Genomic DNA, 58,846 nt, shown 5'->3' with positions numbered 1-58,846 from the left:
ACGACTGATCATGAACATCATCATCTACTTAAACCTCGTATGGACCCTCTACCTCATCTGTATCATCAAGCTTATCATTTTAAACCTCATTCTTAGTTTGTGTGTAAGGTTGTGTTAAAGGAACTAAATCCAAGTCAATCAAATCATCACTGTGTTGAAACTTTGTTTCATATATCTTCTTGATGTCTTGTATGGTATGGTCTTCTACAAATACAACATCTCAACTTCTTAAGAGCATTTTCTGTATTGGATCATACAGTCTCTAACCGAACTCATCTTGGTCATAGTCAATGAACACACATGATCTTGTCTTTGTATCAAGCTTTGATCTATCATCTTTGTGAACATGTACGCAGGTGATTATAAGACATTTCCTTACCTAACCAAATTCTATTTGGGACTTCAAAACTCAAAGGAACACATGGCGTGAGATTCAAAACATGCAAAACTGTACTCAATGCTTCCCACTTAGAAAGATCTTAGTAACTGTGACTGTGAAAGCAAGCATCTTACCCGTTCAACTAGTGTTATGTTCATTCTATCAGCTAGGCCCATTTAACTGAGAAGTCTTAGGAGGTGTCTTTTGATGTCGAATACCATGACGTTTACAATACTCATCAAAAGGTACATAATGCTCACTTCCATTATTGGTCCAATGTACTTTGACTTCTTACCAATTTCTCTTTAACAAGAGCATGAAATTGTTTAAATACTTGCAACATCTACTCTTTAGATTTCAACGTATACCATATTTTCCTCGAATGATCATCTATAAATATCACAAAATATAAGGAACCTCCCATCAGACCACGTACATCAGAATATACCAAGTCAAGTATATTTAGCTTCCTTGAGTGCTGAAACGCCTTAAAAGAAACTCTTGTTTGCTTCATTGCTAAGACATGAGCACTTGTTTTCAAAGGTGCATTCTTTATACCAGAAAAATAATTCTTCTTGGCCAAAATCATTAAGACCTTCTCACTAATATGACTAAGCCTTTTATGCCAAGCTCAACGATCTTTCCATCATCCACTACACTTATGGGAATCAGTAACATTTGCCTACATCAAATATAGTGAGGAACACTTCTCTCCCTAGCTACAACCATTGAGCCTTTAGTAAACTTCTACTTACCACCATAGAGGGTATTTAAAAAAATCTTCATCATCAAGCTTACTTGTGGAGATTAAATTCATGCAAATATCAGGGATGTGTTTCACATTCTTCAAAATCTGCATAGTATCATTCTTGGCCTCCAAGCGTACAACAACAATACCACAGGGTTTACCTAATCCATAATTGTCAATCCTAACACTGTTGAAATCACCACATCTGTAGGATGTAAAGAATCACTCTTAGATGTATCATGAATTGACGCACTACTATTCAACTACTCTATTGTGTAGATAGATTTATAACATCACCATAAAATAATATAAGGAACTCCTCAGTAGTTGTTAAGTCCACACAACTGTGCTGACAACACGTGCAAGTATACACGAAATCATCGATTGTATTACGTAACGAGGTCGATTCCACATGGATTTTTGGATAATATTTTAACTACACTCGTAGATACCAACAAAGAAGAATACAAAGAGTTTGGTCTATGGAATTTATCTAAAAGAAATAAAATAACAACACGACAGCAAATGCTCGCAACAGAAACCAATATCGAAGCTGACGACAAGAAAAAGCTCTAACACAGAAAACGAAAATGACGAGTTAACTGATATGAGAAAGGCGGGGGAGATTCAGCATGCTTTCACCAATTATCAACCTACCCTCTAGCTTGACTAACATCTATTAATGCCAGCTCGACTCGGTTTCCTTTCGAGACACCCCAAACATGAGTAAATACAACTTCCGTTGCTAAATACCCAAGCAATAAAAGCAAGCTATAAACAAGACTAGGGGACCTCATTCCTGAGTATCCCTAAAGCTGTAGAAAAACGCTAATCTCAAGTAAAGCAAGTCAGCACCCATAAGCCCTTCCAGGTCAATACAGAAGCTAGCGAACACGACAGAGCGACCAACGATGTCACGCAAGATTGAAGAAATACAATACAGCTTTACTTAAAAACGGATGTAGCAACTAGAGTTCAGTATTAAATCAGTTACAGCATGTGAGCCTCCCCCAAAATGGAGTTTAGTTCATAATAGGTAAAGAAAATAAAATGGAAGAAAAGATAATACAACCCATTTCAGGGTAGCAGCAACAAAACACAAAGAATAAGAAGCTGTCAGCTCGTCGAAGCAGGTGGCCCTTCTCTTTTCCGAATCAAGTGTTGCCTCAAAAATGGAGATATTCATTTCTCTTGTCTTTTCAGCTCTCCAAATTTGTCTCCCTTGGGATCAGTGTATTTGTCGGCTAGGGCAAAACATCCCTTAAATATCGAGTTCCGTTTTTAGGGCACCCAACTGGGGTTTGTACGGACATAGGTAAATCCTGTGTTTTGACTTTAACTGTGCAGTAACTCCATGCTCCAGCTCCGCTTTGCTCTGGTTTCACATGCTCTGTCTTGAAAACGCGTGGACTGCTCTTATCTGGTTCAACACTTGCTTCCTACTTTGGATCTTCTTTACAAACCTGTGCAAATGAACCAAAAATACGAGAGTTTATGTTGTTTTTGTCCAAAGCTCTCAAGACTAAAGGTATTTAGCTAGGATTTCACATTTTAACACTATTCTAGCTATTTATGACCTGAAATCGACACACTAAGATATTTTACTACCTTTTTCACTAAAATAAACACCAGAATAACTCTCCTTTGGAGAGTTATCAGTAGCTGCAACAAATCTATCTGAGTCATTAACATCATCATTCTTCTTTTCCTTACCTTTATCATTTTTATTTTCTCTTAAGTTATAGACAATTCTCCATCATATGTCCTTTTATGCCACAATGAAAACTCTCAATATTACTAAATCGGTTGTTCTTACTTTTGCTTCTGTGTTTATCTTTTAGACCTTTGCTCTTACTCATCCTCCTCCTTTCAGTAACAATAACCTCTTACTCCTCCACCATTTGCTGCCTATCGCCCGTTGCCCAATGTGCGCAATGTCACGATAATACTTTGTTCAACTGTGCGACGACATGATCTTACCTTGATCATGATCAGCCTTAAAATGAACTCTAGCCTCAATATACTTTTCGCCCCTTTTGTGGCTTCGTCGGACCTTAGGTAAGGTTCTTTCTTCCTTGATCGAGCTTCACTACTTGAGCAACTTTCTTGTCTTCGTAATGCACGCTGCATGTACGTGCATTTTAAATCTTTCGTGTCTCTAACCGCCTTGCTTACACTCTAAACCATAAGGCTTAAGGTTCTAATTGGTGATTCTTGCCACTTGACCATGTCATAACTAGCTTATCAGGTCAATCAAATGCTTCTAAGACCATTTCTACCACATATCTAAGCCATAACAAGCTTGATGAGCTTACCAAGTCTTCCCGGGATAATTATTCCGGCAATCGGACAAGGAATATCTTAACCTTTTAACCGAGACACTATTGAGTCAACAAATGCTTTACGATGCCACCCCGAGCATTTAGGTGTCATCTGACTTTATATTTCTTTCTTACTTGTGCATGTTTATCGAGACGCTGGCCTTTACTTTTTATCGAAGTTATCCCGAACATCCATCCATTCAGACAGTATCATGACACGACGACCCACGCGCTCGTGCCAAGTCATTTGAACATATTGTACTGGACATCGACCCCTTGTCGCAACCTCCGACCCGTTGGACGAGGCATAATGCTAGCACACCTGTTCCATCCGACACTATCCTTGAGATTCTCATTCCCAAAGGAAGACGCCCAAAACCTTAGTCTTGAAACTCTCGCCCATGCCATGACACATATATGTGCCATAGGGTAGCTTGCTAAGGCCATAAAATCAAAGGGTGGTGGAGAGCTAACACCATGCCTCCTACTATAGTACATTCTAAGGTATTATTGTTCTTGGCATGTTTGTACATGCAAAGTTGCGAGGAATCGGCCACCAGCATAGAGCGCACGTTTGAACTTTGATTGACATGAAACTTGGTGTGCATGCATATCTCAATAATATGCATCTAACTTCAAAGTTGATCATCTAAACTCTCAACGAAACCATTACTTCTAGGTCATGGCCCAGGGCCTCAACTACCCTCACTTAGCTTGTCACTAACACAACTAATCATGTCATTGCTTCCAATCTTGCTTGCGCCTTAACTAGGCTTTCTCACGCACATTATTTTGTTGTGTTAGGTGATGTATCATCCTCCTTGATGACTCGATGGGCGACACATGCATCTTGTTACCACTTGTCCACTTTGTTGGCATCACAACATACTCTCTTCTAGTACTGTTGTTGCATTCTCTCCCACTTATCATGTCATCATTTTCAATGACATACTAATGGGGTAAAATCCATTTATCACACGTTGAATGGTAACACTCTCTCCCATTTAAACCCGACATCGTCTTGATGACTACCTGAAACTCAAACTCAGATTTGCTACTAACTGACTCACTAAAAAATACTCGTGCATCAGAACGAATATGGAATTGCACACTAATTATGAGTTATCCCACCCATGGATCTGTTGGGTGTGTTGCCCTAAACTCGTAGTTTGTATTTTGTGTAAAAACAAATGTATATTCAATAAAGTTTTATTCAATAAATTTGTTGTTGAATTCATAGCATTGCATTGTCCAAAATCCAATAAACTAAACATCCGAGGTTATTTTAGTGTCAGTATATGTACTGGGTATATATTTGATATACCTCTTATATACGAGGTATATATTTGATATACCCTGATATACAAGTGGATAATGTCCCGTGAATAACCTAAAGGGTCTATAGTATATGGATAAGGCTGAGTACCTTATCCTGGCAACACTATGGATACGGCCCACTCTATAAAGGTTACAGACAACTCAATCCAGGTCGTTCGTGTGGAGACATGCGAGTGGGGGTATCCTATACAATGAGTTTGTATAAGACCAGACCGTGAAATAGTCAATCTTTAGAATTAAACTCCATTTTGGGGAGATTTATATGTTGTATCTTTCCTTTACCCATCTTGTTTTCCCTTTTTCCATGAATTAAACTTCATTTTGGGGAGATTTATATGTTGTAACTAACTTGATACTGAACCTCTAGCTGCTGCATATATTTTTAAATAAAGTTGTTTTGTATTTCTTCGATCTTGCGTGACATTCTTGGTCACTCTGTCGTGTTTTCTAGCTTTTTTATTGAGTCGGGAGAGCTTATGAGTGCTGATTTGCTTTATTTGTGGTTAGCACTTTTCTATAGCTTTTGGGATACTCAGGAATGGGGTCCCTTAATCTTGCCTAGTGCTTGCGTTTATTGCTTGGGTATTTAGCAACAGAAGTTGTACTTACTCATGTTTGGGGTGTCTCGGAAGGGAACCGAGTCGAGCTGGGCATTAATAGATACTAGTAAGCTAGAGGGTAGGTTGATAACTTGTGAAAGTATGCTGAATCTTCCCCATCTTTTTGATATCTGTTAACCTCTCATTCGCATTCTGTGTTAAAGAATTTCTTTGCCCCAGCATATGTTATTACAGTATTTATCTCTTGGATTTCATTTCTGCATTTTTATAGTATTTTACTTAGTTTAGTTATACAAGCATTTTTTATCTTTTATTTGCATTTTTGGTATTCTTGAACGCATGTTTTAAAGTAACATCCTTAGTCCCAGTGGATCGACCTCGTTCATACTACAAGCGACGAGTATAGTGTACACTTGCACTTGCATTCATCATAGTTGTGGGAACGCCAAACTGATGAAACTGAACTGAACCAATCCAAAATCGATTTTAGCGGTTTCTCAGTTCGGTTCGATTTGTTAAAATTTTAAAACCGAATAATTCGGTTGGGTTTCAGTTTAGAATAAAATCTAAAATCGAACCGAACCGAACCGAACCACGTGCATATATATAATAACTTGCCACTTTTCAAAAATTAATAATAATTACTTTACAGCTTACATGGATGGGATGGCTGAGATTGACCTTTGCCTTGGGTTACTACACACATGACAGAATTTTTTTATATTTTTTCTTTTATTTAAAGACTAAATAATAATTAATAAATATCTTAAATTTCAAAATTTAAAATTTAAAATTGAAAATGCTAAAGTAACTTTTACCTTCTTTTTTCTTTTTTATTTTATTTGGTTGTTTTAAGTTTTTAGATTTTCACTTTCTATCCTTTCAACTTTGTCTATCTTTTCAACTTTGCCTTTCATTTCCTTCTCCATTTTCCAAACCTCAACCCTTTTCTTCTTCTTCGTGGACTCTTATTCTTTCTCACCATTACTTTCTATCCCTTCAATTTTTAATTTTCTTATCTTCCCTTTCATTTCTTTTTCATTTCCCTCAACTTTCTTTACTCAACTCTTTCTCAAGGCTATAACCGAACTATATCCTACTCTGTCACTGCCATCACACATTTTCGTCTCCACCGCCACCATCGCGTCCGTCCAAAAATTGTCTAGTCAGAACCAAAAGACGGGCCCATAAGGAAGAGGTCTGGAAAGCCGAGAAACCGCAAAACCGAACCGAACCAAACCGAACTTTCGGTTCGGTTCATATAATACATTTGATTCGGTGCGGTTTATATTTTTTCATTTTATCAAATTCAGTTTGGCCCTTGAACCGTGAACACCCCTACTATGGGGGGGCCAAGTAGTCATCAAACCTCCCCTGACCAAGCATTGTATATCTTCTTGCAATCAAGTTCTTTTTGCACCTGATGTCTACAGGGTTTGTTTTAAAGATGTTTTCCACTGTTTTATCTCTCATTACTTATAAAACTATTTTCTCTAAAAACGTGAGCGGAGGCTAGACCGTAGATCGAGGTTTTACGTAATTTTCAATTTTTCTCAACTAATTTGCTTGTTTGAGCCATTTACCCATACACTCACATAAACTGAAAAATCGATTCAGTTGAGTTCCATTTATTTTTTTATTTTTAACTTTTCAAATTCATCGATTTGGGTATGTACCCGTAGTTTCCCCACTCTTTCCCTTTATCTATTTATTTGAATTTTCATGGATTTTTCTATCTGTGAGTTTTGTCGGTGGTAGATTTAGCTTTTACTTAGTTGGGCTTCATGTATTTAACTACAGTGTGTGTATTTTAAGATTAAATTTTAGAGTAGACAATATAGGTGGTTGAAACAGAGCCTGTCCCGCGGGAATCATAGTTTTGATTTTTGAACATGTGTTTAGTACACCTTGACATGAGTACGCTGAAGCAAACAAGCGTGTATATCACATTTAAATAACTCGGAGGACTTATTAAGAAATAATAAAGTCCCACATTAGATTGATTAGAAAAGGCGGTGATCCATAATATATAGATGAGAATAATTATCTAAACTTTTTGGATGAAATAAAAGCAGTTACGAGAGTTATGTTTCAAGTGAACAATGTAAGTATTCTCGTTTCATATACAAATTACATTTACCACATGACTTGAAAATTAATAAATACGCAAACTTCTAAATTCTTTCCGCAAGTAAAACATCATGCCAAATTAATAAGTAAATAAACATATATAATGAAACTTGTATAAAATATATATATATATTTAGGCTAAAATCCATGTATGGTTTCCTTTTGTGATAATAAAGAAATTGAGATGGAAGAGAGGGAAAGTAAATCACATACAGAAAGAGAAATTCAAGTGAGATTGAGATTGAGTCACTGATCTGGCAGGTAATAAGCTTCTCGAACGTGAAGACATGGACAGAAGCACCTAATCAACCTAGCGCCCAAATCGGTGAACAGAGATCTCTCCCTTGTCCTTATGCTACCCATTTCCACAATCGGCAATCCGTACACCGGATTCGGAGCCGTGTATTGCTGGTACGACGCCGCCGCTTCAACTCCGGTGGCCGCTGGGGGTTCCGATTGCAAGAGAAGAGTCCGATCGTCTAGCCAGGGCGGCAGCGGCGGAGCAGAGGGCCGGATCGCAGAGTAAGAGCAAGAGCAGGAACAGTACGGCGGCGGCGGAGGAGGAAGATAGGAGGAATCGCGAGTCTTTCTTCTCTTCTTGTCTTTGGACCAGAACTTGAGTTTCTTGGCGGCCTTCAGCATTTTGGGATTAGATTAGATTTCTGAAGTTGCCCTGTGGAATCCTTTCAAAATCGGGGATTTTAATTTCAAATCTTTTGACCGTTGCTTTACTTTGTCCTCCAACTTTACCCTTTTCCCACTCTCCGCTCATTGCTCACGCTCCAATCAAATACTTAAATGGTGCTCACATCTTCGTGACACCTCGTTTATTTGTTTTGAAAAGTTAGGAAGAAAATAAGGAAATGCTTTATTTATATTCATGTGGGAATGGATGAAGGTTTTAAATGTCGATGTCGATCAAAATGTCGAGATCTCAATTTCATTAAAATATGGATAAAATGTCGATATCGATGATATTTCTGTAAAAATTAGAAAAATAAAAAAAAATTCGCAAAAATTATTTAAATGAACAAATAAATATTTTTCTATTTCTAAATTAGTTAAAAATAATTAATCTTAATATTATGTATATATTAGTGACATTTTATTAATATTTTTCATATTTTATCGATTTTCTTGTAATATGATGGAAATGTCAATTTACCTCTCATGTCGATATCGAATCCATAAAAACATGGATAATGTCGATAGAAATGTCGACGTGCCAACGGATATTTAAAGCCATGGAAGGGATGCATGTAGTATTATTTTTAATCTTGTCCTTACCACTATTAAATGTTTTACGATTGAGAGAGAAAAATGCAAAAGTAAAAATTTCTTTTAAAAAAATAATTTGTCAATTTTTAAATAATTCTAAGGATAAAATTTGATTGAAGGAGCAAGGATTTTTCCCTACATATAAATATATGAAATGACTAGATTAAATCCATTTTGAATTGAAGATTTGTTTCATGTATATTATTTTTTAGTACAACATGTAGGGTGGAGGGCGGAGGCATGTATATTAGTTTTGGTGAACCTTATATCTAAGGGTTGTAATTTGATCCAAGTATGATGGATTAATTTCGGACGCGTGGCATCTCAATTTTCAAAAAAAAAAAAGGGAAATAAAAGTTCCGGACAGAAATTTTTAGCCCACTCACATGCATCTCCACGAAAAGCAATCACAACCGTCTGCGATTTCTTCTTAGCGCATCAATGATGAAGAGGGTGAGTCGTCAATTTCTTACTCAAAAGTCACGTTTTCTTTTTAGTGCAAGTATCTTATTATTTTTCCAACATCAAATTCCTTCCTCCAATCGCATTCTAACATGTGGCCAACGGCTAATTTTGAGTCCCTCCTCTTCAAATGGCCGAAAGTTATAAAAGAAATTTGTGAATTTTTTTGTGAAAAATAAGAGATCTTTCTCATTTATTTCTCATCGTTTTTAGTGACTTTTGAGCATGGTATTTAATATCCGTCGACATCGACATTTCCATCGAAATGTTCATGTATTTATAAGTTCGACGTCGACATGAGAGATAAATCGACATTTATATCATAATAAAAAAAAATCAACAAAATATGAAAAAAAAATGGAAAATCCTTGCCTCCTTAACAATAAGGAGGAACCTTGTCCTCCCCACCACTAAATATTTGACAATTAAGAGAGAGAAATGTAAAACATAAACTTTTTTAAAATAATAATGAGTTGTCAAATATTTAGTGGTGAGAAGGACAATGTTACTCCTCATTAGGAAGCAAGTATTTTCCAAAATATATATATATATCAACAAAATGTCACTAATATACCTAATATTAAAATTAATCATTTTTAACTTAGAAATAAAAAAAATATTTATTTGTTAAAATTAATCCTCAACACTAAATATTTGACAAATATTTAAATTAACAAATAAATATTTTTTACGATTTTTTAATTTCTTTAATTTTTACAGAAATATCCATGACATCGATATTTTATCGATATTCCAATCAATATTTCCATGAAATTGAAACCTCGACCTTTCCATCGACATCGACATTTAAAATCTTGCTTTGAACTTGTAATTTTCATTTTTGTTATAGTTGTTTTAGATATTTTATTTGTAAGGATTTTCATACAAATTTTGAGAGCTTAGATTTGTTAATCTACACTTTTGAGTGAGTTTGTGAGATTATATTAAATACTTTTAAATTTTCAAAGCTTGCTCTTGAATTTGGAAAATAGCATTGTAACGATTAGATCATAAACATGGAAAGATCCATTCTTGCTCTCCTAAAAAAGAACAATTGTAATGATGGGACTTTAAGCTATGGAAAGTGTAATTGGTCTTTTTAGTCAAATATCTAAGAGGTGGGTAGGAATTGAAGTCTAATTTGGTCGAACCACTATTAGGTTACAATATCCACCATTTTTGTCATCAAAGATCTTGGCTCCCTACAATACTTTGTCGATATTGAGGTTCAAATTTTTCTTTGTTCCTCGATTTTAGGCTCTTTGAGACAAATTTGGGCTTCAAATTTCTCCTTTGCCTCGTTTGAGAGAAGCTGTTAAAATATGATTGTTGTGTGATATTTCTCATTTGACTTTTCTAACTTTTACCAACTGCATTCTGTAGTTTAACTGGTGCAAGTTATTTCCTTACTAACAGAGTTAAAAGAGATGGATGAAGATAGAACAATTTATGTATTGAGATGATTTTGAAGTGAATAAAAATAGCCTTTTTATAGAACCTAAGTACAACTAATTTACAAACTGAATAAGTTAGCTAATTTACAAAGACAATCATAACTAGAGGAGGTTATAACAATTGACCTAATACATCCCTCAAACTCAAGGTTGAACAGAAAACATGAGTTTACTACGGAAAGATAAAAAGGCCCGTGTAGACAACGCCTTGGTGAATAGATCAGCAATTTGGTCTATGGAGGACACAAAGTGAACAGAAATATCGCTGCGCACGACCTTTTCACGAACAAAATGATAATTAATTTCTTTGTGTTTGGTGCAGGCATGGAACACCGGGTTGCTGGCAAGAGATATTGCTAAAACATTATCACACCATAATATGAGGGTCTTTCAGATAGACATGCAAGTCACATAAAAGTTGGTGCAATCAGTATAAGTTAGTAGTGGTAGTGGCCAAAGACCAATACTCAGCTTCAGTAGAAGAACGAGGCACAGTATATTGCTTTTTGTCGACCAAGAAATAGGGCTTAAGCCCACAAATGCAAAAAAGTCAGTGGTAGATCGGTGATCAATAGCATCTCCAGTCCAATCAGCATCACAAAAGGCAGAAAAGATCAATGCACTAATTCTGGAACAAGATGCCAAGATCCTTGGTGCCATTTAGATATCGCAAAATACGTTTAACTGTAGACTAAGGAATGTTGGTGGTCAAAAATCAACTAGACATGTGGACATATTCTCAGCTCGAGACATTAATAATTAATGTCGTAATCCAATGCTTCATACTGACCTAAGCCGAGAATATGCTCGGAACCGACCTGAGACTCCGACCTCAGGCTCGACTGCCGACATGGGTGCCCGGCAGGAATAACCGCACATCCTAACCAACTAATTGGCCTGTCTCCCCCAGCATGCCTATAAAAAGGACATTCCACCCATGAGTCAGGTATGCAATTCTCTTTGAGAACGACCTAAAATTTTTGAGCTCATATTTGACTTGGGCGTCGGAGTGTCTGTTCCTTGTGCAGGTTCACTTTCCAGCACCTTGGAGCTCTGTCCATGTCAGCTCGTCACCGACGTACAAGTTCGATCGGAAAACAACATCAACATTTGGCGCCGTCTGTGGGAAACCGGCATAGTAAGTCTTTTGCTCTAAAATGGCTGAAGGCAATGGTTCTCGTTCTAGAAGTAATGAGAGCGACAATGGAGATCGCGACTGCCTAATGGCAGGCCGGGAAGGGATGATCGCCCACCACTACCGAGTAAATCGAAGACCCAAGTTGACGCTCGTAAAATGAAGTCCACTCCGGTGGAGGTGCCCTCGTCTGAGCAAATGTAGTAATAGTTGGCAGACATGTAGGCCTGCTTGGAAGCCATGACCCAAGCGTTGCTGAATGTCGGGGTCCCGCTGCCTGAGGTCCAACATGACCCAAGAAGGGAAAAAAAAGGTGGACGAGTACCTCCAGAAGAAAATAGCTGAGGAACCGATATCAAAGCTGGTCATAGGGGCAATAACCTACCAAGACCGGAAAATTACCAACCTGTGCTCTTCCCGCAACCTTCCAAGGTTGACAGGCAAAGTAAGACCCAAAGTCCTAAGTTTGGGGGCCTCGGAAGACAGCATCCAGAAGAATCTGTGGGCAATGTGAGCCTACAGCTACAGTTCGACCAACTAAGAAGAGAGCTGGTGAGCGAGTTGAAAGGGGATCTGAAGAAAGCAGGGAGGACAACAGAGGACGACGAGCCTGACGAGCCGCCTTTCGTCCAGGACATCCTAGATGCCCCCATCTCGCAAAAGAGCAGACTTCCAACCTTCGACAAATACGATGGGACGAAGAATCCTATCAACCATGTGGAGACCTATGAGTCCATCATGGACTTTCACACGTACTCAGACACGATGAAGTGCAGAGCTTTCTCTATAACTTTGCAGGGGCCAACAAGGTTGTGGTTTAGACTTTTGGCCCCAGCTCAATTTTGAGCTGGAAACAGCTTAGGAAGGCTTTCATAGCCCAGTTCGCAGCCCACAAGGACGCGAAGCATTCAACCACGTATCTCTTCTCAATTCAACAGAAGCCAAAGGAACCTATCAGGGACTACATTAAGTGCTTCCTCTCGGAGCAGATCAAGGTCGAAAATTGCACCAACCTGCTAGCTTGGTTCGCCTTTTGCAATGGTGTGACACATGAGAAGTTAAGTTGGTCACTAGCGAAGAAGCCAAGCTGTCCTTGAAAGGTTGCTTGGATAGAGCAACAAAATTCATAGAGGTTGAGGACATCATGATATCCAAGGATGACAAGTACTCGAGGAAGGGCTCGCCTACTAAAACCGAGAAGAAGAAGGATTAGAAGAAGAATGGCAACGGAGGGAATGGTGGTGTTTCTTTCCGGCGACCTGACTATGGCCGTCGATTATGACCAAAACGATGACAAGCCTCAAAGGTTCAGCATGTTCACATAGCTACAGGTCCCTTTGTCTGAGATCCTGGCCAATATTTAGGACTCAAATCTGGATTTACTAGTAGAGCCGAGGAAGATGCAGAAAGATCCTGAGCAGCGTGATAAGTCAAAGTATGTAGGTACCACCGGGACCATGGCCATTATACCTCAATCTGCTTCGACTTAAGGCAGCAGATTGAAGATTTGATCCGACAAGGCTACTTCAAGAAATACATTGGGAAGCAAGACTGAGAAGAGACCTCGAATCTTTCTAACAGCAGGAAAGATCAGAAAAGAGAAAGGTCTAAAACCCCACCCAAGCGTGAAGACCGACCTCTAGTGATCAACACAATTCACGGGGGGCCAAGTGGTGGCCAGTCAGGTCACAAGAGGAAAGAGCTGGCCAAAGAGGCTAGCCATGAGATTTGCATGTTGCAACCAGAGCAGCAGTCTTGCCCAATTGGCTTCTCTGATGCCGACCTCCAGCACTTCCCTCACAATGACGCATTGGTCATTTCCCCCCTAATTGATCACATCATCGTGCGTAGGGCCCTCATAGATGGTGGCGCCTCAACAAATATTCTTACCCTGTCCACCTACAAAGCGCTCGGATGGGGCTGAGCTCATCTGAAGAAGAGCCCAACTGTTGGGTGTGTTGCCCTAAACTCGTAGTTTGTATTTTGTAAAAACAAATGTCTATTTAATAAAGTTTTATTCAATAAATTTGTTGTTGAATCATAGCTTTGCATTGTCCAAAATCCAATAAACTAAACATCCAAGGTCATTTTTGATGTAATCGGGACAGTATATATATTGGGTATATAGTTGATATACGGGGTATATATTTGATATAACCCTGATATATGAATGGATAATGTCCCGTGAATAACATAAAGGGTCTATAGTATATGGATAAGGCTGGGTACCTTATCCTGGCAACACTATGGATACGGCCCGCTCTGTAAAGGTTACAGACGACTCGATCCAGGTCGTTCGTGTGGAGACATGCGAGTGGGGGTATCCTATACAATAAGTTTGTATAAGACCGGACCGCGAAATAGGCAATCTTTAGATGTAACACCGTTAACTAATAGATTGCCATTTCTTAGGATGACTAGGCAACTCATTCTCAATCCTGAGTGAGTTATGGACTCCTGCCCGTGAGGGCTCGTTCTTTGATCTGTATGGGTGAGAGTGGCCCGAGTCGCCGACTCAACATTCCTACCTTTTTGGGGACGAGATCGAGTGGGGAGTTGGGAACATAACTTCACAAGACGGAATTCACTCCTCCCCGACTTTAGGGGAGTAGATGAGTGTTCCCTTAAATGCTGACTCCGGGACTTGAACAAGGGGCCCCACCCTCTCATTGGCCGAGAGGAACTTCTGGTTATTGGTTGGACCATAACCGGGTTGTTCATTAGAGGAGCAGTGGTGTTTAAGGAGTAAGATGTAACTCAGGGGTAAAACGGTAATTTGATCCAACTTGAGTTACGAACACTCGTGAAGGATTGACTCGTTATTTATGGTCGTCTATCCGTGGACACGAAAACGTTGTGCAGTGAGAAGAGTGCAACTGTGGGTCTTTAGTGGAATGACCCGTAGTTAACGAATCTTGATTAACTCGGTCAATGAGTTTGCCCGATTAATCTCGCATCGTTGGAGCTTCTGATCTGTAGGTCCATTAGGTCCCCTTGCTAGCTCATAACGAGTACAACGAGGATCAAGGTTTTGGAAGAATTTGAAATGTTCAAATTACTTAAGGGATTATATGTATATTGATACATTATAATATATATAGTTAATTATAAATTAAAACTATATATTATGAGAGAAATTATTTGAATGAGATTCAAATAAAATTAATATGAATAAGATTCATGTTAAAACTATAGGTTAAAAATAATGTGCATTAGAACTATAGGTTATACGAGAGAAATGTTATAGAATATGATTATATTTTTATTATAGTTAATTATTTATTTGATTTATATATATATATATATATATATATATATTAATTATTAATTGAATTAATAATTAATAATTTTTTATTAATTAATATGATTAATTAATAAATTAATTTTATATTTTAATTATTATATATATATATTAATTATTTATATAAATATATATATATTATTAATATTATTAATATTAATAATATTAAACTCCTCTGCAAAATTGCAGGGGAGTGGGAGGTTAGTGTGACATGGGGAGTTACCCCACGTCACTGTTTTTGTTTTTTTGCAGTTCTGCAAAAATACAGAACAGAACATAGAAGTGGAACTCCCAGTGATCTCTCGATCAAGCTCTCTCCCTCAACTCTCCCTAACATTCCAAACAAAATGCTCCCACAAGCACGATTCTCGAACCAAAGAGGATAGCAAGGAAGACATAGTGGTGGTGTTCGAGGGAAACTCGTTGAAGAAACGTTCTTCAAAGGTAAAGTTTCCTCTGTATTTTCCTACTTTGTAATTCGATTTTGTATCCCGAAAATCAGCAACAAAAATCCGTTTCCGCTCCGAGAATCACATCCTTTCACCAACACCGCTGGTCGAGTTTTCTGGAGAAAGCGTAACCCCTGAAGGTTGCATCGAGCTCCCCATTTCTCTGGGGAAGGCAAAACTTAGGTCAGCTTGGTGGCCGAGTTCGTGATCATCGACGGCAAGTCGACTTACAACGCTATCTTTGGTCGACCGATTCTACATACCCTAGAGGCCATGTCGTCGACATTACACCAGATGATGAAGTATCCTACTCCTAAGGGGGTGGAGTTGTCCGAGGTGACCAGAAGACCTCACGGGAGTGCTACGTTGCTGCCCTAAAGGGATCAAATACTTGTGTAGTCGTCATAAACCAGAAAGAACTGGCGCTGAGCGGACCGACCTGAGTAGAGGAACACCTGCGGAGGAGGTTGAGCTGGTTCCGTTACTCAGGCAAGTGAGCATCGGAACCATGCTGAGGGCCACGAACCGAGCCGAGCTGATCGACTTCCTGAGGGCCAACGCTGATGTGTTCGCTTGGTCTCATGAAGACATGTCGGGCATCAACCCGAAGATTATGGTTCACCGACTCAATATAGACCCCTCCCACTGACCTGTAAAACAAAAGCGGCTCCCTGTAAATAGTAAGAAGAGTGTTGTAATAGTAGAAGAGGTGAACAAATTGTTGCGAGCTGAATATATAAAGGAAATTCTCTACCCTAACTGGCTCTCGAATGTTGTTTTAGTTAAAAAAAATCAAATGGTAAATGGCGTATGTGTGTAGATTTTACAAATTTAAATAAAGCATGCCCTAAGGATAGTTTTCCATTACCGAGAATAGATCAGTTAGTCAACGCAACAGTCGAGCACGAGCTGCTGACTTTCATGGACTCTTATTCAGGCTACAATCAGATCAAGATGTATAAGCATGATCAACAACACACATCGTTCACTACCGACCAGGACCTCTACTGCTATAAGGTCATGCTGTTTGGCCCAAAAAATGCGAGTGTGACCAACAAGGGCATGGTCAAAAGATGTTCGCCAAGTAACTTGGTCGCAATATGGACGTTTACATCGATGATATGCTTGTTAAAAGCAAGAAGGGGAACTCACACCTTACCGACCTAAGGGAAGCCTTCGAGGTTTTGCAAAGATATCGTATAAAGCTAAACCTAGTTAAGTGCACCTTTGGGGTCTCTTCGGGAAAGTTCCTTGGGGTTCATGGTAAACCAAAGAGGAATTGAGGCAAATCTAGAGAAAATCCGAGCTGTGCTGGACATGGAGCCTCCAAAGAACATGAAGCAACTACAATGTCTTAATGGAAAAATAGTTGCGCTGAATCGGTTCATGTCGCGATCAACCGACAAGTGTCTGCCTTTCTTCAAAGTTCTTAAAACAAAAGGACAGTTCGAGCGGACTCCAGAGTGCCAGGTCGCGTTTGAACAACTCAAGACATATCTGAGCACGACACATTTGTTGGCCAAACCAATGCAAGAGGATCAGCTCTTCCTTTACTTGGCAGTGTCAGAAGGAGCTGTCAGCTCGGCGCTAGTCAAACAAGAGAAAGGGTGCCAAAGTCCAGTATACTATATGAGCAAAGCCATGACAGATGCTGAGATAAGGTATCCAATGATAGAGAAGCTTGCTTTCGCTTTGGTCACGACAGCTCAGAGACTAGGCCCATACTTTCAAGCACACTTCGTCACAGTGTTAACAAATTTTCCACTTCGTCAGGTCTTTCAGAAGCCAGAGACTTCGGGCAAATTAATGAAGTGGGCACTTGAGCTTAGTGAGTACGACCTGATATTAAAGCCACGCACAGCGATAAAGGGCCAGGCGGTTGCAGACCTCATAGCCGAGCTGACACCGCCCGCTGCTCGGAGCTTAGGAGCTCAGGAACCCTAGATGATATACGTCGACGGCTCTTCAAACGATAAGGGTTGTGGGGTCTTGGTGCTTTTGGCAGCTCTAGGGGGAATGAGGTTCGAGTATGCCCTCCGTTTTAATTTTCGAGCTACGAACAACGAAGCAGAGTACGAAGCTCTTCTTTCCGGCTTAAGGGTGGCAAAGAGCCTCAGGGTTCGGCACTTACTCATTTATAGCGATTCTCAACTTGTAGTGAATCAGATCACCTAATAGTACCAGACTAAAGACCTCAAGATGGAAAAGTACTTAGCTAAAGTCAATAGTCAATTGACCGAGTTCGCAAAGTACGAGATTCACTAGGTCCCCAGGTAAGAAAACGCGAACGCAAACGCCCCGGCGAAGTTAGCTTCGACTTACGAGACCGACCTCGCAGGTCGGTCCCAATTGAGATCTTGAACTAGCCTTCGATACTAAAGCCGGATCTGATGGATATCGAGGAAAAATAGCCGAACTGGATGGATCCCATTGTAGAGTATCTATGAGGCAAAGTACCACTGAGCTAAGCTGAACCACGCAAGCTCGGATACCAAGCAGCGCACTACTGTTGATAAATGATCAGCTTTACAAGCGTGGGTATTCCTTACCGCTTCTCAGGTGCCTCGACCCCAAGAAGCAGAGTACGTTATGCGTGAGGTTCATAAAGGGGTTTGCGGCAACCATTCTAGAGGCAGGTTCATGACAGCAAAGATAGTAAGGCAAGGCTACTATTGATCGACCTTAAGTCAGGACACCAAAAACTTTGCCAAGAAGTGCGACAAGTGCCAAAAGTTCGCGAGCCTACCCAGGCAACCGCCAGAACTATTGACACCAGTCACTAGCCCCTGGCCTTTGGGTAAATGGGTAATTGACCTCATTGGTCCCCTCCCCATAGCTCAAGGTCAGTTTAAGTATGCGGTAGTGGTAGTGGATGTAGAAACAAATGTATATTCAATAAATTTGTTGTTGAATTCACAGCATTGCATTGTCCAAAATCCAATAAATTAAGATCCAAGGTTATTATCATGTAACCAGGACAGTATATATACTGGGTATATATTTGATATACTACGTATATATTTGATATATCCCTGATATACGAGGTATATATTTGATATATCCCTGATATACGAGTGGATAATGTCTCGTGAATAACCTAAAGGGTCTATAATATATGGATAAGGCTGGGTACCTTATCCTGGCCACACTATGGATACGGCCCACTTTGTAAATGTTACAGACGACTCGATCCAGGTCATTCGTGTGGAGACATGCGAGTGGGCGTATCCTATAGAATGAGTTTATATAAGACCGGATCGCGAGACAGTCAATCTTTAGATGTAACACCGTTAACTAACAGATTGCTATTTCTTAGGATGACCAAGCAACTCATTCTCAATCCTGAGTGAGTTATGGACTCTTGCCCATAAGGGCTTCTCCTTTGATCTGTATGGGTGAGAGTGGCCTAAGTCGCCAACTCAACATTCCTACCATGTTTAGGGACGAGACCGAGTGGGGAGTTGGGAACATAACTTCACAAGACGGAATTCACTCCTCCCCGACCTTAGGGGAGTAGATGAGTGTTTTCTTAAATGCTGACCTGGAACCTGGAACCTACATACCAAGTAAAGGGGGTGCTGCGACCTGGAACCTACATACTCGCCGACTTGAGCGGAAAGCTCCTGCCCCACCCTTGGAATGCATAACACTTGAGGATGTATTATCAGTAGTCCCCCCCCCCCCCCCCCCCCCCCCCGAGATGAAAATTACTTGTACTGTGGTTTCTACATTAATAAAGAAGCATCACTCATTTGAGTGCCAGCGTTACCGAGCTAAACTCAAATAGGGGCCAGGATGCATTTTCTACTACATACGATTTGAACGACGTAACTACTGAGCCATGGGCTCTTATCCTAAGTAAGCGAGGAACGACCTCATTAAGCTTAATAGGTTGATTTATCTTAGACATTTCAACGAGGTGAGCTAAAATAAAACGTAAAATTAAAAGCATGTAAAACTCCCATAAGGGTAAGTGCTCAACACCTGACCTCAGTTAAAATGATAAAGGCAGAAGAAACATAGCTACAAGCGAGCTGAAGATAACTGGCGGGTTTTCATTAAAATCCATAAGTCCACAAAAAATAGAAGTAAATTTAGAGCCAATACAGAAAGCGCGAGCTGGAGCCTAAGCTTGAGGTAGGTCTGTTGGTTTCTCCTGCGAGCTCGTCCCAGTGATGTCAACATCTTCTTCCTCGGAGAAAAGCTCTTTCATGTACTTCTCGATGACATCCTCTAGGGCCTTGGACTTGTCAGGCATGGTGGTCCACTCTTTGACATAGGCCCTCTTTAGCTCAGAAAAGTCCAGCTGAAGATGGGAGCTCGATAGGGCGCTCAGAGCAAATTTCAGCCGGCTATCCATGAAGTCCTTGGCAAAGCTTGCGTAAGTGGGTGTAGTCTTGAAGACACCCTCCATGAACTTGCCATCTTTTAAGTTGGTCTTCAACATAGCAAGCTCATTCTGCAAAGCCTCCTTTTCAGCTCGCACGACGTCCAGCTTTTCCTGAAGAGTAATTGTCTTGGTTTCCAGATCCTGGTAGTCTGTAGCCGCGAGGTCACCTCCTTCATCGTGGCCTCACACCTAGCCATCTGTCCGCTCATCTCGGCCAGGATCCCGTGCGCAGCTTTGAGCTCGGCCTTGAGCTTCACATTTTCATCTCTTGAGCTTCAGTATGTGAGAGCTTGTCAAAAAACTCGCATAAGTCGCACTCGATCAGAGCCACATCTATGAGCAGGAGGTTAGTCGTGCGCTTGTTGGGGTCGATCTACTGTATAGTGCTCAGGTGCGACTTCTTCAGGTTAGTAACCCTTAGGCAGGGGCATCAGAGTCACTACACAAGAACACAAAAGTGAGATTACAAGTTAAATACTGCAAAGCGAGCTTTAGGTCGGAGCTCTTACCTAGGTTACCAAAGCCACAAGGCACCACGTGAAAAAGCTCTCCGTACTCATCAGTCATCAACCACTCTCCATACACGTAAAACCTTTGGCCCTTCCAATCCTTTATCGAGGACGGACCTTTCACCACCACCCCCGTCCTAGGTTGGGTGCAAAAGTAATGCCTAGAATCTACTTTAGGTACACTCTTGAGGAGGTGCGTGCCTAGCATCTGCTCCACAGTAAGGAGCTCAGTCGGTGGCTGGCCCTCGCGCTCTCTTCGCTCAGTCTTCTTCCACCATAAATAATAGCAGCCGTATAGCATCCCCCACCCATTGGGAGCAAGCTGAGCTCGTGCTAGGTTCACCTCATTCAAGAACTCCTGAGTAAAAGCAGGCAAAGGAATTCGAACACCGAACTCGAACATTCTCAGGTAAAACCCGACATGCCCGGCATGCGGCTCTTCCAAAGTCTCACCTCGCTCAGGGTACCTGGGTCCTATGCAGTCCGTAATCTCATACTTGGCCTTAATGAAGTCCAGCCAGCCCCTACCGAGCTTAGAAGGACAACCCGAGCTCCTAACTATTTTCTCCTCACCTTTTGGGATAATGTCCGAGTCTAAGCTCGAATAGCTCGACGACGAGCTGCTATGCCTACCACTCCACGAGCTACGCCTACCGCTATCTACTCTAGACATATTTAAGCAACAGCAAAGGAAAAAGCAAAAAGACACTAACCTCTAAGGGACGAGAAGTGGTCTGCTGCTCAACTCGGCACGAGAGCAAAATTCCAAAAGATGTGAGAAATGAAGATCTCAGAAGACACCCCTTTATATAGAAGATAAGAAACGATCCAGATCGTCCACGTGTATGCCAACAAACGGTCTAGATCCCACCTCGAAGCACGAAAATGGCATGCACGCATGAGACCTGTCAGAACGATTTCTTCAAATCTGTCATTGTTCTAAAGGGCTCAACTCAGCTCGAGCATAGACAGGTCACGTCGCAAAAAATTTAAATTCTACCAAAACCACAGCTCGGTGATGCTAGAGAGGGGGCCAATGTTGGTGGTCAAAAATCAACTGGACATGTGGACATATTCTCAACTCGAGACATCAATAATTAATGTCGTAATCCAATGCTTCATACCGACCTGAGAACTCCGAGCTTAGGACCGACCGCCGACCTGGGGGCCCGACAGGCATAACCGCATGTCGTAACCAACTAACTGCCCTGTCTCCCCTAGCCTGCCTATAAAAGGGACATTCCACCCACGAGTCAGGTATGCAATTCTCTCTGAGAACGACCTAAAACTTCTAAGCTCGTATTGACTTGGGCGTCGGAGTGTCTGTTCCTTATGCAGGTTCACTTTCCAGCACCTCGAGCTCTGTCCACGTCAACTCGTCACCGACATGCGAGTTCAGTGGGAAAACAGCATCAACATGGAACAATTGTGAGATTTTGCATTAACCCAATTGACAGAGAAAGTAATGTCAGGACGAGTAAACATCAAGTATTATAATGAACTCACTAATTGAAGATAGAGAGATGCATCAGGAAACATGGGAGCAGAAGCATGGAGATCTATAGAAGTGGAGCATGATTTGGTCGAGCACATTCCAAAACGGATTAATAAATCCAGAAAGTACCTAAGAGCACCAATATCAGATATTTGGAATTCAACAACTAAAGCTTTCTTGCGAATAGTAATGTAGGAAGAATCAGGACTAGTGATGATAATATCATCCACGTATAATAGGAGAAAAGTCAAAGATCCATCTACAGGCCTTACAAATAAAGAAGTATCATCAAGAGAAGCCACAAACCCAAGTGTAAGCAGATAATTGGTGAAGCGTTTAAACCAAGCCCAATGAGCCTATTTTAGGCCATACAAACTTTTGTATAAGCAACAAACGTAAGCAGGGCAAGATTATCAATAAAACCAACGGGTTGAGATATAAAGACATCTTCCTAAAGATTACCATGCAAAAAGGCATTCTTGATGTTAAGCTGAATAAGTGACCAATGAAAATGAGCAGCAAGAGACAGTACAACTCGAATAGTAGGCTTTTTAACAACAGGGTTGAAGGTCTCTTCAAAATCAAAGCCCTCCACTTGATGACAACCCTTAACCACTAATCAAGCCTTATAACAAGATAGAGCCGTCATAATTGAACTTAGTGTGAAACACCCATTTACAACCAACAACATTCGTATCGGGTGTTCGAGGGACAAGTGACCATGTGCCTTGCTCCTAGACACCTAAAAATTCATCTGACATGGCAGCTCTCCACTCAGTAAACTTGGCAGCCTCAGTGTATGAAGAAGGTTCTGTAGGAATACTTATGGACTCACTATGGACTGAATAGACCATGGGCTTAAAAATACCCGACTTTGCCCATGTTTGCATTGCATGAGCATTAATGAGGTGAACATCAGTGGTTGAACTACAAGAAGTGGATGAGCAAGTAGAATCGCCTGGTGAAACAATGGGGGAAGAGGATAATGTAGGGTCTACAAGAGAAACATAACTAGAGGAGGTTATAATAATTGACCTAATACTTACCGGTTGTACTTTAGGTTTGGGCTTATTACCCTCGATGTAAAGCATTATATTAATGACAGAACTCTGAAGACAAAACACACATTGATTTGGTGAAAAACGTTTGTTAACTCTTGAATTAAAAAGCTATCTAGTCCATTTTTAAGTTTATTCCTCGTATATTTAAGTTTATTCCTCGTATATTTTTGGAAGCAGTAGGTGTAATTTGAGCTTGACTTTGTTTGGGGTGAAAAGCACACTACCACGTTGAGAACAAAGATAAAGTAAAATGGACACAACTAAATGTTCGGGCCACCTCGGACAGCTCCGAGGTGCCATACTTAGCCGTTGACACCTAAAGGGAGGCTACCCACATTGCGACCAGAGTGTAGGTATGACCCAAAGCGCCAAACATGACGGACCTTCAGGCCGACATGCATAGCCGCCTGTCGGATCGTCAACCTATAAATAGAGCATCACTTCTGCAACAGGTATCGAATTCTATCTCAAACTTCTTATTGAGTCCGAGCTTATACTGACTTGAGCAATCGGAGGGTTTGCTTATTGTGCAGGTCATTTCTTTCCGAGGCTTGTCAGCTATTTCATCTATCGACCTTGACCAGGTCAAACCTCTCTCAATTATTCGCATAAACAGACTTGACAATTCTAAATTTTATTCTTGAAAAATTATGTGAAAATATTGTAGCATATTTGTACTAAATTTATGGCTTACCGTTGGTCTTTTGTATTGTAGAAGATATTGTTGGAATTAGTGCAGCAATTTAGTCCTTATATTTTTCCTTTTTAATTTGTCTAGACTTGTGGAAATCGAATAATTTGTCTAGACTTGTGGAAATGGTTTCGATTGAAGTTTCCTCAATGTTTGTATGTTCCGCCATTAGCTAAATCTTTTATGTTGACAATTGAACAAGCAACAACACACAAAACAGAGCAAGCAAAAGAGAGTTTTCAAGAAGCAAGAAGAACACAAGAATTATAGTGGTTCGACCATTAGGTCTACATCCACTTTGGAATCAGAGAGAGTTCTTTATTTGTTGGATTGATACCTGAGTACAACACCACTCAATCGAGGGAGAAAAACCACGTTGAAAACTGTTACCACTCAGTTACAAAAGAATAACAAACTGGGGGTTATTAATTTGGTTAACCACAGTAAAAGCAACCAAAAAGTGTAGGAATCAACTATAATCAACAATTCACCCTCTTGAAGAATACATTTTGAAGCATCAAACTCTGATTCTGAACAACACCCACAATTAACCAATGCCCAGTTTTAACAGTTTACACAAATAGTCAAAGCGATCTCCAGTGAGTGTCTTGGTTAGAATTATGGCTGGGTTGTGAGTGGTATCAACTTTGGCCAAATTAATTTTACCTTCTTGGACTGCATCTCTCACAAAATGATAACGCACATCAATGTGCTTGGTTCTGTCATGAATGTAGGATTTTTGGATAAAGCTAAGGCACTTTGTTTGTCACAAAATACCTTAACTTTTTCAGTTCTGGGAAGCATTTCAGAGATCAATCCCTTCAACCATTGGGCTTCTTTAACTGAATCTGAGAGTGCTATATATTCTGCATCAGTTGAAGATAAGGCAACTACTGACAGCAAAGTACATTTCCAGCTTATGACATTTCCAAAAAGCATAAAGACGTATTCAGTTAGTGAACGTCTTTTATCCATGTCAGCTACGTAATCGGAGTCTCCATAGCCTATGATGAAGTCATCAAGGTCGAAGCATTTGTTATATATCAGCCCCTTATTTGTGGGTCGTCCCTTGACATATCTCTAAGACCCATTTCGAAGCTTCCCAATGCGGTTTGCCTGGGTTAGCCATGAATCTACTTATTACACTAATAGAGTGAGCTAAGTCAGGTCTACTACAAATCACTGCTAACAAGATTTGCATACGGTACTAATTTCATGTCATTGATCTCAAATTTTGTAGTAGGATACTGATTCGTAGATAGTTTAAAATGATGTGTCAAAGGAGTTTTCACATACTTTGCCTTTTCCATATAGAACTTCTTTACTACTCAATTAAGATAAGTAGTTTGCAAAATGTTAGTGAAGACCTTTGTCTATCTTTCTTCAATTCCATTCCTAAAAATCTCTTGGCAACCCCTAAATTCTTTATTTCAAATTCACCTACAAATTGTTGTTTGATCTTCTCAATTTCAGCCATATTTTGCGAAGCAATTAATATATCGTCTACATACAGCAACAACAGTACAAAAATATTTGAGGTAACTTCTTTCTTGTATGCGCAGCAATCAAAGTGACTTTTAACAAAGCCTTTTGAAGTGATAAAGGTATCAAAACGCTTGTTCCATTGTCGAAGTGATTGCTTCAACCCATAAATTGACTTCTGTAGGTGACAAACCAAATTCTCCTTACCATCTTCTGTATATCCAAGTGGTTGTTTCATATAGATGTTTTCTTCTAAGGTCCCATACAAGAAGGCATTAGTCACATCCATTTGTTCAAGTTCTAAATCAAAGTGAACTACAATGTACAACAAGGCACGAATTGAGGTGTGTCTCACTACGCGGGAGAATACCTCATTAAAGTAAATTTCCTCTTCTTGAGTAAAACCTTTTGCAACCAACCTAGCTTTAAATCTAGGTTGTTCAAAACCCTTTAGGCCTGGTTTTATTTTATATACCCATTTACAGTCTACTAGCCTCTTGTTTGCAGGGGGTTTAACTAGCTTCCAAGTGTCATTTTGGTGTAATGAGTTAATCTCTTGATTCATGGCTTCCTTCTAATGTTTTGCTTCAGTAGAGTTCATAGCTTCTTCATATGAAATAGGCTCTGAAGCATATGTTCCTTCAATGCAGTTTAAGGCAAATCCAACAAATTCAGTTTGATCATATCTTTGTGGAGGTTTGATAGTTCTTCTCTATCTATCTCTAGCTAGTTGGTAGTTCTCTAGTTGATTAGTACCAACATTTGGTTCTTCAGGTATATGATCAGCCTCTGAAGTTGGTTGTTCTATATCAGATTGTGAACTTAAATTTGGGTCAGTTTGTTCAACTGCATTCTCATAAACTTATTCCTATAATTCAATAATATTGTTAAGTATATGAGAAAACTGTAACTTTATCTCAAAACCTTCATTTTCAACAACTGATTGTTTTGAATATTCATTCTATGGCATTTCATCTTCATTAAATGTCAAGTGACCATACTCTATAACCTTTCACCCCTTGTGGATACCCCAAAAAAATACATTTCTTTTCTCTAGGATTAAGTTTGCCCTGTTTTAAACGGTCAAACGCAGCACAACCGAAAGTCCTAAGATGTCGAAGTGTATGAGGTTTTTCTGTCTACATTTCTTGGGGTGTTTTAAAGTTCAGAGTAGATGAAGGACTTCTATTTATAATATAGGTAGCTGTATTTATAGTCTCACCCTCAAAAAGATGATTTAGGTAGCTTCGTATAAATGCATCTAACTCTATCCAAGATTGTCCTATTAAAAACCTTTATGCAAGTCCATTCTATTGATGAGTTCCAGGTACAGTAAAATGCCTTCCAATGCCTGATGACTTACATAGGTACTTGAATTTGTCATTTAGGTATTCTAGGCCATTATCGGTTCTCAGCATGTTTATTTTCTTACCAGTCTGATTTTCAACTAAAGTTTTCCATTCAACAAATTTTTCAAAAACTTCATCTTTAGTCTTCAACAAATAAACCCAAAGTTTCCTAGAGAAGTCATCAACAAGGGTAAGGAAACACCTTGCTCCTTCATGAGTTAAAATACTAGATGGCCCCCAAAGATCTGACTGAATGTACTCCAATGTTTTAGCTGCTCTATATGACCCTTGTTTAAAGCTATTTCTTGCTGCTTTTCCAATAACACAATATTCACAAAATGTCAGCTCAGTAGGTTTGTGTTTTCCAAGTAACCCTTATTTATACAAGTGATCTAGCCCTTTGGAACTGATATGAGCCAAACGTTTATGCCACTGATATGTAGCTTTCACATTTTGATCTGAAGCTATGTTTACTTCCCCCAAAATAGTACTTCCATTCAACACATACATACCGTTTTTCAAAGTGTCTGACATTTTAAAAGTTGAGCCTTTGTACACTGTCAAGTTGCCTTTTTCTGATTTGTAAGTGAAGCCAGCATTGTCTAAGGTCCCTAACGAGATAAGATTTCTGTTTAGACCTGGCACAAATCTCACTGAAGATAGAATTTTTATTTCACCACATTCAAGCCTCAATTTTACAGACCCCAACCATTTGATTTCACATTGCTTGTATTGTAGACTTAACAGAGAATTTTATTTGTATGTCAAAAGAGATGCTTACACATGAATAGGATAACTTTTATTTATAAGAAGGGGATTGGAAACTAGCCGTTAGGCTTATAACTAACTAACAGCTAACAACTTTAAAGCTTAACTAACAACCCAACCGAAATATACTAATAAGACTACATCAGAATTCTCCCCCTGAAGAATGAAACTCGACCCTGAGTTACGTAGCTAATGAAAAGCCATCCGTGAAGGGATGTGAATCCCGGAGCGGAACCAGATTTTCGTTGCTGATTTTCGGGATACAAAATCGAAATTGAAAGAGGGAAAATACAGAAGAAACTTTACCTTTGAAAAACGTTTCTTCAACGAGTTTCCCTCGAACACCACCACCGAGCCTTCCTCGCTTTCCTCTGGGGACGAGATCGTTCTTGTGGGAGAATTTCTTTGGAACAAGAGGGAAAGTTTGATTGAGAGCTTGAACGAGAGAGAAGCTTGAGAGTTCTGTACAATCTCTGTTTTCTGTAACCTTTCTTTGCAGAAAAACATTGACGTGGGGAGTTACCCAACGTCACATAACTCCCCCACTCCCCTGCAATAATGCACGGGAGTTAGATGTTAATATTAATATATATAATATATATAATTATAAATAGTTAATATATATAAAATATATATATACATATAATTAAAATATAAAAATAATTTATTAATTAATCATATTAATTAATAAATAATTATTAATTATTAATCCAATTAATAATTAATTAACATATATATATTAATCAAATAAATAATTAACACCTACAGTTCTGATGTACATCTTATTCACATTATTTTTAACCTATAGTTTTAATATAAATCTTATTCTTATTAATTTTTATTTGAATCTCATTCAAATAATTTCTCTCATAATATATAATTTTAATTTATAATTAACTATATATTATAATGTATCAATATACATATAATCCCTTAAGTAATTTGAACATTTCAAATTCTTCCAAAAACTTGATCCTCGTTTTACCCGTTATGAGCTAGCAAGGAAACCTAATGGACCTACAGATCCGAAGCTCCAACGATGCAAGATTAATCGGTCAAACTCATTGACCGAGTTAATCTAGATTCGTTAACTACGGGTCATTCCACTAAAGACCCGCAGTTGCACTATTCTCACTGCAGAATATTTTCGTGTCCATGGACATATGACCATTAATGACGAGTCAATCCTTCACGAGTGTTCGTAACTCAAGTTGGGTCAAATTACCGTTTTACCCCTGAGTTACATCTTACTCCTTAAACACCACTGCTCCTCTAATGAACAACTCGGTTATGGTCCAACCAATAATCGGAAGTCCCTCTCGGCCAATGAGAGAGTCGGGCCCCTTGTTCAAGTCCCGGAGTCAGCATTTAAGGGAACACTCATCTACTCCCCTAAAGTTGGGGAGGAGTGAATTCCATCTTGTGAAGTTATGTTCCCAGCTCCCCACTCGGTCTCGTCCCCAAAATGGTAGGAATGTTGAGCCGGCGACTCGGGCCACTCTCACCCATACAGATCAAAGGACGAGCCCTCACGGGCAGGAGTCCATAACTCACTCAGGATTGAGAATGAGTTGCCTGGTCATCCTAAGAAATAGCAATCTATTAGTTAACGGTGTTACATCTAAAGATTACCTATTTCGCGGTCCGGTCTTATACAAACTCATTGTACAGGATACCCCCACTCGCATGTCTCCACACGAACGACCTAGATCAAGTCGTCTGTAACCTTTACAGCGTGGGCCGTATCCATAGTGTTGCCAGGATAAGCAGGATAAGGTACCCAGCCTTATCCATATACTATAGACCCTTTAGGTTATTCACGGGACATTATCCATTCATATATCAGGGGTATATCAAATATATACCCTGTATATCAACTATATACCCAGTATATATACTGTCCCGATTACATCAAAAATAACCTTGGATGTTTAGTTTATTGGATTTTGGACAATGCAAAGCTATGATTCAACAACAAATTTATTGAATAAAACTTTATTAAATAGACATTTGTTTTTACAAAATACAAACTACGAGTTTAGGGCAACACACCCAATAATCCGGTGCTTCATAGTGTGTAAAATCTACTACATTAAAGATGGGGCTGAAGTTGTATTTTGGCGGCAGCTCAATTTTAAAGGCATTAGGCTCACACTGTTGGAGAATAGAGAAGGGACCTATCTTCTTTTTATTGAGCTTGTGAAATTTCCCTAGTGGAAATCGTCTTTTCTGTAATTAGACCATAACGAGATCGCCCTCTTTGAAATCATGTTGTCTTCGTTTGATATTGGCATGTAGTTTGTACTTTGAAGTAGTAGCTTCCGTATGCTTTCTAACTTCCTGATGTAGTTGCACAATGCGTTCTGCCTTTTGTTCAGCTTCTACATTAACATTAACATAGGAAGGAATATTAGTAATGTCCACTGTTAGGCCCAATTTAGTATAAACTACTTCAAATGAAGACTTCCCTGTGGTTCGATTTCATATATTATTGAAGGCTGTTAGAGTATATATTAGTATATTTTATATTTTTGTATTAATATTAATTTGTCCTTTACCTTCTCCTTATAGGATTAGGTCAACCTTGTATATTTGTCTATCTATATAGACTTTAATAATGAGAATACTGAACATTGGATTCTCTCCAACCTTAGTCTCTACATGGTATCAGAGCTCTAGGTTTCTTGCCCATTAGGGTTTTGTGCCCATTAGGGTTTTGATGCCCATTAGAGTTTTCTGCCTATTAGGGTTTTGATGCCCATTAGCGTTTTGTGCCCATTAGGGTTTTGTCCCATAGGGTTTTGTTTACTGCTATCCAACACTACGACCACTGCCGACCACCACCGCCACCGTCGCCGCCGCCGTCGATCATCGCCGTCGTTTGCTGATTTGCCAGCTGTTTTCCAATTGCTATTCGTGGGTTTCGTCTCGCCGTCCTTCGCACCTTCGTCGCCGTGCGCTTCCGTCACCGCCAATCGCCTTCGCCCCTCTGGTTGTCGTGGGGTACCACTTGGGGATTCTGGTTTCAGAAAACACCTAATTCGGTTTGGTTCCAACCGTTTGATTCATCTGTTTTGTTTGGTTCGGGTGGTTTGGTCTGGTTCTGTCGTTTTGTTCAAATAAGTTCGCTTGTTTGTTATGGCTGAGAAGAAATTAATCGTAACTTCTGAGGTGATCCCAATGATATCAAAAATCACAGAACACAAGTTGAATGGATCAAACTATTCTTCATGGAAAATCAATGTTCGTCTTTTTTTGCGAAGTATTGATATGGACGATCACATAACTGAGGATCCGCCTAAGGATGAGAGCAAGAAAGCTTGGTTGCGGGATGATGCTCAATTGATTTTGCAGATCAAGAATTCGATCGAGGGTGACATTATTGGCTTGGTCAATGAATGTGAGTATGTTAAAGAGTTGCTTAAATATTTAGAATTCCTTTATTCTGGAAAAGGAAATGTTAGTCGAATATTTGAAATCTGCAAGCGCTTCTACCAACCTGAGTTTGGTGACCAATCTCTTACAAATTACTTTATGGAACACAAACGAATTTATACAGAGTTTAATGCATTACTCCCAGATAGTAATGATACAAAAGTTCGACTTGCCCAACGCGAACAACTAGTAGTTATCAGTTTTCTTCTTGGTCTTCCACCTAGATTTGATGTGACCAAAGACCTATTACTCTCTGATTCGGAAATTCCAGCTTTAGAGGAGGCATACACTCTAGTACTTCAAGTTGAGAAGTCACAACCCGTCTTGTCATCTCAGTCTAATAGTGCATTGGTTGGACGTAGTACAAATGCAAACAGAGGTAATACCTACCAAGGGAATTCCACGACTTCGAATGCTCAACGTTCTAGTGCTCCAAAGTCAAATTCAGGAGATATTATTTTTTGCAATTATTGCCATAAGCCTAGTCATACAAAACGAGAATGTAGAAAGCTATTGAATAAAGGTCAGAAAACACAGTCTGCACATGTTGCATCTACTCCTGATAATGCTGGCAAGTTAGTTACAATTCCTGCGGAAGAATTTGCTAAGTTCCAACAGTATCAAGAGTCATTGATGGCATCGTCCTCTAATCCGATTACCGCCATCGCTGAGTCAGGTAACACCAGTAAATGTCTTATTTCCTCCACATCAAAATGGGTCATTGACTCTGGTGCGACAAATCATATGTCAGGTAACCCTAACTTATTTGCTAATTTCTCCCCATCTGCATCTTTGCCCGATGTTACCATAGCAAATGGCACAACTTCTCTTGTTCGTGGCTCTGGCACAGTTCATCTTTCCACATCCCTTTCACTAACATCTGTTTTAAATTTACCACAATTTTCTTTTAATTTGATCTCTGTTAGTAAACTCACTCGTGATCTCAATTGTTGTGTCTTATTCTTCCCTGGTTATTGCCTATTTCAGGATCTTACGACGAAGGAGACTATTGGTAAAGGGCGTGAATCCAACGACCTCTACACGATTGATACACAAATACCTACAGCCATTGTTTGCACTCGAGTGCCAACTCCTTTCGAAGAACATTGTCGTTTGGGTCATCCATCTCTCTCCATGTTCAAGAGTCTTCGTCCTCAATTTCATAGCTTGCATTCTTTAGATTGTGAGTCATGTCAATTTGCTAAGTTTCATCGTCTAAGTTTGTATCCTAGAGTCAATAAACGAGCTACTACCTTTTTTGAATTAGTTCATTTTGATGTTGGGGTCTGTGTCCTATTGAGTCCAAAAGTGGATTTCGGTACTTTGTTACCTTTGTCGATGATTTTTCCCATGTAACTTGGTTATATTTAATGAAACATTGTTCTGAGTTACTTTCTCATTTTTGTAACTTTCATGCTGAAATTCGAACTCAATTTGGTGGCTCTCTTAAAGTTCTACGAAGTGATAATGCTAAAGAATATTCTTCTGGAGCTCTTGGCTCTTATTTGAGTGAATATGGAATTCTTCACCAATCCTCTTGTGTCGATACTCCGTCTCAAAATGGAGTTGCAGAAAGAAAAAATAGACATCTTCTCGAAACAGCAAGGGCCTTAATGTTTCAAATGCATGTTCCAAAATATTTTTGGATCGATGCTATTTCGACGGCTTGCTTCCTGATTAATCGCATGCCTTCATCAGTTCAAGAAGTTGAGGATATGAGACGTATACCCTATGCTTCAGCAGTGGGCAGCCTGATGTACGCTATGCCAGTATTTTGGGATTGTCCTTCATTCGTTTGGTTAATAAAATAGCGAGACACATAACTAAGAATATCTCGTCGTAGTTGGGGCCAATAGTACCGAGAGGCCACCAAGGTATAGGTTTTGTCGCGGTCAAAATGACCAGCTAAGCCACCTGCATGTAATTTTTTAATGAGAGCTTCCCGAAGGGAAGTTCGAGGGATGTACAATTGGTCCCCCTTAAATAGTTACCCATCTAGTAAGTGAAAGTCTTTTGCATTGCCAAGTACAATCGAGCCAAATGTCTTTGAAGTCATCGTCAGATTCATATGTAGTTGGTAGGCTGTCAAAAGCTACAATTTACCTTGGAGGATAGTTAGAAGTGTTCCTTTCCTACTTAGGGCACCAGCTGCTTTATTGGTGACTCCGGATTTATGTTTGATAAAAATCAAATCGTTGGAGAAAAGAGAGCCATCGAGCATGCATACGGCTTATGTTTTTATGTGTGTGTAAAAACTTCAAATAAAAATGGTTAGTGAACAAGATAAACTCTTTGTTAAGGAGATAGTGTTCACATTGCTTAAGGGCACGAACTAAGGCATACAGTTCTTGCTCATATGTACTCAAATTTTGGTGGGATGGACTTAACTTTTCACTAAAATATTCAATGGGGTGGTTATTTTGGGATATGACAGCTCCTATGCCTATATTCGAGGCATCTACACTAACTTCACAGGGCTTAAAGAAATCTAGTATGGTAAGGACAGGATGTTCTATTAGTTTATTTTGGATGGTCTTAAAACTGTCAGTTTGAATAGGTCCCCAAAAGAATTTTCCCTTCTTTAGACAATCAGTTAAAAGTGCAACCAATGTACTAAAGTTACGTATGAATTTCCTATAAAAAGATGCTATTCCTAAAAAACATTGTATGTCTTTGACACTCGTGGGAATAGGCCAATTTGAAATAGCTTGTGTTTTCTTAGGATCCATTTTCACTGTATGGTGTCCTATAACAAAGCCTAAGAATGAAATCTGAATGGTTAAGAATAAACACTTCTTAAGGTTGATAACTAACACATGTTCATGTAATGTGGAAAAAACTAGTCTAAGATGATGCATATGGTCGTCTTTAGTTTTACTATAGATTAATATGTCATCAAAATAAACAACGACAAACTTATTGAGGAAGGGAAGTAAAACCTGATTCATAAGACGCATGAAGGTGCTTGGAACGTTAGATAAGCCGAAAGGCATTACCAACCACTCGAACAAACCTTCGTTTGTTTTGAATGTTGTTTTCCACTTGTCCCCTGGCCGAATCTGTATTTGATGGTAGCCGCTTTTAAGATCTATCTTTGAGTAGATAGATGTGTCGCCTAGTTGATCGAATAGATTGTTGATTCATGGGATAGGAAACCTATACTTGACTATAATTTTGTTAATTGCACAACTATCCACACACATTCTCCAAGTGCCGTTCTTTTTAGGTGTAAGTAAAGCTAAGACCGCACAAGGACTTAGGCTTGGCTGAATATGTCCTTTGTCTAATAGTTCTTGTATTTGATTATGGAGGATCTTGTATTCACCGGGGCTCATTCGGTAATGGGGTAGATTGGGGAGGGTTGCCCTGGGTAGGAGATCAATTTGGTGTTGAATGTCTCGAATAGGTTGGAGATTAGTTGGAAGGGTTGTCAGGGACGAGTATTAGTCTAATAGATGTTGAATATCTGCCTCTATGTCAGTTGCAGTATGTTCATTGTTGTTTTCAAAATGTTTAATGACCAAACCAAGGACTGGACCATCCTTGGAAAATAGATGTTTTCCTTTAGTGAAGTAAAAGAGCTGGCTTTGTCCTTGGGTTTCGAGGTATGAGAACCCGTCAGAGGCAGCAAAACTACTGTTTTCCCCATCTAGGAGAATTCATATGTATTATCTCGTCCTTTATGAGTTGCCTGAGTGTCAAATTGTCAAGGTCAGCGCCAAGGAGGACATGATAGATGTCCATGTCAATAACATCACAAATTATTTGGTCTTTATAGTTGTTTCCTATTGAGAGTGGCACAGTAGATATACTTGTAACTAGTGCCTACCCCCCTTTTTTGATCTAGCTAATCTTATATGGTATCAGATGCATGGAGGTTTTCAAATTTAGGGTTGTCACTAACTTGCTAGAAACCACATTTTCCGTGCTACCACTATCGATTATAACGTTACATACCTTTCCATTAATTATGCAGCAGGTCTGAAAAAGGCAGTGACGTTGAGGAAAGGATTCTATCTTTGGTGTGAGTAAGATTCTTTCGAGAATGCAGGATAAAGGTTCTCCTTCTTCAGGTAGAAATAATCTCTCGTCGCACTCCTCCTGATCCAGATCCGGGCCGTCTTCCTCAACTTCATCCATGAGGTGGATAGCTCTTCGCTGTGGGAAATCATTAGATAGATGTCCGGTTTGACCACATCTGAAGCATTTTCCCAATGTAGATCGGCTGTAAGCATTCCCAGCCTTTTTGGCCTGTTATCATTCGTTGCCTTTCCCTTAGAAGTAGAAGTAGTGGTCTGGTTAGTCAATTTATTAGTTGTAGAGGTTACCTTTTTGGTCGTGTCATTGAAGGTGTGCCGCTGGTATTGATTCTTGTAGCAATTGGCAACTTTTTCCTCTATGGTGACAGTCGTGGCAATGGCTTCATTGAGGTAACCAATGGGTTGGATTTGTAGACGTTCTTTGATATCCACTCGGAGGCTACCGATGAATCTTGCCACTTGATATTGGTCATTTTCACCTAAATTGGTTCATGCCCCTAACCTATGAAATTTCTCTCTATACTCCGCAATGGACCTTGTCCCTTGACGATAGTTTTGGTTCTGATTATAAAGGACCTGTTCATAGTTGATAGGTAGAAACCGAGCCCGCATCAATTTTTTCATTTTCTCCCACGCCCGAATGTGATGTTTTCCATCAAGTTTCCCATCAAAGGTGGGTAAATCAACCTTCATCTTGTAGTCTGTGGGTTCTCTTTGATGGTGATTATCATACCGAATGCCATGCCGATTTATCTCCCAATGAAGAATCATCTTCATCACTTGAAGAGTTGATAATCAAGGCTCTGTTTCGATTATGGCCATGCTGTCTATAGGTGGGATTATAAAATCTGCGGGGTTCTTGGTATTTTCGAACTGGAGGAAATAGTTCTTGATGCATACCGTGATAATCGTGTGGTAAATCATGGTCAGGATTGGTATAATAGGCCCGGTGCAGCGGAGGATAAGAAACTGGATCTTTTTTTAGGGTGGGATCTTGGAGTGGGAAGCCTTCTTGGCGCAATCTTGATGCTGTTTGTTTAACGCCATCATCAATCTTGATTCCCTTGTCACGCGCCTCCTTCCCCTTGTTGCTTCTTTGTTGTTCTTGATGAAGGTGGATGTCATCCAATTTAATCTCAACCACATTCCTTTGGAGTGTTTCAACAGCTCTGTAACGCCCGAGGATTTTCAACATTCAAACAGGAAACGTTACTAAAAGCCACTTAAAAAGTATCACTCTACTATAGAACTAAACCACTAAAAATACAAATTTTGACAATTCTCATCACGCTTCTGCTACGCTACTCTAAATAATAACACTTACATAAGCTGGCACTAAACAAAACAAACAATGCCAAAGTTCTAACGAACTCAAATCCTTCTCAGTTAATAATTTAGTAACAATCCAACCTTATAGAAACTTTTCACCGCAATCTGCATTAATCAAAAACCATCCACTTCACAAAACTAACTTACTCGAATAGCAGCAAAGAGAAGACTAATTCAAGTTCAGCTTGAACAAATGTATTATCCTAATAACTATCCTCAATAGATCACGTCGTCAAAGTGCAAGTAGCTAAATAAAATGTATGCTCTCAAAAGAATAGTGCACTATCAGCCCTATCACATTCTCCAAGAAAAATTGGAACTTAACAACCTAATTTAATAATCTCAAAACATACTCAGTTACAAATAAACAACTATAACTATCCTATCCAAATGGAAACTTAACGATGCAGCGTTAAATGGTCTCTCTAGTCAAATCTCCTCCTCGTCATCACCATCCCAAAAGCTAGCTCGATACCTGCAAAACTTGATGGGAAAAAAGAGGGATGAGTACAACCACAGTACTCAGTAAGCAGCCCTTATCTGAGGGTCACGCACAAACAGCATGCTTCATGTTTATCATGAATCTCAAGCCTTAAATAAAAGAAACATATTTCAAGAAGTAGTTAATGTATAAGTTTTAACTAAAAATGTACCATACATGTCAAACTCAGCCTCACATCTTAACTCACTAGTGCTCTTTCTTGATTACTCCAAGACTTACCCTTTGAGTCGTACCGACCCCTGACCTCGCGTAGCTAAAGCATCGATACGGTGCTCGGTGTTAGACCTTGACATTTATCCCCAAGGCCTCAACTACTACTTAACGTATTGGTCCTTGGCCTCCAAGCAACTCCTAACTTATCACAATATGTTAGTCCTCCAAGTCTAACTCCTCGAGTCGTATCGGCCCTTGCCATTTATCTCCAAGGCCCGACACTCATCTAAAGAGGCTTGGCATTCGACCTTGTCATTTATCCCTAAGGCTTCAAACTGTGCACCACATTATATTAGTCCTCAAAGTCTAACTCCTCGAATCGTATCAACCCTTGTCATTTATCCCCAAGGCCCGACACTCATCTACAGAAGCTTGGCGTTCGACCTTGCCATTTATCCCCAAAGCCTTAAACTGTGCATCGACCCTTGACATTTATCCCCAAGGTATCGACGGCTACTCAACGTATTGGTCATTGACCGCCACCACATCAAGACCCAATACTAATTCAACAAAATAGAATCACCGTGCCGACCCCCGACCCTTTGTACCCGGAGCCTCGACACTCATCTCTACCAAGTTGGGGTATCGATCCCCGACCTTTGCACCTGGAGCCTCGATACCCAACTAGTGACGTGCCAGCCTTTTTGTCCCTGTTAGTTCTCCATTTACTTTATTACATCCCGAAACTCTCACCAGAGTCCTACTACATACTTTCTAGGCCATGACCCATGCAGAAATTATCTCACAACAATGGAACATACGTTATGCACAACACCTATGTCACTATCATCCAGACATGGCCATCCAACATCACGAGGACACCCTTCTCTCAACACTCAGCATGCTTTACACACGATATAATTTACAAAAAAGACGTAACCAACATATATCCATATACGCATCCAACACTCTAAAAATTTCATAGTAACCAGAACACAACCTAACTCATTCACTTCATCAAGGACCAAACTCCCACCAGAGTCCTACTACATACTTTCTAGGCCATGACCCATGCAGCACTCAACTCACAATAAAACCAGCATGCTTTGGGAACCAAAAACAGTAAGCTAAAAAAAATGAAATGATGAAATGACAGGTCCCCATGCATGCGCAACACAACAGATTTCTCCCACATTATTTCAGTATGCTTTTATGAACACAACCATACAACGATAAAATCATTCATAATCTATAATGCTTTCAGAAATACCAGTAAGCATCAAATCCAACAACGAAAAGCAAATCAATTATAAACAACCAGAACCAACATGATTTCATTCAAACTACTTATAATCATTAGCCAATATTCACAAAAACACAATCAACTTACATATTAATAAATAATAAACACGCCGAAAGCACCAAACAATTTATACATATTCATACAACAAACATCCCCCAAGTAAGAACTACTTACCCAAGTGCCCTGACACGTTACTAAGCTCGCCGAAGGATTTCCTAAACGATAGGCAACCAAACTTAAGTTAGAAACTAACTAAAACCACTTTAATTAAATCAAAATCCAATATAAGTGAGTTGTTACCTACTAACTCACACTAAAACCTCTTGGGTTAGGAGTGGGTCGACGTCGAGGGGGTTCGGGCTCCCAAATCTGAGTTCAAAAGGCCTTAAGCTTTCTGTCCCGATGTCTAAAAGCGATGGGTAATGCCGATTTGGGTCCGAAAAGAGTGGGTCAACGTTGAATCAATGCCGAAGGGGGTGGGTAACTCAAATCAAGCTTTGATTGGGTGCGGGTAGGTGTCGAATGTTGCCAGAATGAAGAAATCATAGTCGATCGGCCACCGGAGATGTGGTTTGCACGTGCTGTACGTGGGTCTTCGCTGGAGTGCTCGAAGGCGCTTGAAATTGACACACAGGAAAAGGATCGACTCCGAAAACGCGCTGCTGGCCGTGTCTGTCGCTAGAATCCTGCGGGCCTGCCTCGTTTCCTGCACACTGCCGTGTGTCTGCAACCCACCGCGGAAATAGTATGCTGCTGTCGGCATCGCTGCAAACCGAGCTTGTCTGTGGACGCCCGCACCGTCAATCGTTCGGAGCCGCCGTTGACAGAGCTTGAATAGTTGTGACGCCGCCGTCGAGGTGGGCATACCACCCTAATATGGAGAAATCGCCGCCGGAGGGATGCACGAACAAGGTATGCGTTGCTCGTGGGTCATCGAGAGGCTGGTTTTGTTCGATGGAGACTGCCGCACAACGGGTTTGTTCCCGTAAGATCTGTTGCCGCAACTTGATAATGTGGACACAGCTGCTCGTGGGTGCGCCGCCGTGGATCGCCGCTGGAGGGTGTCGAGATCACGAAGGGTGGGGGCTGGCGGCTGCAACAAGAAAGGGAAGGGAGGAAGAAGAAGAGGAAGGAGAACAAGATGGGGCTAGAGTTATTTTGTTTTAATTCCCTTTTCTTTAACTTGTTTTAAAACTTAAAAGCTCAATCCTTTATTCCTAAAAAGGCCCAATTAAATAACACAATGGCCCAAAACAATAAACCCAATAATTATACTTTAGAAATCAAATAAAACCCACAACAACCCGAAATAAAATAGTTAATTAAAACTCTAAAACCCAAGAATAATAATGCAAAGAAAAAGTAGAATTTAGGAAAAAAGGAATCCTAAAAACCGTGAATTTAAAATTTAACTAAAAATCTCTTACGCAAGTCGAGAACTTAAATCATCTTAATTCAATGAAATTAAACGTAATTCTAATTTAGCCAAAAATTAGAATTTAAAAACTATAAAATCCAAGAATTAAAGTTATTAGCTTACGGAAAAAAAATCCAAAGACACTATTTATCTCTCAAAATAAACGAGTCAGAGAACACGGGGCGTTACAAGCTCCTTCAACCACCATCAGTCGATTGGTTGAGGTTCGTGGAGAGAGGACGGACATTTCTTCTATCTCTTTGTCGGCGAGAGAAGGATCTCCTACAGCTGGAGTAGATTTCTTCCCCGCCGTTGTAAAGCCCAAGATTATTGGAGCTCTGATACCAACTTGTTGTAGCCTTAAGAGAGAATTTTATTTATATGTCAAAAGAGATGCTTACAAATGAATAGGATAACTCCTATTTATAAGAAAGGGGCTGGAAACTAGCCGTTAGACTTATAACTAATTAACAACTAACAACTTTAAAGCTTAACTAACAACCCAACCGAAATATACTAATAAGACTACATCAGCTTGTCATTCCCCATAATCACTCTTCCTCCATCAAACTCTCTTAAATAAGAAAAATAATGTTTGTATGGAGTCATTTGAAAAGTGCATCCTGAATCCATAATCCAGTCTTCTGAACAATCTGATATTCCAACCATTAGAACTTCAGCAGCAGATTAATATCCCTCTAAAAGATTTGCTGAAGCCTTATTTCTCCTTTTATAGGTAGTTTCCCTTTTTGTTTCAAAATTGGACAGTCATATTTCAAGTGTCCCTCCTTGTGACAGTAGTTACATGTTAACTTGTCCTTATCCTTACCATTTCCTTTCTTTTCATATTTGTTTTGATGCTTCTGAATTTTATGATACTGATTCTTCCCGAGTTTAGATTTCGTAAACAAAGCTTCAGATTCTTTTTTCTCCGTCTTCATCTCTAATTCTTTAGACTGAAGGGAGTCTAAAACAATATCCAAAGTAAGGGAATCTCTCCCATACTTAATAGCCGATTTAACTTCTTTATATTTTTCAGGCAAGGAATTTAGGAGAATTACAGGCTGATTTTCTCCACTAAGTCTCTCCCATATTTGCTAATTCCATAAAAATAGCATTGAATTCATCAATATTATCTTCAAGTCCTTTAGAAGGGTCTATTTTGAATCCAAACAATATCTCCTCAAGATAAATCTTATTAGGAAGAGATCTTGACATGTACATGGTTTCTAATTTGGTCCAAAGCTCAGCCACGTCATCAATGTCATTAACCCTTCTAAGCACATTATCAGAAAGATATAAAATCATAATACTGTAAGCTAATTCTTTCATATCAAAAATTTCTTCTTCAGTCATGATATCTGGTAGCTTAATTTTATCGAGAAGGGTTTTTGCAGCCTTCTATTGCACAAGCAACGCTTTCATCCTCTTTCTCCATAGACCAAAATCACTCTTGCCGTCAAATCTCTCCAATTCAAACCTTGCAGACATGGCTTCACCAAGATGAGAAAATAACAGGATTCCACGAACAAAGAATTCTCCTTCAAGGACTCTGATACCAATTTGTTGACAATTGAACAAGCAACAACACACAAAACAGAGCAAGTAAAAGAGAGTTTCCAAGAAGCAAGAAGAACACAAGAATTATAGTGGTTCGACCATTAGGTCTACATCCACTTTGGAATCAGAGAGAGTTCTTTATTTGCTAGATTGATACCCGAGTACAATACCACTCAATCGAGGGAGAAAAACCACGTTGAAAACTGTTGCCACTCAATTATAAAAGAATAACAAACTGGTGGTTATTAATTTGGTTAACCACAGTAAAAGCAACCAAAAAAATGTAGGAATCAACTATAATCAACATTTAAAACTCAGTTGTGGCGAACAACGTTATATTATAATTTATTCACTGTAAGTATTTTCCTCTATTTAATTGTTTATGTTCATTTTCAAGCTGATTTCTTGTTGGGTGATGCCTATGCTTCGTGCAATTTCAGCTCTGATAATGGGTTTATTGCTATTGCCCACGCTAAGACTCAAACCGAGGGTGTCAATATCATGGAGTTTTTATCTCAAAATTAATTGACAATGAGGGGAGTTAGTCCATATCTATTACAAACATTCGTAGGGTCTCTTTTCTTTTTAATGTAGGATCTTTAATGGTGAGGGACCTGTGAACAACAAATCTTTTTTTTTCCTTGAATATCACAGCAGATATTTTTCCATCTAAACTCATCGCATCTACAATATTTAAAATTCATTTTGTTATAAAAGTAAGGATCCATTTACTTCAATATAATGAATTTCATTCCTTTTCATGTTGTTCACTAGAATTGAGGAACTGAATCAATTGTGTTTCTAGAATCCTGAAGGATCTGAGATTCGCACGAGATAACTAACAAGCTAAGCAGAACGAGCTAAATAGGAAAACCTGCAAACAAAGAACAAACACTCCAATGCTCAAGTCTGTCCAAAGCTCAAATCTCTAGATCGATTTCAGACGTAATTGTATACCTGAGTGTAGTGATCTGGGATCTTTTTGTTACGACAATCCGTTAGTTTGTTACTAAGGTTGTTGAATTGTTCCCAACTGTATTTCCAAATTATCGGTTCCTTAGTTCGCGTTGGACGAGCTAAGGTGTCTTTCCCTCGTCCAAGGCTCCAAGTGTAAGACACTGAGCTCCGCAGATTGGCATTGTAAAGTCGATCATGAATCATAGGTCTCGTGGCATGTTGTAGAATGCCTCCCAACAAATTGGTTGGTCCACAAAAAACTTTGAAATCACTCTCCAGGTAACTTCGCCTTGATTCTGATCCCTAATAGATAAGCACAACCTTAAAACAAAAATAACACAAAAAATATATATATATATATATATATGCAGAGAAGAGAATAGCGAGTAATACAACTTCTCATTTTTTTGGAAATAGAATATCTTTCCTTCAACCCATATAAGATGTGTTTAAAAAAAATAAGGGTTACAAAAGTATAGATTACAAGATCCACCATAAATAAAATTGGTAACAAATAAGAGTAACGGAATTAATAGGATAAATTTATGAGATATATAACCATAGGTTATAAACATCTACACTATTATCATACTTACAACACATTTAGCTTTTCTGTACCTATTTCTTAAAACTGAGTTGAATGCGTCTTCTAAATACTCAAAAGACCAAAGTAACCTATTTGTGGAAATTCAAGTCAATACATAATAATAAAATATTACATTTACATTTGAGGTTCCTCCTCCCCCATACAAAAAGAGACGCCTGCAATCAAGATGGTGAAAAAAGACAGCATCATATTTCTTATGTACAAAAATCCAAGCTGACTCGCATGGTTTTATAGTCAGGAGACAGGGAAAAGCCCCGAAAAATAACCGAACCAAACTTAATCGAACCAAACCTTATTACATAGGAATATTCATTTCAACATCTTAAAACACAGGACAGTATTTTCTGCCAACCCACATTTCATTTCTAAGTCCAAACAACCCACAATTAACATATTCATTCCTCACTCCGTTGATGAGCTCAGAAAGCCTTCACCAACCCCTCCCCCACCCCCATATATGCAGCAGCAGCAGCTAGCTTTTCGTCCTCGTAAATCGGAATCTTCAATACTTCCAACTGAAAATATAACAACACCCTGTTCCAGATTCCCCTCCATTGGCTGTCAAAAGAAAGCAGCCAACCCATGCAAACATTACCTATCGACAAAATCTTACCGCTATATAAACCATTTTTCTTCCGATTTCTCGTTTCCCCCCACAAACCTTCCACATTTTATTTCTCCTACACCAATGACTATACGACATAGGAAATGTCTCGATCAGCAATCTGATCCTACGATGGACGATTGGTCCTCCGTGTGGTTGGCAACCGTATCGGAATCTGGCTTGTTAAGCTTAGTCTCTCCACCGAGCGGGAGTTTTATCTTGGGTGATAGTCTCTTCACTTCTTCTGTTGTGTAGATGAATATCTTCCTTACCATACTGCAGAACTCGCTGCAATCATTTAGTAAAACAAAACACAAGAATCAGCTCAATCCTCCATTTATTTGAGCATAACCACACTTAAAACTGACTAGTCAACGTTCCTATCAGAAAAGAGAATATTAGATTTAAGCAACTGCAGAAGAAATCCTTCTATTACATGCTTCACAAAAATAATGATCAAAATTTAACCCTCCTGGTCCATGAACTTGAGCAGAAAACAGGCCAAAGAGATTTTGGGATCATCGTGTTTGGGGGTGGGGTATTTAAATGTACTTACTTCCAAGGATCATCTCCAACCATCATCATATCGTCCTCATCATCGGTGTAAACAACTTGCCATTTCTTTACAGAGCCACAAAGCTCACCCTCTATGTCAAACATCTCCTCCAGTTTCGTAAGTAGATCATCATATTGATTGAAGCGTGTTAAATCTACAGCCCTCCCGACAGCAATTCCTTGCATGTGAACCTGAAATAAAAACATACAAAACAGAGATCTAGTAAGTTTATAGAATTGAATTCTGGAACTAGAAGTTTATAGACTTGATAATTTCAATTTATTGGGTAAAATAGCCAAAAACAAAAGACCGCATCTAGAAATTGAAAACCAATATTTAACCAGAATTGCACCATATCAAAGTGAGGACAAGTAGATGGATTGAAACTACCTTTGTGCAGCTGCGAATTTGTCTGTTTTGAGACTCTAGAGGGGAAACCAGACATGATTTATCAGCATCACAGCTTACTGAAGGAATATCTGATCGATGAATGTTCGATGGTTCAGAATGCTGGTCAAATTCAGCGTCTACAGGTGGAACCGGCCTATCCTCACCTGCCATTTTGGGTGTCGAAACTGGAGAAGCTTCCTCTAAATTGGAATTTCCTAGAAGCTGGATCCCAAAGAGCCTGCATCCATTCCTACTGTTCTGTTTCTTTTCGATGGGTTCCCTTTTTGCCGAGGTGTCCATAACATTTTCCACCCTATTGGTATTGGACCAGTAGGTACAGTTGCTGGACACAGCACCAAGAGAACCATTCCCATTAAAACCAAGTGAATTTGAAGCAGCAGCACTACTGAATTTCGGTGATGAATATAGGTCCCTTCCCCGATGTGGCTCAGTATATGAAAAAGCAGAAGATTCGACTGTAGGTTTCCACCCACCTAGTACATAGAGATTAGAGATAATGTCAACAAGGTTCCATCTGAATCAACAATGATTTATTATTCAGAAGAAAGTTGTATATTACCAAGTACAGCAGCATCCGGCGAAGGTGAAGGCAAAACAGTTGGTCGTGGACGCTTGTTCCTCTGTGTAGGCTGAGAGCTTAGAGAATTAGATGCAACAAGTGGCTCCAATTCCCATGCAGATACCTTATCCGGACGCAATATCGATGAAGGCTCGTCCCATTGCACCTTTATATCAACAAACACTCAAAAGTGAGTTCTTGAATTATACAATGCTGCATTGATCCAAGCAAAGAGAATATAAAAGTACACAATGGCTGAAATTCAATACTTAAGCCTACTGCATCGTTTTGAGCACGTGATAGACACATACATAACAAGACCGCAATAAAAACGACTTCTATATCATCCCACTGAATTTCAGAAACAATGGGTAAAAATTTCAGTGTACCAAGGATAACAACTTCTAAACCTCAAATTATTTTCCTGGAAACAAAACTGAAGTTAAAAATAGTTTAGCACAAATCATTTCTGGTAAAAGTGAAAATTGATGGGTGGGTTTCACATATCCTTGCCAGAGTCGTCGTTCTGATAATCCAACTCTCAAGAATTCAAATTCTTTCTTCTACGTTTCTTTCAAATCCATTTTGTACAAAGAGTTAAAATCAAATATTGGGAGGATGTATGGGAAGGTAATAATTGTTTCATATCTCTTCCCTCGTATTATAATACGATTGGATCACATGGTTATTTATTTTTACCATTGTTTTCAATTCTGAAAAGACTTAAGATGTGTTTGGGAGTGATTTTGACATAGTCAAAACCACTTTTTCCATCTCTTTTCATTGATCATGTTTGGCAAATTAGAAAATTGATTTTAGAAAAGCTTAAAATCACTTTAAATTTGATTTTTAAGGTATCACTTTGATAGTGATTTTGAAAAATCAATTCTACTTAAAATCTCTTTTTTTCAAAATCACTAATTCTACCATCACTCCCAAATACACTCTTAACTCGGCATTTTTTGTGTGGTTAAGAAAAAATTGACCACTATCTTATTGATGTCCTCCACAATGCTTTACGCACATTATGCAATATGTACAATTTCACCTGTTTCTCAATGTTGATGTGGCATGTTTTATATCATTTCACAATTAGAGCTTTTTGCAATTCCTTTTTGTCGTATGTTTCAGTTAGGCGCCTTTTTTTGGTAGCCTGCTTTGTAGTTACATTCTCCCAAATGAGAGGTGGTGTCCTCTTCTTTTTCTTTTGGAAATAGAAACACTTTTCATTGAAAGAAACACGGATGAAGTTACATGATTACAATACTCTCTTGAGAAAAGAAAGAAAGAGAACCCCCAGTAGCCATAGCCACTACAACCTTGAAAGAAAGCTGGTTTCTTATTGATAGAAATTAGATCAAACAAAACCATGCCAGCAAATATTAACCTAATTGATCTCTTGGTTGCCTCCTCAAGGAAACCCCAGATACTTCATAGACAAAAATCCCAAACTTCAGTGGTTAATACCTGCTACACATTCCACCATATTCTGATTGCAATTAATAGCTATCTATCTTTATCCTTGTTTACTGTTCACATGACCTCTCTATACCCCGAGGACCAAGGCACTTTCAAATTCATGAACATGGAAAAGATTCTCCACTTTCAAGGGAGTTGATGGTCTAAAAAATATCTCAACATCCACAAACAGCAATTGGAAAATGTGGAAAAGGCAGGGAAATCTGATTATAGGCTTTCTTTACTTTTAGCCAAATTAAAGATCTTTTTGTAACTCTACTTCTAGGATCTAGGGATTATTTCCCTCCTCGCATGTTTCCCTATTTAAAAAAAAACATCTGACCCAATTCTGGAAAACTTCAATGCATCCCTGTTCCTTTCTTTTCATCAAACAATCAACTTAGAACTTGGACAATCAACCACAATAACAAAAAAAAAAAAAGGCAAGAGAAGACAGGTCTCTATTCTAAGGCCACGAGAACGAGAAGCTAAAATGTTACCAATAAGTTTGCTAATTAACACAATAATAATGGGTATCAAGAAATATCTCCTCCAACACAATCCAAAGTCTTCTTTTTTATTTACTTATCAATGACAGCTTCCAAAAGCGCCCACTCCACCAAAATATACACTTTATCAAGCTTAAACACAAATCTTTCGTTTTTTCTTCCCACATCAGCCATTCCCTTAATACTTGTCTATGTTCAAACATGCATCTCGGACAGTGAGCTTTGCAACAACTGTTCTGTGTTACTATTAATATAAGGTAAATTGAACTCATAGAAAGAGGAAGCGCAGCAAAGCAAAAATACACATTACATAATGTTTCAACACTTGACTTTGAGAAACATGAGAAGCATTATAAGAGAATTCGCTAACCTTTAAAGATCGCCAATCAGAATTAGTCCATCCAGGTGATGCATTATCTCCAAGACCAACAATTGTTCCGCTGAAACTGTTAAACAATATAACAAACATTAATATATCAACTAACCTGTGAAAGGAAAAGAGAGCCAGGAGAGCTGGACACAGTTACCTCCTTTCAGGTACTTCCTCGCCCTCAAACCTCATCTTGAACCTCATCCCAACCGAGAGTTTATGGCTTTGAGCTTCAAGGTACTTGTTTAGACTTACAAGAAAGGTAGACCTGCTTGTTCTGCCATAAGGAAGGATATTCAGGAATTTTCTAGTTGCAGGTGATAAATCACAAAGAAACTGACTTGCAGTATCGAGTTACAAAAACCGATAACCCATAACAATTAAATTATTTTACTTGGAGGAAAAAAGAACTCAGTATCACAGAGTAAGAGAAAGCAACGTAGAGATGACAAACCTTGGCTTGTAAAAAACAGAAAAGAGTGTTCCAGTTGAAATAGCATGAGAAGCAGTAGCTAGAACCCCGAGATGCATGCTGTGACTTGATATAACAGAAGATGGCATATTGTTTAGCTGCCTCATGAGCCTTCTCACCCCAACACGAAGCTCTCCATTTTCACCTCTGTGAAGTCATATACATATAATCAAATAAATCATGTACAGTACATGTTTGGTCAAGATTCATCTTTTTCCACAAAGAAAATAGATATTCTTCTTAAATGGCATACCACAAAATTACCTTAAAAAGATAAAAGCATCTCCAGCTACTAGCTTTTTCGAACTAACAAAGACGCTCCAGCCAGTTGTTAGCAAATGACGCCTTGGTTGCCCTGCAATTCATGTATTAATATCACGATCAAGTGGAATGAAAGCAAACAAGAAACTAAAAAGCCATTCATGTTGATGTCATATAAAATGAAATGATGCAAAATTGATAAACTGTAAATTATACAAAACAAAAAATTACAAGAAACATTATAAACCCATATAGTTTTTTTTTTTTACTTGTTTTTTCTTTTTATTTTCCATTTTTTTTCTGGTAACCAAGGTATTAGGACCCCACGCAGACTAATCTCTGTAGAGACCAACCTATCCCAAGGTAAGCTTTGGGAGAAACCAAGGAGTAGCGAAATTAATTCCGGTTATCTCTGATTCTCTAGTGACTGCAGTCCAAACTCAGGACCTAGGAGGTGTTCCCAAATTCCAAGTAATTACCAAAGGCCACTTCTTGAGGGCATAAACCCATGTAGAGTTGATAGACCCCAAGTGTAAAAGAACAGAAAAATGGAAGAGATGGGGAAGCTCTTCTTGCCCGGGCATGTATTGAATGTACACATAGTATTTATGTATATATGCATGTGTAAGAAATCTTTATTTGCAAGGAGCCACAGCAAACATCTATAGCTCTTTGCATGGCTGTTACTTATTTAACTTTAGAAATTATACCTCGGAAAATGTGCCTAAAATGCCACTGATTCCTATGCAAATCAGTTGCAACCAATTCTTGCCATGGTGGCTGCTGAGACATATCCTGAAAAACAAAAGGACTCAATCACATGGAAGAAACATCAGAAATGGATGGCTGCAATATCATTTATGTGCTCTAACCAGAGGTGGCAGGCAGTCATCTGCATGCCTCCGAAGAACAGAGAAGCCACCATGAGTGCTAGTGTCAGAAGCAGTGAGCGTCTTGCAAAATGAGTGGACATTACATCTTGTAGGCTCAGGAAGGACAGGATCTGGGCTTGTTACTTCACTTTGCTGGCTCATGGGGAAAAAACAAATAGAAAAAATAAGTTAGAGATATCAACAAAATTTGGGATTGAGCACTAAAATTAGTTCGGAAATATAATGCAAGCATTAGAAATACTTGGCCGAAATCCCCCACCATCGAGCGGAGAGATGACTGCCAACTATAGTCCAAGAGTTAACTGAGTGAAAGAGCACAGAACTCACATTGCTTTCGGGTAATAGAGTTATCTGAGCATAAACTTCATCTGTGTCGGGTTCCGCCTAACATCCAAAGTAGTAGACATTAGATATGATATAATGTGCACAGAAATGTCAATCAGTTTGACAAAGATATGGACAAGGAAGCAAAAATATACCACCACGGGTAATTAAAATTAATATGATAAACTCACCCGAAGAACAACATTGACAACTTTGCATAGTATTTTTGGTGGTAGGTTGAACGAAGGCATCTGTTGCTCTGATCCTTGATGCATTGATGCTTCCAGCTAAACATATAAGATTAAGAACACTCTGTGAATTTCTAACATTTTCGGCATAAATATTTTTAGAACAAGAAACTCTTCTCATTGATATAGTGAAAAGTACAATTGCATGTTACAAGAAGTATAGAGAACTCTTAAAAAAAAAAAAAGTACAGAGAACTCACTTTAGGAGTTAACAAAAAAAGGACTCAAATTCCAGTAAATTGTGAAGAGAATACAATTACAAAGTTCAGCACTCAATGTTAATATAAAGAAGACAAATATAACTCTGCCACTGAAAGAGCAATTATCGAGACTCTACTTAACTATTGTCCAACATATTAGGTATTCATAGCATAGTGAAGATAACTTATTTTGAAATTAAGACAAAAATTATAAAATTAATATCGATAACTTGAAGCTAAAAGAATCAATAAGATTTTGACAATATCGACCATTCAGTCAATATTTTCATAGAATTCTGACTTTCACACATCTTTTTCTTATAAGCTAATATGAAAGGTCATCCAAGCAAAACGTAAAGTCTGTGGATGGGAGGGGGAGTACGCATGCATCCAAGCATAACATAAAGATTGCACACTAAATCAAGTGAGGCTTGTGGTAGTGCAGTCTCGAAATTCCACATGTTAACTTGAAGATTGACACTCAATTCAGAAATGTCTATATTTTTCCCCTGTATAGTCTAGAAAGCAAACAGTTCGAGTACATTCACAAAGTCAAATACCTGTTCCATGTGACCCTGTGGAAAGTAGTATACTCGCTCATCTTGGCGAGGAAGGGTAACAAGTGGTCCTGCACAGGCATGCCATAATTCCCTATACAAAGCATCGGAAGAGGACCCTGGAAATGAAAAAACAAAGTACATGTCCATTTATGCATACAGAAGGCTGAACAAATGCAAATACTATCAAAGAAATAGTGTAAACTGTTCAAACCATTTTCACAAACGTCAACATGACAAGGTAATGGAATGAGACATTTTAGAAATGCCAAACAGTTGTAACACACAAAGCATACACAGTTTAATGTTGGGTTATCTTATACTGGACTAAATTTAAATATATTTTAATGTACTCACATATTCTGGACTAACAATAACATACATGCACTTTTTTTTTTTTGAGTATATGCACATTTAAAATGCTTCTTGAAATTAAAATAATGATTGCATATACTAATATAATATCATCAAAATATTGTTAGAAATACCTTTTATTAATGAGAAACAAAATTCATTTCAATTGAAATATCGTTATCATTTCAATATATTTCTGTAGTTCCTATCAGATACAATATGAAATTATGTGCACCACAGGGCAAGCGCACGCCCATCGAAGAAGGTAATTTAAGTCTTGTGATGTGTGCTGGCAAAGCATACACACATCAAGAGCCAAGAAACATGGAAGAGGATCTCCCAATGATGACAATAGTGTGGACCCACCTTCCCAAACCAACCATGCAAAAAACCTAACCTTTATTAGGATTTTCAGCCTCCATGACATAGAGAGGAGAAGTAAGGGATTGCAAAGACAGATGCAATCATGAAAGTGAAACAAAGATCTACCAGTGAAGATGCAAGAGAATTCTAAAGACCAAACATGACAAACCCTAGCCCTTGAGCAAAGATTAACCCCATTGATAATAGATAAAAGTTAAACTCGATGAACAATCTCTTTCCAAAAAGAGCTCTACAAAAGCATAAATCAAAATAAGTAGATCCACCTTCCACAAAAGAAATCATTGGAGTCTTTCGCAAGGGAAATAGAGCAAGGAATGTGCCTGTAAGGTATTAAGACCAATCCAACAACCCTTCCTCCTAGAATCAGATTCAACCACCATCCCCTGAATGAAACCAAGGAAAGTAGATATACTCCTATACGAACTAGCTTTCAACAAGTTCCTATAGATGCAAACAAAATAGCGTTAGCATCCGACACCCCACCCATTACGTGAGTCCTATTTTTGTGGTGTACCATAAAGCTTAACTCTCATAGGAAAAAATGCCATAAGACCACCAGTACCATATTTACAGCTGAAGCATCAATAAGTCACAAAGCGCCCAGTTCAACTTATCGTCCATTGGTAAATATGTATAACAAGGAAGTCAGGAAGGGCACCCATTAGGGATATCCAATATTGAGTTTCGAGGTCATCAACTAAAGTTGATATCCCAAGACAACTTTGAAGCTTTCTGAACTTGGCTAATAAAAAAGGTTTCATTAATAAATAGAATAAAGTCTTGGGTAAAGGGTTAAGAGAGTTCCCTTTCATTTTCCCCGAGCCCTCCCAAAATCTGGTGCCTTTTCTATTGCTCGCTATTTTTTACTCAGAGGCCAGAAGCTCCTTAAGCATTAATAAAATATCTTTCCAGGGGCCTTTAGAGAGCTTCGCATCCAATTGGATAAGACCACCAGTCCTTTAAAAACTCCGTACTTACTAGCCACAACTTTCCTCGAAAGGACAGCCATCTTTCTTAAAGGAAAATCTCTGATGAAGGTCAAACCCACAGTCAATAAGAGTAGAGGATTTTACCTTGTTCCACCAACAAACAAAATGGAACTGTTTTTTAATTTTATTTCCATTTAAACAAAACCAACCACTATATCTTACTCATGGATTCCACATTCAATGTAACAAAGTAGGCAAGGATATTCCTTTTTCCAGAGTACCAGGTAAACCCATGAAACATTATTCTTAATTTTAAACGTAGACCATACAAAACTCGAGGTTCATTCTTTTAGATTATCAACGACCAATCACTAATTGAACCAACAATGACTAAAACAGTAAAAGTAGACACAACTTCATGAACAATAACCACAAACCTGAATTTGGTCCACCTGAGGGAAGATTTGAAGCTGCTGAAAAGGACATGGTAAAACCAGGGAGATATATACAATATGCAATTAATCAACCCCAATCGCCAACCTGCAAAATGGATGGTGGATGCGTTAAACAAGACAATCACAAGTGCTTAATTAAAAGTCTTACCATCCACGCAGAAACCATGGTGATAAAATTAAACACGTTTATAAACAGGAATCAGGATACCTCCTTCAAGATATTTACTACCATCCAGAACAACAACAAACGGTATCTATGAGATAGGGGCGGCTGAATAGATCAATAAATCCTTCAGATACTTAGCTTAGCCACGCTGTCAGCGAGGCAGCCAGACCTTGCTGTGTATCTTAAATGAAGCCCCAAAAGGCAGCCGCCGTAGGGGCTTTAGCAGCACATCCGATCAGAATATCATGATAAGTTCACGATGTCAATAATAAAACTGGAACCCAACAGACAAACGCATCTATTCATCCAAAATAAAGTGGATCTCTTGTTATTCAGTAAAAGAAAACAAAAAATCACCCAATTTGAACAAACCAAGTGTGAAACAACACATCCACAAGGAGTCCGATCCCCCATCTTGTGGATCCGAGGAAAGCAACAAGAATCACAACCCCCCACTTTACTGTAACACATTGAAACACCCCCAGAAAAACCCAAAAATGGAATTCCAGAAGGCCACAAACCCCAAAATTGAAGCAAAAACAGCACTAAAATCTCGATCCAACACACACCCAGTTGGGCATAAGAGGAAATTAAGATGCAGAACAAAACAAAACAGCCAAAAAAAGAAAACCTAGAAAGCAGAAAGTCACAAACCTGAGGAGCAAGAAGCAGGCAGGTGAGTTGGTGAATTGAAGAGCAGCAAAGAGACGAATGAGAAAGTAGGGTTTGAGGAAGAAGATGAAAGAGGGATAGGGAAGGAGGAAGAAGAAGAAACGATAAGATGGTGTTTGGTCCAAGCCGACAAGGAAATTTCTTTGTTGCTGTGTAAGAGGAGAGAGACAGAGAAAGAGGGTATTGTTGAATTTATAAAAATTTCATTTTAATAGAGACAGAGTAATGGGGTTGTCTGTGTGTGCCCGTGTCAAACAGGTATAGACTGAGTTGAGAGAGAGAGAGAGAGAATTGGAATTGGTATTGGAAACGGAAACGGAGGAACATAGCGAGAGTATGGATTATACAACTTGGTTTTGACTAAAGAAAAAAAAAAGAAATTTGTATGGATGATTAGATGAATGAATGAATATTAAAAAGGGGGATTAAGGGAAATTGGAACAGGGGAGAAGGGGGCGCCCCGAAAGGGCTACATCCAATCCGCAGTCTCCCTTTACTCTCAACACCCTCTCCCCTAAACTCCGCTAACCCATTTCCCAATCCCCTCTCTCTCTCTCTCTCTCCCCAAAAGCCCTTTTTTTATTATTTATTCTTTATTTATTTAATTTTGCTTTCTCTCTCTCTCCACCTCTCTTTCTTTCCTTTTTTACTCTTTTGCCCTCTCTTCTTCCTCTATTTACGCTTTTGCCCTCTTTCTTTTTCATCCATATTTTACCATTCTTAGAAATTAGAATTATGAATTTTGAAAAGTTTTTTTTAGTTTCAACCTATCTGGACTTATTAAAGCATATAATTTTTAAAAAATTTATGCTTATTCTTGATTTTAATTCTATCATCTTAAAAGTTTTTTTTTTCGAGGAGGTGGTTTTAAAAGTTAGTTTCAAATTACTCTTTCTAATTTTAGTTTCAAATTACTCCTAATTTTAAAAGTTTTAGTTTAGCGGATAACGATTTCTGTTTTTTGTTTTTGGTTTTTAGTTTTTAGTTTTTAGTTTTGGTTTTTGGGTTCCTGTCTTTGAAAAACAAAAATCATAGATATTCAACCATTTTTTGTTTTTTGTTTTTTTGTTTTTAAAAAGTTAGAAAATTGAAAATACATAAAATTCTAGGTAAGGTAGAGATGATAATGGTGTAGGTGGGAGTAAGGATGCTCTCTCTCATTCTCGTGCTCGTGAAAATTTTTAGTCACCGACAAGAAATATTACCGGTTTTATAATTAATTTTAATTATTATTAGAATTTAAAAAATAAAAAGTGTAATAAATATATATTAATTTGGAATCAGGAACGGGGTTGAGACATGCATTTCCTATTCTTGGAGCAAGACTCAACCCAGCAGAAATTTGTCACCCCAAAGTTTGAGATATGAAAATAATGTAAATAAACTTTGGAAGATAAGTTTTAGAGAGATGAATAAGAGGATTTAAAAAAAATTAGTGAAAGAAATGTTAAAGAAAAAACTTTAGAGAAAAAAATTAAAGTTGGGAGGAAAAGATATAGAAAAAAATAGAAAGAAAGAGAAAAAAATTATAGTGGAAAAAAATTAGAGATAAAAACAAGATTCAAAATATAATTTTTAGAGAAAATAAATAAACAGATAAATAAAAGTAACAATGAAAGAAAATTGAACGAAAAAATTAGATATAATTTTTAGAAGAAAAATAGATTAGAAAGAGAAAGAAAAGTTATAAAACACAAAAATTTAGAGAGAAAAAAGTTTAGACAAATATTACAATTTTTTTTAGAGAGAAATGAAACTGATCCGTTAGAACAAAAAATAAAAATATATAGGGATGAAAATTTTGGAGAGAGACAAATAATAATAAATATTCAAAATATAAAAAATTTAGAGAGAGAAAAATAAATTTTGTAGAGAGAAATTTAGAAAGAAAAATATTTTAGAGTGAGAAATAAAATTTTTAGAGATAAATATGAAAAAGAAAAAAAGTCGAGTATTAAAAGAAAAAAAAATTTGGAAAACATAAATATGTTTATGAAAACTGTTTTTTTTTATTTATACCAAATTTCAAAATGGTCTTTAAAAAACAAAAAAATATAAAATTGAATCGGTTATCAAATAATCATGTATTTAAAAAATTAAAAATCAAAAACTAAAAACAAGAAAACGAAACAAACGGGTATTTATTAATTTTGGTTTGATCAAATTTCAAAATTATTAGCATATTAATTAATACATGGTATATTTTCTATCTATATGGTAATGACTGTGATCTTGACAACGGAATCAACTAAAAATATAATTTAATTTATATTGAGTTTGGGATGATTTTTCTTTAAAAAAAATATTTTTTTATTTTAAGTATTTGTGTTTTTTATAATTTTTGAAGTCACTTTTCGTTACCTAACGAAGAATTATGAAATTTTATGAAATGTATTTTGAATGGACTAATAATGATTTTCACCATTTTAGAAGCTACAAGGACGTGGAAAAGACCATACTTATAACTATTTATATTGAAAATGATCATTTTGAAATTATTTGTAAAATCATGAACTATCTAGGAAAAATTGACAAAATAAGCCTCCAGGGGCCTTTTAAGTTTTTTAATCGCCCTTCTCAAAACACAAGTTTTCTAATCATTTGCTGACATCACCTACTTTGCCAAATGACCTCTAATGCCCCTCCTTACTTTGGGTACCAAATTTTAGTTTTCCCACTTGGGGCCTAATATACCAAATTTTTATTTTCCCTCCTCCCTTACTTGAAAACACTTCATTTCTCTCTCATTTTTTTTTCCTTGTTTTGCTTCGCTCATCTACAGGCAACTCTCCATGCTTGAACTCCAGCATCTATCGGTCTTCCATTTCTCTCTCACTATTAGGGTTGTTTTGCTTCTGTCATCTACAGGCCACTGACTGTCGATGTTCAAACTTCATTATCCATCGGTCTTTGTTTTGAAATGTTTCGTTGGGCTTGTTCGCATATAAGTTATTTATTTGTTTGTTTACTGGGTTGTTGATTTTTAGACGTGGAGGGAGAGAAGCTGACGGACAGAGCGTGAAGGCAAGAAGAAGGAGATCGTTAGCGCGTTAAATGGATATGGATAGCTACTTGGAGTATGTTATAGATCGAGATCGTTCATTAGCGAGAGGGAGATCAAAAGCGTTCATGAGCGAGAGCGAGATCTGATCAAGATCGAGAGCGTGCATGAGCTTGATCGAGAGCGTACAGCGAGAGCGTGAATGAGGTTGATCGTGATCGAGATCGAGAGCGTGCATGAGCTTGATCGAGAGCGTACATCTAGAGCGTGCATGGGCTTGATCGAGAGCGTGCATGAATGAGAGCGAGAGAGATGAAAAGTCGTGAAATTTAATTCTTTTAATTGTTGGTTGATGTTCTTTAAATTAAAGACTGCATCTATTTATTTTTTTTATACTTATTCGATTTCAGTCTATTGAGAATAAACGGGTGTAGTGGAAAATAGCAGCGAGAGTGCAAAACAGATAACGAAAGAGATCGTGAATAAGCTTGAACGAAAATGAGACGTTATTGTGAACGATTAACAGCATATAAGTGGATATATAATAATGTGGAAGAAATAGTAATAAGTAAGCGACCGTGATGACAATAAGGATAAATAAATTTTAGAAGTACAACGAAAATCATCGAAAATTATCACGAACGAGAATGAGCGTGTAAGAGAAAGAAGACTGTAAGATATTGAGAAAGTAAGTAAGCAGTAACAACAAAAATAATAATAATTGATTTATTAAAGTAGGAAACAGGGGCTCCATCCATCCCTCACATTACAAAAAGTTTTTTTTAGTAGCTTAAACAAAACAACAACCATAAGCTACTACTAAAATGAGATTTTAAAAATTATTATTATTATTACGGCGTAGATGAGCCAGTAACTGATCCACCATGTCCTCCAACGAAGTCGTTCCTCCTTCTCCTCCTTCAGCAGTCCCTCCAGCAAGTCCAGCGTTTCTTCAACCCGGGCTAACTTATACCTCGTGTTGTTGAGCTCGTGTTGCGTTCGACGTAGCTCTCTCCTGAGCTGGTCGTTTTCTTCCCGTGCTTGTTGAAGAGGACCGTTAATTGGCACTTTGTTCTCCGCGAAGGAGGAGAGATGGTTTGAGATAGAACTGGTTGCTCCGTCGGAAGAGGAACCGTCCGACTCGTAAGATGTTGACATGTTTGCTTCTAATAAATGTTAGATAGATAGATACTTCTAATCTGGATGTCGTTGTTGTGTACTTTGTGGTATCTATATATAGAGAAATTCTTGGTTGGTTTCATCGAAAATTGAAAAAATAATTAAATCGAAAATTGGGATAACGGGTAGGAAGGAAGGAAGGAAGAGGAAGAGTAATTAATTACTGCATTGGAAAGGTGGAAAGACAACTGAGACTGAGGATTTAAAAGGGCGCATTAATTAACCACTTTCCCTCCCTCTTACTAACCTCTTAATTATAAGATAAGGGGGTATGGATACATACGTCTAGAACGTGAGATAGCGAGAAAGAGAGTAATGGAGAAATTTAGAAAGCGAGATAGCGAGAAAGAGAGAAATGGAGAAATTTAGAAAGCGAGATAGCGAGAAAGAGAGAAGTCGAGAAATTTAGAAAGTGAGATAGCGAGAAAGATAGGTTGTTATTTATCTTTGCGATATTATAAATATACATGGAGAAGAACGACAGCGAATGAGATCGAGAGCATAACATCGACACAGCAAGAGCAAGAAAGCGAGAACGAGACATCGAGAGCGAGACATCGAGATCGAGACAACGAGATCGAGTCAACGAGATCGAGTCAACCTGAGCGAGACAGCGAGATCGAGTCAATGAGAACGAGTCCACCATCTCTGTCGAAATAATGGGTGTCACCACTGCAACGTCCAACTCCACCGTATCGACAATACACGCGGGGTTGGCTAGTTCTGCATCTCCAAGATCGGATGGGGGTATGGTCATCTCTACTTCATCCGTTGCCTTTTCATGCAACGACGCTTCTACAGGAACCACATCGTCCTCCTTTCCAGCATAGGAACCTCCAGGTTGATTGTCATCAGCATCCCCATCATGCTCGGGGATAACATTAGATACCAATGGATGTGACACGTGGACTGTATCCGATGGAGAGACACCAATATTCACCTCTCGCCTATTGATCTGCAAATGAACTAACGTATTAGCACTTCGATTGAATGAATACATAGAGTATACGAACTATACCAAGTCATAGGAAAAGGCTACCTGGCACAACCGTTGAAGCATGAGTTTCATTTCACTCAAGTCGGACTTGACCTCCACCAAATCCGTCTTCACCTCCGCCATGTCCGAAGCTAAAAGATCCAGCCTTCTCTCCATAGCCCCGAATTTATCATTCGATCGACGGGTGTCGTGCCGTTGTGTAGGGCAAGCATCGCGTGACGTCACTCGCGGTGATTGCCGCGTGCTTTGCCCCACATTCGACCGAATAGAAGTACTTGGTCGAAGTACTTCGACCGGTGTCCGTTGCCCACCTTCATATGCGGCCTCTGTACGTGGCATATCCGAAGACTCATCCAGCATTGTCTGTACATTCGTTTCCAACGAATGCGCATCGTCGAGTGGGAGATCGTCTTCGGCGCCAAGATTGTCGGTGATAGGGGAAGGATTGTGTCTATCATCACTGTCGGAGGTGGAACACCAGGCGCATTTAAATCAACCACCTCTCTTTCGTCCAATGGACACCTCTGGTAGTCTTTATCCAGCTCCGTCTCCACGAGTGGATAAGATATGACCAACTGAACGTAAATCACAAGAACATAAGGAAGTGTAAATACCATTACAACTAGACAACAATAAACATATTATAGATCACTTACCACCGCTGAACCAAGGACCTCCTCCCCC

The 58,846-nt window shown here is 38.7% G+C and overlaps 3 protein-coding genes across 3 annotated transcripts; 1 reads left to right on the top strand and 2 right to left on the bottom strand.

Annotated features, from left to right (window-relative positions):
* Window positions 1-7,722: 7,722 nt before the first annotated feature.
* Window positions 7,723-8,118, bottom strand: LOC111022295 (homeobox protein). The gene has a single exon (XM_022299461.2). It carries the CDS (start codon window positions 8,116-8,118, stop codon window positions 7,723-7,725), a length of 396 nt encoding a protein of 131 aa, XP_022155153.1.
* Window positions 8,119-30,374: 22,256 nt separating this feature from the next.
* Window positions 30,375-31,751, top strand: LOC148208970 (uncharacterized). Its single transcript, XM_088117389.1, has 2 exons — window positions 30,375-31,486; window positions 31,723-31,751. The coding sequence occupies exons 1-2, from the start codon at window positions 30,439-30,441 to the stop codon at window positions 31,749-31,751; spliced, it is 1,077 nt and encodes a 358-aa protein (XP_087973515.1). The 5' UTR covers window positions 30,375-30,438.
* An 11,019-nt stretch (window positions 31,752-42,770) lies between these two features.
* Window positions 42,771-53,325, bottom strand: ARF1 (auxin response factor 1). The gene is made up of 15 exons (XM_022299454.2): window positions 52,968-53,325; window positions 52,130-52,232; window positions 50,029-50,144; window positions 49,212-49,307; window positions 49,024-49,080; window positions 48,676-48,828; window positions 48,514-48,598; window positions 47,807-47,897; window positions 47,525-47,689; window positions 47,228-47,347; window positions 47,071-47,146; window positions 44,734-44,899; window positions 44,154-44,647; window positions 43,764-43,954; window positions 42,771-43,495 (listed from the first exon to the last, which is right to left on the bottom strand). Exons 2-15 carry the CDS (start codon window positions 52,176-52,178, stop codon window positions 43,321-43,323), a joined length of 2,034 nt encoding a protein of 677 aa, XP_022155146.1. The 5' UTR covers window positions 52,179-52,232; window positions 52,968-53,325; the 3' UTR covers window positions 42,771-43,320.
* Between the last annotated feature and the right edge of the window lie 5,521 nt (window positions 53,326-58,846).

This window comes from Momordica charantia (genome assembly GCF_013281855.1).
Source record: "Momordica charantia cultivar OHB3-1 chromosome 9 unlocalized genomic scaffold, Mcharantia_2.0 BLBB01000009.1, whole genome shotgun sequence".
NCBI lineage: Eukaryota > Viridiplantae > Streptophyta > Magnoliopsida > Cucurbitales > Cucurbitaceae > Momordica > Momordica charantia.
The sequence above is the reverse complement of the archived record's forward strand: the minus strand, read 5'-3'. Positions and strand labels throughout refer to the sequence as shown.

Excerpts from the sequence above, each read along its gene's own strand:
- LOC111022295 (XM_022299461.2), bottom strand. The coding sequence starts at position 8,118 with ATGCTGAAGGCCGCCAAGAAACTCAAGTTCTGGTCCAAAGACAAGAAG.
- LOC148208970 (XM_088117389.1), top strand. The coding sequence starts at position 30,439 with ATGGCTGAGAAGAAATTAATCGTAACTTCTGAGGTGATCCCAATGATA. Across the intron at positions 31,487-31,722 it reads TGCGACAAATCATATGTCAG|GATCTTACGACGAAGGAGAC; the intron begins GTAACCCTAACT and ends TGCCTATTTCAG.
- ARF1 (XM_022299454.2), bottom strand. The coding sequence starts at position 52,178 with ATGTCCTTTTCAGCAGCTTCAAATCTTCCCTCAGGTGGACCAAATTCA. Across the intron at positions 50,145-52,129 it reads CTCAGGTGGACCAAATTCAG|GGTCCTCTTCCGATGCTTTG; the intron begins GTTTGTGGTTAT and ends TTTCATTTCCAG. Across the intron at positions 49,081-49,211 it reads TTGTCAATGTTGTTCTTCGG|GCGGAACCCGACACAGATGA; the intron begins GTGAGTTTATCA and ends TTTGGATGTTAG.